Source organism: Porites lutea, chromosome 10 (assembly GCF_958299795.1).
Source record: "Porites lutea chromosome 10, jaPorLute2.1, whole genome shotgun sequence".
In the NCBI taxonomy this organism is placed as follows: Eukaryota; Metazoa; Cnidaria; class Anthozoa; order Scleractinia; family Poritidae; genus Porites; species Porites lutea.
In genome coordinates, this window is record NC_133210.1 from 26,189,317 (window position 1) to 26,250,264 (window position 60,948).

Genomic DNA, 60,948 nt, shown 5'->3' on the forward strand with positions numbered 1-60,948 from the left:
AAAGTCGGAAAATTTCAAAATACAACAAGAAAACAACTAATAGGCGGTTTTACAGTTACAGGTGGAAACGAGGTTGGAGTTCACCTTGTTTTGATACAAACCTCTCTGCTATATTATGTAAATCATGTTGTTCCTATGCTAATTAGTATTTTAAAGCTCAATTTCCATAAGAAAAGGAAGGAGTTTGTATCAAAACAAGCTCAGCCTCACATTCACTCAGTGGCAAGGACACTAAGCCCACAACTGTAAAATGGCCTATGAGAGACTACAAGCTAATCTGTACCATGCTCTTATGACAATGATACAATAAAGGCGCTGAATCTTACACATGGTGGCTTGTAAATACGTATGTGAAAAACTGACAATCATTGGGTGTTTAATTTTGAGGGCGTAGGGACGGTCGAATGACATGAATGAATATAAAATGAAAGCACCGCACATAGATACACTACCCCTCCACTAATGAACAATTGTTACAACATACCATGCAACACCTACCCAAAAAGGTTACGTAACCCATTATGAATAAATTTCTTTCCGATTGACTGCGCAGACAGCCTATGCCCGAGGATGGCGGGAGATGCAAAGTCTAGAACTAAAATAGCTTTTAATTTTCAAGTTAGGTCAATTAATGTAACGCCAGAATCTATTTAGACATAACCGGCGGTGATGCAGCTATAAAAAGAATTAACATTTTTATTAACAGTGCTGCGGAGGTTTCTTAGAGGACTGTTGCTTTCTAATTACGTAACGTGCATATCTACAGATTATTTATGAAGAGACAAAGAGTGAAGAGTCCCCTGGGAAAGCAAAACATCTAGCTTAAAAAATCATGTATTTAAGTTAACATTGAACGGCGAGTCTTGCCAGCGCTCAGGGGCACCCAAAGTCAATTTTCAGAAAATATCTGTTCGGAAGACGATTTGAGATCTTGAATTTTCGGAACATTTGTTGTAAAATTTCTTGCTTGCCTGACTCTCCTAGGATTTTCGAACATCTAAAAAATGGTATAATTGCCCATTTTTATCGGATTTTTACCCCTAAAGAGATCACCTAGAATTTTCGGGAGCCTTTTATTTGGCTGAATTTTTGAAAAGGTAAGTTTTGATCCCTATAATTTTCGGATCACTAGACTTTCAGCTAGGAAATCCGAACAGATGAAAAATGTTTAAAATGTTTAAGCACCAGAATGGCATCGATCGAGAGCTTGGGCAACACAGGATTTTTCGTTTTGCCCCGGGAATTTCAGCTTGAACGACGAGATCGGTAATTTTATCCCGTGATTCTGGTGGCACTTTTGGAAGCATTGCAGTTCGAAGACGTATAAACTCTTCTTGTGTTGGTTGGTCGCCTAAGAAGACCTTATGGTCAATCGTAACCCTGCCAGCGGCTGCTTTGCTACCAGCTGTGCATGCTAACAGAGCTGGGTACCTTGAATATGTCGAATCATCAACCATTGCGGTGTACGAAAACTTCTCGATTTTCTGGAATGTTATTTCCTTCTTAGTCCATGGCTGGTAAAAGTCTTTGACCTCTTCATAATGGTAACTCTCAACACTTACAGAAATGTCTGGTCTCAGAAGACGTTGCCTGTCTATATATTCCGAGACAGTTTCGTCTTCCAAAATGTTCTTTAGGTACTGCAAATCAAGCGAGAAGTGACTTTCCACGATGACTACGATATAACATATCACCATAAGGGCAACGAGCTCTTGTGGTATGAATGCCTCTTCTACTTCATTAAGTACCAAAAATACAAGGGAGAAAAGGCAGATGTAAAACGAAAAATATCGCCAAATAGAAAATATGGCAGATGCTTTCCAACGCCCATAGACGCGCGAACAGGCACAAAATGCACACCATGATATCATTTCTTCAAGAAAAAACAGGAGCAACGGAATGAGACGTAGAACTGCCATGAATCAATTGGATGCTTTTGAGGTAGTCTCACCGACCGATCCGTTCTCTGTTCCGGTAGTCGCTGCTCGAAGAGAAGCAAAACGTTGAGAGAGATTCAACAACCCAACAAGTATTTTGAATATGATTGAAACAAACATGGATTATTACGTAATAAAACTCCCGTTTCAGAGGTCCCGCCTCATTGATGAAACTCTAGTATGAATATGATTGAAGGGACAGGTTCACGGTTAAGTGCTTGCTCGTTAATTAAATTACTTTTTTTCAAATTTATTTTTAATTTTATCGGTTAATAATCCCACTCACATGTATCTGAGCGATATCAGAGTGTATTTCAAACTAGAAGTGTATTTCAGAGTAACCTGAAGTAGGATGGAGGAGTACTAAAATCGGAGAAAAAATCAGCGGATTACGCAACACTACAAACGTTGAACTTTTATAGTTGACCCGAAGGTTTCATTCCATGGTTGATTAATTTGGCACGTGAACTGAAACGTGCCGTCAGGCAGGGCGACCCTCTCTCCCCATATCTTTTCTTTTGGCCGAGGAAACTTTAGCGATCGCCATCAGAGCTAACGAAGAAATAAAAGGAATAGCAACAAATCAAGAAGAGACCAAACTTCTTCAATACGCTGATGACACTACTGCTGTACTCGCTGATTAAGAATCAGCTCAAAAACTCTTCCAACTGCTTGATAAGTTCAAGGAGCTTTCTGGCTTAATGGTAAATAGTTCAAAGACCGAAGGAATGTGGATAGGACCGGGGGGGGGGCACTGCCACATATGGGCCATATAGGTATGTGCCGCTGTGAAGGGTTTGGTTTTCAAGCAGTTTACTCTAGGATAGGGTATATAAATCAGAGCGTTTGGGTCTGGAATAGGGTATCATTTTTCAGGAAACTGATCAGTTGGGTGAAGATTTTATCCAGATTAGGGAAACAGCTACTCTAGGATAGGGGGGATTTGGGGAGTTTACTCTAGTATAGGGTAGCAAAATTCAGCTGAACTAGCTCTAGTATAGGTTAAGGGTTCCAGGGTCCCAGTGGCACATCCCCACCAAGAAATTCCTAAAGTACCCACCCCCCCCCCCCCCCCCCCACCCCGGGGAGATAGGATCACTGAAGAACAGTGAAAATAAACCTCTAGGAATCAAAAGGCCCATAGAGCCAATAAAAGTCCTTGGTGTCTTTTTCACCTATGACCATAAGTTGTCTCACTCAAAGAATTTCTCAGAGAAAATCGTCGACATTAAAAAACTAATCAATATCTGGTCCTCAAGGGGGCTTTCTGTCTACGGAAAGGTTACTCTAATCAAATCACTTCTTATACCTAAGATCGTTTACACCTCCTCTTTGTTACCTACTCCGGAACACATTGTCAAGGACTTAAATCATATATTATATAAGTTTTTATGGAAAGGTAAAGATAAAGTAACAAGAGCGTCAACAATAAATAATTATGAAGAAGGAGGCATCAAAATGGTGGATATTGAAAGTTTGATAAAATCTCTCCGTCTTTCCTGGCTTAAACGAATATTTAGTGACAACTCAGGCGCGTGGAAAAACTACCTCGAATACGTCTTGAAAGATTCTGGAGGTCTAATGCTTTTTAAATGCAATTATAATGTTAAGGATCTTCAAAAGCTTTCAAATTACCTATACCTTTTATTTAGAACTACTTAAATGGTGGTCGGAACTCCGAGAAGATTGTGCTCTTAATAACGATTGGCATTATGTAATTTGGAATAATCAAGACTTTAGAATAAACGACAAGCCCTTTTTCTACAAGAAATATTACGACATTGGTATCTGGGAAATAGGAGACTTACATTTTGATCTCAGCAATACGGAATCCTACGAACAGATCGCAAAAAATGTTAAGAAGACAAACTTCCTTGAATGGACTAGTATGAGACGTTTAATACCAACCAACTTAAAAGTTCTTATTCGCTCGGATTCGAGTACCTTTAATGCAATACCTTCCTTTAAAATCAATGGCGGCGTTTTCGACATAGCAAAAAAGAAATCAAAAGATTATTATCCTTTATTGATCAAAAAGAAGGCTTGTCTCCCAAATTATGCACAAAAACTGAAGTTGGATTTTAATCTATCAAATGACGATCTCAGAAAGGCATTTCTCTTGCCCCATTCTGTCGCGTTTGAACCTTATGTCAAAGCCTTTCAATTTAAAATACTTAATTCTATACTTTTTACCAACTCAAAGTTGTTCAAGATTGGGTACAGGACAGACAACTTGTGCACTTTTTGCAAAAGGGAATCAGAAACTATTAGACATTTCTTTTGGGACTGCCCTTATTGGAATTCATTCTGGAAATGTATTGAATCAAATTATTTTGTGTTGCGAAAACAACTAGTTCACCTAACATTAAAGGAAATTTGGATCGGCTTTTTATCTTCTGAATGCCCCTTGCTTAATTATCTTATACTTATAGGGAAAATATATTTATGGAGTTGCAGAAGGAACGAACAACTCCCAACCATAAACAGTTTTATAGTTAGAATAAATGGTAAATATGAAATAGAAAAATATATTTGCACTAAGAATAAGAATTTACAAAAATTAATGGACAAATGGACTTTGTAATCTAGTTAGTTTTTCTTCTTTTACAAAAATGATTAGTTTCTTCTTTTTTGAATAGCACTTGTAAAATAATAGTAGGCATACCTTGTGTGGTGATTGTGGAATTGCACGTGTGCTTAGGTGTGTAGTCCGTTTGTGCATGTATGCTTTGCGATAATAATTGTAATTGTTGTACTTTGGAATAGCAAATGAAATAAAAAAATAATGGTTGATAAATTTACAGCTATATGCAAATATTTCAGTTTATCAAGTGTAAGTGACTGCTAGGGGAGTGTGCGGATGGGTTCCTTAACAACATTATGACATGATCATATTGCTTGCATAGACTATACAGCATGTCCCGGCAGAAAAAACAGCATTTTGACGAATGACCATGCGCCGAACCTTGAACGTCGTCATTGTACTTCCATCATCAATATATGAGGACGAAGTATACCTAGTACTGCCAACAATATTTTTAAGTCGGGTACACCTATAGCAGGTACAAAATGGTCTATACCATCCCTATGTAGTTGTTACATGGCTTTTCAGTGAAATAGAGATGTTATCATCGGGCAACCCTTAAACATGGAATCCGGAATCCGGAATCCAGAATCCAGATTCCGGAAATGAACACGGAAACGGAAACGGAATCCAGAATCAAACAAGTTCATCAAAAGAAAAATAAGAAAGCAAAGTTCACATTCCATTATTTGATCCATTAAAATTAAGAGTCCATTTCAAAAAGAATTTGTCTTCGTAATCGTTTACAAGAGTATCAAGTCTTCCCGCGACGGAGTTCAGGCTCATGCCAAGAGTATACGGATTCTTCGTGACGTCACTGTCTACATTTTTGCTCATTAGCATAGGAGTTAACCCATAGAAAACGTAGCAGTATACGTATATACAAATAAGGGTCAAAATTCAGAGAGCTGGTTGATTTCAGCAGTTTGTGCGAGTTGCAGTTCTTTTTAATCAATAACAAATACAATTCTGTGTTTTCACTGTCACGCTATCAAAAATAAAAAAGCAAACCAGTCAATACAGAAAGTCCGGAATCTGAGAAATGAAAGGAGATAAATAAACAGAAAGCCTTGCCAAGAATCAGGTCTGTGCGGTAATTCATATGCGAGATATTCGGAAAAACCTTTTACCCATTTTTCCAAGGCTTTGTATGGAGACGCCATGCTGGCGTCCCTTTGAGGGGCACAAATATGGCCGCCGGAAGCCAACAGATACATCTGTTTTTGAGTTTTCCTACTTGTGCGTGAATTCATCGCTTGAGGAAATCATATAAGACAAGGCATAAATAAATAACCCCATTCCCCCATTCAATATTGGAATATAACAGAACAATTACGCGCACAGACTTGATTTTTGTTCAACATTGAGCGAGGGGAAGAGAGGAAGAAGGAAAAAAAGAAGTAAAAAAGTAGAAACGTTCCCAACTCTTTTGACGATGATTTCACTGATGTTACACAAGGTTACTTAGCAGGTTTTTGTCTACAACTATCTTAGAACTACCTTCCGTGTCTCGATCCTTTACATTCTCTTAGTGTGAAATTCCGCAAGCGTCGGATTAATGAAGAAATCGTCTCTGTGCTAATACGATTTACCAGGATGATTTTGAAACAATGCGAAAGCGACGTTTTTGTTAACATTTGTGACCAGTGAATTAGGGTCCGAGTGTCTCCAACGCCCACTTACCACACTTTCAGGAAGTTTGTCCAAAATTTCGTCATCTGGTGTGGCGTTCTTGTAGATCTCTTTTTTCAAGGTAAGATGAATCTCTTCCGTTTTAGCCTTGAAAACCAACGATAAGGCCACCCCATCCACAAAAAGGTGGCCATTCACGTTCCATCTGAATTGTAAATATCATCCCTGGGGATTAATCAATGATATGGAAATGAGTATATATTTAACAATTATTCCTCGAGCCCGAATGGGCTCTGAGTCAATAGCCCATGAGGCCGAAGGCCGAATGGGCTATGACTCAGAGGCCCCCAGTGAGGGCGAGAGGAGTAATTGTTTTGGTAAAATCTAACTAGTTGGTCAAAAATATCGAGACAAAACAACTTTAGCTAGTTAAAGCTAGACTTTAATCCTCTTCTGCCGCCAAAAAGCCGGCGCTTTTCGCTACTAGTATGCTATAACATATAGCCTAGTTGTAGCTCAACCAATGAGAACGCAGCATTAATAACTAGTTGGATTTTACTAAAATAGGAAACACTGACACGCTTTGTCCCATTCATTCCACTTTGTCGGACACGAAGGGCGATTGGCGACCCACCCGCCCTTCCCAGCGAGTAAGTCAGGTTCCAGATTACCTATATTCGATTCAGTCTATCTCGGGCTTGTCCCAGGTCAGATTGATTCCATACCTTTTTATAATGGCATCAATAACAATACCCAGGGATGAATATTATACAATCCAGAAGAAACGAGGTCCCATCCAGAATTGCAATGGTAGCGTGCATAGGCACTGACTCAATATTTTTCTTTTCGTCGCTGGAATTTCTACTTGCACGATAATACAGTCGAACCTCCACTAACGACCACCTCTGCACAACGGCCTCCTCTCTACAACGGCCATTTTTTGGCGGACAGTCCATACATTGACTCTTGTTTCAACCTCTCTACAATGGCCACTTTCTTCTTTCCCTAGGGTGGCCGTTGTGAAGAGGTTCAACTGTATCGGTATTTGTATACCGCGATGTCGGTCATACGTCTCGAAGCATTGCATTTCCAAGACGTATACACCATTCTCGTGTTGGTAGGTCGCCTAACAAGACCTTCGGGGTCAATTTCAACTTTGCCAGTGTCCTAATGGGGGGTCCGCTAAGGAAACATTAAAAAATGACCATATGAGGTTTTCCAGAGTGTCTTTTCTTTCTCTGTGTATGTAACGTTGCTAGAAGAAATATTTGCGTAATGGTAACTCTCAACGCTTTACAAAATTTCTGGTCTCTTGAGCCGTTGTTTCTCCAAGAACGATACTGTTTCAGAAGGTTCTTTAAGCTTCTTTACGTACTGCAGCTCAAGCGAGGAGCGACTCTCGACGATGACTACGCTGTAAGATATGCCCATAAGGGCAGCGAAAGCTTGTTGAATGCGAGTTTCTTCTTCTTGACCAATACATGGAGGAAAAGTCAGAGGTAAAACGAAAAATATCGCCAAATAGAAAATATGGAACAAACCCTTCGACAACGATAGACGCACGAATAGACCCAAACAGCAAACTATGATGTTATTTCTACTAATACTGTTGCGATAATATAATTAGTCCCATATATAGACCTTCAGTGAATCAAATTAAAGCTTTGGAGGTAGTTATTTGTTTCGTGATCCCTTTCGACTATGAAAGAGTTGCATGGGATCCAAAATATTATTTTTACTGCGGATGACACAAACAGACTGGTTTATTATCGTAATAAAACTTCCGTTTCAGTGGTTCTGCTTCATAGATGATGCTTTATATAATTATGATTGTTGAGCTGAAGGTGGCCACACAACGAAACCTTTCGTGTACCCAAAATTTCCCGGGTATTGTTCTCTTATTTTTATAAATACAGGAGGATGATGCATTGAGCATTCTTGCCACCAATAGTTGTTAAATTCTTTACGGCAAATAGCAGGCAAAAATGTATTAAGGATGTTACCCCACTTGACTCAGACCTCCAACTCACGTCATAATTGAAGCCGATCAAACGTTCGTCGCGCCTATATTGGACCATAATTTATCATAAAGCATTCAGTAAGTAGTGAAGCCGCGCTTTCAATCAAAGCAATATCCAGCCTAGTGTACGTCATCAAACAAAAGGAAAACTTTTACAGTTAAACCAAACATTCAAATAACTGACCACAAACATCAAAAAATAATTCATAGATACTACAAACTTGATATGAACATACCGTGAGCATGTTTTTGATTGACCCGCCTTTTAGAATTGAAGTCCGACTTAGAAACGATATTTAGGGTGGATTCATTTCCCGGGAGGGGGGGGAACTCCAGATTTGAAGTGACGGGCATGATCAAAGGATTTGGGGAGGGGGAGGGTTGAAATATTCGATTCCGGGAAAAGACGAATTTCGATATATTAAAATTCATACAAGGCTGCGTGGCTTGGGGCCGAATAAAGCAAAAGAAATCATCTCGAGGCTCATTTAGCCTCGGAGCCAAGTGTGAATTGTAATATATCCTAAATGGTCTATTATTTGGGAAGTAATTTTTGGTTGGTTATATTTAAGTAGGCAGTGTTTTGGAAACTCAAAACATTCTGAAGATTCGTGGTATTGCCATGGTATGATGAATAAACAAGCACGAACATTCTATTTCTAAGGTTTTATTTTTCGTGGTGAATCATTTAATGCCTTCTGGAAATTTTAAGGCTCGGAAATTCGGCATGGGATTTGTTTTTTTTTTGGTGGGGGGGAGGAGGTAATTTTGGTCCAGGGTGTCTTTTTGGGTATTGATTTTTGTCACCATTCGATCATCCCCGTCACTTGAATTTCGGGGTACCCCCGCCCCCCCGGATTCAGTTGCAGCATAAAGGTAAGGCCTTAGCTTTTTGCTCGCTGAAGTTTTTGTTGTTTTTGAGCTTAGAAATCAAATATCAAAAACATCCTTTACTCTACTGATGTACAAAGCTAAAAGGAATTATCTTGGCGGAACAACAATCCTGGCCAAAAGGTTTTGGGACACCTCCTCTTTTTCAAGTGTTTTTCTATGGAATTTGCAGCTATCCGGCAATACACAATCATAAACACGACCTTAACAAGATTTTCCCCCACCCCTCCCCCTGAACAAAGTTGAGGTCCTTAGCGTGTGCAAGATATGTAAAAGTGTTTGACTTGTAACACCCAACACTGTGAAAGGGGGAGGTGGGAAAAAGTTGAATTACATTTTCCTAATCTGAAACCCAAAATGTCCCAAACGTTTTGACCAGGATTGAAGTTATATTGGATTGTAATATAAAAAGTACAGTACAACTTTTTTTGGTTACGATTATGCGCAGTCTTTTTTTTCTCATGAAAAACATTTAAATGGAGATAGCAAGATACGGAGGGCGTAATACTTACATGTGCGACTGTCTCTCGTAAGCGACCACCTCCTATACGCGACCACCTTTCCCCCCCCCCAAAATAATTTTTTTTTCAGTGAAAGCCCTTTAGTTGGAAACTGTTGTAGGTGGCCGCTTCTGGTAAGCGATTGCAACTGTACTTCACCCCTGAAAACCCCACAGCAGTTGCGGAAACTTTGATGGAGACTAATTCTGAATTAGCTGAGACACATCAAATGAGGCGTGGTCATTAACAAAATACTTTCCACTGACCACACGTTTGTTTTCAACTAGGACAGGATTAAATTGGTATTTCTCACTTTGGTTGCCAAGGGCTGTCTTATAGATGTGTTTAATCATGGTGTAGTGGATCTTATTCGTTTTCGCCATGAACAAGCAGCGGTAAGGCCACGCCATACACAACAAGGTGGCGATGTAGAAGAAACGAGGTCGCATCCAAAATGGCCTCGGTCGCGAACCCACGCAACCCATTATTCTTGTTTTTAAATCAGGAATCTCCACTCTTAGAATGAGCTGACTGTATTTATCCTTGTTGAAACTACAAAGTTCCAACATATCGTTTGCAAACTGTATGAAGCTGTCAGTTGTTTCTTTGTCGCCCAGCAGAATATCATAGTCAATCGAAACACGAACAGTGGCTTCCGTACAGCCTAACAGAGGGTCCCCTGAGGAAGCATGAAACGAAGAATCATACGAAAACTCTCTGGTTTCCGAAAATGTTTCCACCTCTACGTCCATGTAACCCGGCTCTTCTTGGATGTCGACTCTCTCGTAATGGAAACACCTAACAGTTATGGAAACTTCTGGTCTAATCAAGCTCACTCTGTTTAAGTGTTCCGCTGCCGTTTCGTCTTGCAAGAAGTTCATTAGATAGTCTAATTCAACGCTGGAAAGAGCATCACAGAGAACAGCGAGGCAATTAATCACCGTCCACACAATAAGAGCAATTTCTAAGGCTTCCTCGTCCACTTGATAAATCACAAGGACGAACAGCCAGAAGAAAAATGAAAAGTATCGCAACACTCCAAACATTCTGCAACCCCTAAACTTTACGACTTCTTTGGGGTTCCAGATGCAAAGAGACAGACAAACAGCAAACCATGACATCACATCCGCAAAGAGCAGTAATAGCATTAAAAATAGCCACAGCATGTTTTGACCTTCTGTGAATAAACTAGAAAGTAAGTTGCTCTGCGATCACAATAAGGTTAGTGCCGAAAACAACACTTTGAACATAACAATATAACAAGTACTTCTGCTATTGTGAATGACGCAAAAGCCAGGTGAAAAATGGAGCGCTTAAGATTTATACTTCCGCGTTACGGAATGCAAATGGCTCGTGACCAAAACTCCTCCTTTGCTAAATCCAAAATGTGCCATTTCTTTTTTGGGCACCCTTTCAATTTCTATGGAAATTACAATGCAGATCCATTTGTCAGCTACACCACTGACAGGTTCTTCACCAGGATCGAGTGGAGCAATAACTGCTTTGAGCTGATTCATAAACCGTGGAAATCACCCTCCCCTCCCTTCTCTCTACTTCGCGTGACAGGCTGGTTCATCATTGTCGACTGCAAGTCCATAATGGACACTTCCTCTGAAGGCATTAGTACGTTAAATGGAGCTTTTGCGATTCGTATTCTTAATAGACACATATTACCTCTTTTCACTTAAAATTCAGACTGGCAAATCCCAGTAATCTAAAAGAAACGGGGGGGAGGGGGAGGCAAAAAACCAGGAGTCGAAACCATCATTAGCATAATTAAACACACATCATCTATGGTCTATAGGTTTGACGGGGCATGCTTTGAAGCACGAGTGTTTCGATAGGGCCTCACTTAAAATTTTGTCCAAGAGTCGAAACCATCATTAGCATAACTAAATACACAACATCAATGGATCAGATGCAGATGCAGATATAAAGCGCGAGTGTCTCGACGGGGGTTTAACCGTTAGACTTAATCGAGGATGCCAATGGGGTTAACAGTTAACAGATAACTGACCTAAAAAATAGTGGTTCAGTAACCGATATTTGGCCAAAAAATTAGTGGTTAACTGATAAATGAAAAGTTAACAGGTGACATTCTTTATTCAAGTGACACTATGTTAATAAGAACAACAAAGTTTTTCCAAACAGCAACGTTATATTCGTGACAAATATCCGTCCTGCTGATGACCCTTTGGTATATTTAATGAAATTATTTTATACAAAAGGAACCAGTGTTGTGCTAGGCAACGGAATTAAAAACGTTGTTTTCACGGACCTGGAAAGTCATCAAGTTAGAGAGTACAACCCAGGCAAAAAAAAACCTGGATCATTGGATCTGGCCCTGATTGCTCAGAGATATCGGCATCTTTCTTTCAACTAGATGGAATTTGTACTTACGGCGAGAAATCTAATAAGTCGTAACCGGTTTTTCTAAAACTGTTTCATTTCTTAAAACCGTTGGATGTCTTAATGACTCTTTGTGCTCGTAGGTAGTAAGAGTGATGGAGTGCTTCATTTTGTCTAGAGAAAGAAATGATTCAGAGAGCAGAGTTTTAGAAAACTCAATACTCTCTCCCCCTGTTACTCAACGGGATGAACAGGCTGATTGAAAATATTAGTTCCAGAAATCCTTTGTTCGTTAGATAAGTTGAGCTTTTAAACACTTCTGTCCTGCAACGCACGTGGAAAACCTTCAAGCGGTTTCTCATGACTTCAAGCACGAAACACTTACTGCTTTCAAGTGAATCACAGCCAAGTCCTTATTACACTCAAGATCGCTTAAATCCCCATAAAAACCCCTGTAATATTTCTGTTATGCAGCGAGGCTTTTTTACATCTTGTCCTCATGAAACCACGTCAGGGGAAATTCTCCTAGCTCAATATGTGGCTTTGTACACTTTTTACACCTGATTTTCAAACCCTTAGAGATGAGCGTCATTATATTTCCCTAAGTTTTTATTCAAAAACCACACCCCTGTGTCCTTCATACCAATCAAAAACAATGATGAAGTGATTACCATAATCGGAGTCCCATTCACGGTCCTCACATTCGAAGTCAATAGGGAGTTTAAGCAGTGACGTTTTTGAACGACGCTCGTCAACCAGAAGTAAGCCTTTTTCTCTTTAATATGCCTTGCACCACCAAATTTATATTGCTAAGTGTTTTACTCTTAAAGAACCTATTTTCTTCAAAATTTGTTCAAAATCACCGCTCAAGAGTGCAAACATTCCACTTTCTGTTGATGTGCGTCGCTCAAAAACAGAAAATGGAATTCATTGACCTCCTATGGAGCAAGTGATTTCCAACACCATTTTGTTTGTTTATTCTTTGCGCGGCGCCCTCGTAAAAATTGCGTGTGGATGTCACACACAATGGCGCAACTATTTCGATGGAACCACTCTATTACTGGAAAGGGTCAGAAGGTAGCTACGCTGATTATAGCAAAAGTAACAGCAACTGACACTCTCTTCTCCGCAGAGGCTCCCGCTGGGTATCCCTATAAAGATAGCAATAATAATAATAATAATAATGATGATGATGATAATAATAAATAGAAAGCGCACAAGGGACGATGAGAAGAGGGAAAAGGCGGGAGCCTTTCTTCTCTCTTTCCCCTTCCCATCGTGCGCCACGTGCTCTCTTTGTCTTTCTCCCTAGCCTTCCTACAACACAAAGAGGTCTCTGCGGCGAAGAGAGGCAATTGACACACGTGCAACCCAGTACCTGGCCAGTACCTAACGCATGCGCAAAGCCATATCACCCGGGCGTTGGCAGACAGCTGTCTCGACCTAGGGGCGTCCTTCTAAGGGATCTTCAATATATGAAAGTGAACTGCGGCGAAAAACCAATCAGCATGGTTTAGCCGTCTGACCAATAAACCGCGGACCCTAGCTCCTGGAATAGGTTCTGTTCTATTTCACTTAAAGGCTTGCAATTGCTAGGGTAGTGGATTGCTTTCACACTTCGATTCCTGGGCATGCGCGAACCACATTTTGTGTTCACATAAGCTCATATGGGTTTCAGCACTCACATCCCTCACTGTCCTTGTTTTTATTACTCAGTTACTCGTCACTGTTGAAAGTTCATGAACAAGTAATAGACATGAAAATGTTTATTTTCCTGACTCCATTGAGCGCGTTTTACGAGTACTCGACAAGCGCGAAACGAGCACAGCGAAAGCCCGCGCGCGAGACACACGCGCCAATCGAGAGACTGGGTTCTAAACGAAACCAATATGGCGACGGATTATTGACCAGACAGAACACGCGTGTAGTAAATTGGATCTAAAGTAACATAATTAGACTTCTGGAACTTCGGATTTGAGCTTCAGCAGTTCTTTTACTTACTCGTCAACACTTGGCTTTATTTATGATCTAAAAAATCGCGCTCGTGGCGTGGCAGTAGTCGTGAAAAATCTGGCACGGATCTTGTGAGGTAAGCTATAGCTTATGTGGTGCTTAAATTTAAGACTATTTCGCAGAAAACGATGGTCTTATAAGCAAGTAATATTGGTCATGATAATTAAGCTTATGGCTTAAACCATCAAGTAAATCCAGGAGATCTGGTACAAATTAAGGTGAAACATGAAATTTGGCAGGTACAGAATACACGTCACAGGTCACAGGTCACAAGTGCAGGTCATTGCTCTGTTAATAAATAACTGAAATAAGCTAAAACTCTATTTCGGATTTTGGTTCCTTATAGAGAGAGTTTATTATGTTGCCGACCTTTGTATCAATTGTGAAATTAATGTGCATGGATCGCATAGCGAGGCAGAATTTCCCAAGTCAGGTTTTGGAAGGCAGTTCCAGTGACGTCATTGATTGTGATGTCGAGTTCCATTAAGGTTTCCAAGCAACATAACTTCCACTGGGTGCAATGAAAGGCTGATATGTTTACTTCCTATGTGAAAAAAATGTTTAAAATGTTTACAGCTGGTTAATATAATCGCGACCGATTCTCCTCATGCAAATATGCAGGGAACTGCAAATCTAGAAGGCCGACAATAAGGGACTTTGTAGAAGTTTACGAGACACTTATCAGTTGTCGGCGATAATATATTTTTCAAATGCGATTAAATGAGTTAAAGTCCGGCTTGGTTTCTTCGTACATATCATTGAATCCTTGATAAATACAGTTCCACCAGCTTCAGATGGTATTTCCTGGTAGGGGGGGTTTGGGGGAGCTCTGTCCCATGGTCCAACCCCTTACCCTCTAATATATGGTCCATTTTGGACAGAAAAGAAACCCCTTTTGTATACCATTTATTGATAAATGGTACCCAGGACTTACTTATTTTATTTATTTAGCCACCCAAAATGTACCAAGAAAAAAAGAAAAGAAAAGCCTTAAATAAAAACCTTAGGGCTTATAACATAATGCTTCCACAATTACAACTCATGATGGCTACAGGTGCACAGCTATGACAATTTATTCCAAAAAAGACGGGAGGAGTAAGGACAATCGGTGTGTAAATTAATAAATACTAAAATTACGGCAAACATATATTACAAAAGACAAATATTGTAATTGGAGGACAGGTAAACGTCTATGATAATGGAACTAGTCAAATCTTCTAGACTTATAGCTGTTAATAGTATACTTTTTCAGACTGATTTTAATGGCAGAAAGACAGGGTCTGTAAAGAGTCTTGAATTCTTGAAAAAGTCTTGAAATTTGCCCAGCAATTTTCTAGACCTGGAAAAAGTCTGGAAATCAGAGATAAAGTCTGGAAAAAATGGGAAAAAATTTTTTTAAAGCTACAACAAGTGCTTTACAAGTGAAAGTTTTTTCCTTTTGGTCCAATCATATTCAATCTCACCTGTACGTTGGCAGCGCATCATTGATAAAGCTTGGTTCCTGCTCTTTTTTTAAGGTCTCTATTGCTAACCTATTTTGATAACTGTGAGTCTGGAAAAAGAAGTTATTGTTTTGGAAAAAGTCTGGAAAAAATCTTGAATTTTGGATCCAAAAATCTGTTCAAACTTTGGAAAGAGGGATTGAGTTAGAATTGTCATTACCTAACCCTAAACCCTTTCACTTATCCAGCTTAGAAGGCTGCATTCCTAATGGACTGTCTTTCAAAATATGAATAAATTGTTAAACAAGAAAGTTTTCTTGTCTTTTTCACTGCCCGGAGTCTAACTTTTGGTCGAGGCGTCAAGGGTTAAGGGTCTTATGTCGAGGGTTTAGGGTATTTAGTCGAGGGTCAATTATTTCATGTCGAAGGTCCATTTTTTCAAATCATTTGTATTTTTCATACAGATTAGCAATCTACAAATAAAAATTAAAAATTAAAAAAAAGCATTCTTTGGACAGAAAAGAGACCTTTATCTTTATCCACAGCCCTGACTAGCTTATCACACAATGTATGTTCCGCTCAGGTTGCTCTTGTAAAATTTTTATTAAGTGGCCTAGCACGAATTTTTTTGAAAAAGTTTACTTTGGGTATTACCAACCCCTCCCTCAACTTCTAATCACTGTGAATTAAAAGACAAAATCACAAATCACAGACTTTCAGTTCCGGCTGTTTAACAGAGATAGATAGTTTGCATTAGAGACAGATTTAGCAGTGAAATAACTAAGAAGAACAGTTCACAAGTCATCTCATTTCGTAAGACCGGATGTCACAATGATGCAATTTTTTTTCTCAAAATCAATTCAAATTTTGTTTACTTGATTGGTGCATGAGTTATCAAATGTAATCTTGAACGGCATATCCACTGTCTACGCTCCCGGTTCTTTGGCTTTAATACAACATTGTACAGCTGTCATGCCATTTGAACTAAGAAAGACTGTAAAAATTATACACTGTCAATTTCTTTTTGGTGTGTGTGTGTGTGTGTAAGAGAGAGAGTGTGTATGTGACTTTTCTTTTATTTTCTTTTACGGCCATTTTGGACCCAAGCACCCATGGACAATGGGTGACAATCTCACTGCATCATACATTAGGAGAATTCATGCTTTGGAAATAATTTTTTTTCTTGATAAAGAGGTTTTACCAGAGGAAAAATGAGGAGGAGGCTATGAAGAAGACCACAAGACTGTCTCTCGAGGTAATCCAATCACTGAAATAGATTTGTTTATTATACAGACACCAGTGTTTTACTGTAAAATATACTACTCGTAAAATTCATACAAAAACTACCTCCGGGACCTGAGTGGTGTATTTTTCATAATCTCACACGTGAGTTTATCAGTGCTTCCATCCGTTTCTCTCAGCAAGTAAGGTTGGGGTGGGTCCCATGTTGAAGTTACACCCTAGTACTAGGTTAAGATGGGGTGGGTCCCTTGTTGTAGTTACACCCTAGTACTAGGTTAGGATGAGGTGGGTCCCTTGTTGTAGTTACACCCTAGTACTAGGTTAGGATGAGCTGGGTCCCATGTTGTAGTTACACCCTAGTACTAGGTTAGGATGGAGTGGGTCCCATGTTGTAGTTACACCCTAGTACTAGGTTAGGATGGGGTGGGTCCCATGTTGTAGTTACACCCTAGTACTAGGTTAGGATGGAGTGGGTCCCTTGTTGTAGTTACACCCTAGTACTAGGTTAGGATGGAGTGGGTCCCTTGTTGTAGTTACACCCTAGTACTAGGTTAGGATGGAGTGGGTCCCTTGTTGTAGTTACACCCTAGTACTAGGTTAGGATGGAGTGGGTCCCATGTTGTAGTTACACCCTAGTACTAGGTTAGGATGGAGTGGGTCCCTTGTTGTAGTTACACCCTAGTACTAGGTTAGGATGGAGTGGGTCCTTTGTTGTAGTTACACCCTAGTACTAGGTTAGGATGGGGTGGGTCCCTTGTTGTAGTTACACTCTAGCACTAGGTTGGGATGGGGTGGGTCCCATGTTGTAGTTACACCCTAGTACTAGGTTGGGATGGGGTGGGTCCCATGTTGTAGTTACACCCTAGTACTAGGTTAGGATGGGGTGGGTCCCATGTTGTAGTTACACCCTAGTACTAGGTTAGGATAAGGGGGGGCCCTTGTTGTAGCTACACCCTAGTACTAGGTTAGGATGGGGTGGGTCCCATGTTGTAGTTACACCCTAGTACTAGGTTAGGATGGAGTGGGTCCCTTGTTGTAGTTACACCCTAGTACTAGGTTAGGATGGGGTGGGTCCCTTGTTGTAGTTACACCCTAGTACTAGGTTAGGATGGAGTGGGTCCCATGTTGTAGTTACACCCTAGTACTAGGTTAGGATGGAGTGGGTCCCACGTTGTAGTTACACCCTAGTACTAGGTTAGGATGGAGTGGGTCCCATGTTGTAGTTACACCCTAGTACTAGGTTAGGATGGAGTGGGTCCCTTGTTGTAGTTACACCCTAGTACTAGGTTAGGATGGAGTGGGTCCCTTGTTGTAGTTACACCCTAGTACTAGGTTAGGATGGGGTGGGTCCCATGTTGTAGTTACACCCTAGTACTAGGTTAGGATGGGGTGGGTCCCTTGTTGTAGTTACACCCTAGTACTAGGTTAGAATGGGGTGGGTCCCTTGTTGTAGTTACACCCTAGTACTAGGTTAGGATGGGGTGAGTCCCTTGTTGAAGTTACACCCTACATGAAGTACTAGGTTAGGATGGGGTGGGTCCCTTGTTGTAGTCACACCCTAATACTAGGTTAGGATGGGGTGGGTCCCTTGTTGTAGTTACACCCTAGTACTAGGTTAGGATGGGGTGGGTCCCTTGTTGTAGTTACACCCTAGTACTAGGTTAGGATGGGGTGGGTCCCTTCTTGTAGTTACACCCTAGTACTAGCTTAGGATGGGGTGGGTCCCTTGTTGTAGTTACACCCTAGTACTAGGTTAGGATGGGGTGGGTCCCTTGTTGTAGTTACACCCTAGTACTAGGTTAGGATGGGGTGGGTCCCTTGTTGTAGTTACACCCTAGTACTGGGTTAGGATGGGGTGAGTCCCTTGTTAAAGTTACACCCTAGTACTAGGTTAGGATGGGGTGGGTCCCATGTTGAAGTTACACCCTAGTACTAGGTTAGGATGGGGTGGGTCCCTTGTTGTAGTTACACCCTAGTACTAGGTTAGGATGGGGTGGGTCCCTTGTTGTAGTTACACCCTAGTACTGGGTTAGGATGGGGTGAGTCCCTTGTTGAAGTTACACCCTAGTACTAGGTTAGGATGGGGTGGGTCCCGTGTTGAAGTTACACCCTAGTACTAGGTTAGGATGGGGTGGGTCCCTTGTTGTAGTTACACCCTAGTACTAGGTTAGGATGGGGTGGGTCCCATGTTGAAGTTACACCCTAGTACTAGGTTAGGATGGGGTGGGTCCCTTGTTGAAGTTACACCCTAGTACTAGGTTAGGATGGGGTGGGTCCCATGTTGAAGTTACACCCTAGTATTAGGTTAGGATGGGGTGAGCCCCTTGTTGTAGTTAGGTGATTCGTCGATAAGTTCTGTGACATGTGCCCACAATATAAATTAAGGATGTACTGTTGTGTACCTTTAAAGCCCAGGGCCTGGTTCCTGAAAGGCAGATTAGCGCTAATCTAGGATCAAAATTGTTGTTCCATTTTTGTATTTTACCTTCCTAGGTATTTCTTAGAATAACATTTTGTGTTATCATTGCTGTATCTCGGGGTAAAGGCTCAACAGTATTTTGTAAGCTCCAGTTGCATGTTCTTAGACAAGAAAACCTTACTTCAAATTTGGCTTAATCCTGGGTTATAAATTATTAACCATCTTTCGATAAACCGCGCCCAGGGGTGCTCAACAATTTTTTTTACAGGGAGGCTCCGCCCTGAGATCCTAAGGCTGTAGGGCTGGTTTGGCGGCCTTAATAAAACTCTCACAACGTGCACTGCATAACGAGCTAGCCAGGGCTGTAGATTTTTAAAATAAAGGTGTCTTTTTTGAAGCACATTTTTTTTTATTTTTAGTGTATTTTTCTCAAATTGTTTTGCCAATCTGTATGAACAAATAATAAAAAATAATAATGTCTTGAAAAAAAATGGGAAAACACTTTTTTTGAATAAAAATGGACCCTCGACTAAATACCCTCGACCCTTGACATAAGACCCTCGACCCTCGTTGCCTCGACCAAAAGTTAGACTCCACTGCTGGGGGTGTCTTATACAAGTTCTAACCTTTAAAAAGTTGCCATATGTTTACTAAATTTTTGTCAACGTGATTTTCTTTCAGTGATGGACTGCACTGTGTTACATATTTTGGAATCTTGATGAAGAGGAACAGCAAGGAAAACTGTAAGACAATGTAATACATTGTACAATCAGAAAACAAGATCAGCAAGAAAAGGCAGCTCTGATAACAAGGTAAACAACTCTTTTAATTTTTTTACCTGAAGTAATATGTGTGACATACCATATTTACTTGATTAAATGCACCCTTGATAATATGCCAGAGAGAAGCAAAATAATAAAAAATATTAGTACCTTATTCTTACTTAATTTGGTGAGTATTAAATTTCATGAAAACTCCAAAATTATATTAATAATAATAACAGTGATAATTAATTGATAATAATAATTAAGAATAATCTTTATTATGCTTTTTGTCCATGTACATGGTTGATATTCCAATCTAGTAAATTTACTTACAATAGGAGATAAATTAAATGTAATGAGTATAATGTGCAAGCTGGGAAGCTACAAATGTAAATAAACTAGTTAGTTTTCTTGTTAGCTCCCTGAACAATTTAGGTTCTAGGTAGTGGGTAAAATCAAAAGAAGAATGAAAAAACAAAGAAGGAAGAACTCATATGTACCTGAACTATGTTGCTTCATCAGCAAGACAACAATTTATTTCATTTGTTGTCCTGACAATACAGTTGTAGATAGCAAATAAATTTCTTTGGAAATTCAGACATGCTCAAGTTTTTTAAATGAGTTGGAAGGTCTGTCCAAATGTCCTTAGCCCTAAAAGAGATTGATTATTTGCCTACGTTTGTTTGTATGCTTATCTTATAAAGATTTTTCTTAGCTGTATATCTCGTGTTGCAGCAATGGATATTGCTAGCATATTGAAACATATTGTGGAATACCTCAGGCAGACAGCCTTTATGACATGTTGCGCAAATTTTGAGACTTGTTCTATCAAACAAAGAGTGATTCTATCAGTCAAAATAGTGAGAAAATTACTCAATGTTGGACGTAATCAGCCTGTTAGTCAGTCAAAGCCATAGGAAGTCAATCCAACAGTCATACAGTCAGTCAGTCAATCATTCAATCAATCATTCATTCAATTAAAGGAGGGCTCATAATGTTATTAAAATAATGTACGTAGGGGGACTAGAATCCTTTTAGATTTAGTTTTTCCTTTGCATTGACTCTAAGAACCCACCCCATTCAGTTAGAATCTTAAATGGTGTGATTTTTGTTCCTGCCCCCTCATTCCATCTCTCATAAATGTGCACAAAATACCATGATCCAACCCTACCCCCTCCACGCCCCTCACCCCCTCCACCACCATCACCATGATAAATATGATGAAAATGGCCTCCAAAAGTATTGTTAAGTAATGATCTGGCTAAGAAGGGAAGCAATTTCTTTCGTTATGTTGCAATACGCTTTCCTCATATGGAAATGTTTTCATTTTCACAAATACAGTAGAATGCATTAACCTACAAAAAGGTAGTCTACGAAAATAATAAAATATATTTTTAAGTCCATTTTAATAAGGGTGTTTTTTGTGTTAAAATATTTCAACCCATCATAAGTCTTGCAAACAACATTAGCCAAGAAAGCGTTACAATTTTAAATGTTTCCCACACAGGATGTCCGTGTTACTTAGACTCAGATGAGAGTTTGTTTTAGTAAAATCTGATGTTTAAACCAATCAGAAGTGTAGTAGAGACAATTGTAATGTTATCACTTTTTTCACATTCTGACTTGCTCATTGAGTTTGGCTCTTTAATTCTTAGTTTATCTAGACCATTACTTAAACATTATCGACTCTCAGAAGCTTTTTTTGGTCCCAGAAAGCCCAATATTAAATAATTATTGTTCCTCCGTTCCTACCCATTTTCTAACATTTAAAAAAAAATCGGTGAAAGTTGTGTTTATGGTTGGGAGTTGAAACTAGCCACATCATTGGTTTAAATTCTTAACATTCTGTGTTCCAAATTTGGTGGCAAAGGAAAGTAACACATTCTTTTAAAAATACTTGAAGTCATCAGGCTCTAGAGTTAATCAGAACATCTCAAAACGTTCAGAGATATTTTGACTGAATTGTGCCTTAATAAACTTTCCAGTTGGCAGTGGTTACGCATAAAGGTTCTGCATGTAGATACACACAGAAAGCACACAAAAGTAATTGGCAAAATTCTGGTGGCAGGGAACCACTTAACTATAGGGGTAAGGGGACCAGGAGAGAAGCCCTCCTGGGGGGTGGAGACAAGATTGAGTGATACCAGGGGTAGCCACCCTGAACAGGAGTCCTGATCAGTCTCTGGGGGTGAGGCCCATATCCACCAGTCACTAGGAACTAAGGGGAACCAGGAGGGGTGGCCCTCCTGGGTAGAGTAGAGTGGATATTTTTCCGAACCTGTCTCCAAGGGCTAAGCCTTACTGTGGGTTAAAGTGCAGCCAGGGGTTGCACTTCCCTGTGACTTTTTTTAATGGAAAGAAAGACAGTAGTTCCACATTTCAGGACCTAATGAAGGAATGCGGCCTAGTCTGGTATAATACCATAATATGAATGATTAGTGTTGTACAGATACATCAAGATGCAGAGGAATAAAATAATGATCGGCCTGGTATACTTTTATACATTCTGTTTTGGCTAAGTATATAGTGACCATAAGAAGTACAACATGTAAATTACACAGCAAACAAAGGTTCCAGTCAGAAAATAAAATGGGGGCGGGGCGTGGGGGAAAAAAGAGGCTCAGCCGAAGTTATGCTCCTAGTAGGTAGTCCTTGAAAATCTAATGTGGTCCTTGAAAAGTCCTTTAAAAATGGTTGAATTTTTTTGTAGGCTGTGATCCATCCGCTTCAGGGTTCATAACTAATGGCAGTATCAACAGAATGTGCCGCAGCATAACTTTCTTTTAGATGCCCTAGTTTCATATAAAAACCGCTTTGCAAAAATTCAAATAACAGAAAATGACTTTTTATAGTCTGTAGAGCCTTACTTTGGGGTTGTCACTAAGATTTTAAGTTCCCAGGTAATTGTTGTTTGTAGCCAGGGAAGTCGGAAGCGGTCATGGAGCCCCCCACCCCCAAAAGATGTTTTAGACATTTTCTAAAAGGCATTCGCGCCAAGAAAAGGGCAATCTCCACCAAGAGCAGAGCTATTACTAGCGGTTTTATGGTGATTACGTCTTTATAAAAGAAAACTACCACATTCTGAAACACTTAAATAATAAGTTTTTACTTTACGTAAAGGCTGGTTGGAGGGGTTTTTTTAGTGGCCGCCAACCGGGAATACATGTAAGCTCAGGGGCTTACATGTGACTTGTGGATAGGTAGCCCTTCTTTCATGATCCAATACGCAGCTGGGAAGACCTTCAACAGCACATCTGCGACTCTTTCGCGTTCGTCAAGGGTTCTCTGGAACACGGAATCCCTCTGTAGCATCTCCGCTGAAACTGTGTTCATTTATTGTGACGTACGGCAGTGATCTTCAAACTCTTCTGGGCGAAATAGTTTACAGGGCTCCTTGTTTAAAACTTTCGACTTATTTTGAGGATTAGACGTGTTATGTTTTTTGCATAACAAGCAGAACAGACCCTCGCCTTCAACATAAACAGACCACCACATCTCAGTTGTAAAAAAATGACATCGATCTTTTGTTTAGCCAACTATGTTGAAATTTGTAAGTCTGCTTTGCAATCTTTGTTGCTTCATTGTTGGTAACATCACAACAACCAGCCTTTTTACAGAAATCACGCTGATGGTACTTAGATGAAAACAAGTAACCGGGGGGGGGGGGGGCACCCATATGAAAGCAGCGGGGATGCTCGTCGTCTCGCTTAAGGTGTAAATTTCGGATTTCGGTCTCACTTAGGGTGTTCTGGGCAAAACGTCATTGTATTTAGCCGTAAAGGTCTCTCTTAGGGTTGCACGCGAAGATATATATTTTGTCAGTTCGTTTTATTTACTCAATTCATGTGATCAAAGTTTTCTATAACATCAATACCTAAAGAAAATTGTAGCAAAATGGTCTCTTTTAGGGGTCCAAAAAAGGTTTGCCCACGCCCAGGTTGGTTTTTTTAAGGGGTTTAATTTAAAATTCCCTGCCCCTTTCATATGGCAGTCCCCCCCGGGTGAAAAATATACATATTGCGTGACAGCGTGACACGTCACAAAAAAAGCAAAAACCCTGTCAGGGAGGTGTTCTGGCGGCCATTTTTCCCATTTAACCTCTGGGAGAGAGTTAGCCGTTTAACCTCCGGCGCGAGGGTTCCCATTTAACCTCTGGGACCGAGTTAATAGTTCGAGCACCTCCCTGCACTTGCTGGGCCGGAGATCGGGGCCCGTCAGCAAGCTAGACAGTCCCCCCCCGGTAAGTCAATCTACCGCACGGGTTAGTCAAGCAGGCTTCAGAGAGTTGGCCATCTCTCACCGCCCTATAACCCCACCAGCAAAATCAACCTAACATTTGCCTTAGAAAATTTACCTATATATTTGGATCGGAAACTCATTTCGCTCACTTATGGTTTAAAACACCCATGGTTTAACCCATGGTACGGTTCTTCACAGACGCATGCGTGTTAGACCCAAAAAAATGGTTTTGAAATTTCGTTGATTCATACACAATATCCTTATTCACTCAGGCCCGTTCAGTTCAGCCATGAAAAATATGGCTATCATTTGTAGAAGTTGTTTTTCCTCAAAATATCGGGTAGCCCAGCTTTCCACAAATTCTTGTTACAAAAACGCGCCTTATTTAGAGAGGTGCTCAGCATTTTATAAGATTGAATTTGCTATTAACTGTGCATTCCATTGGAGACTTCGCAACATACATTTTCCGCCCTTCGACGACTCAAGTAATACCTTGAAGGAACCATGAACATGAAGCAAGATCGACGTCTGAACAACGGCCTACTTATGCACGTCAATAATTTGATAATGAACGATCCGGACACTGTTAAGGCTGCAAGGAAGCAAACAGTTTTTCTCTCCACACAACTATGCAAAAGACATTCTAGGAAATTTGAACAGAGGTATACGCTTGGTTTGGTGTACGAGGACGCTTTTTTTGTGTCTATCAAAATCGAGTCTTGTTTGAGGAGTTTCGAAATGATTAACATAATATATAGAGATTTAGCCAGGGCTCAAAGCGAAGCTCTCGATAACATTTATAGTTTGTTCAAACAAAATATAAAATGGTATAATGCTAAGCCGCGAAGGCAACGCCGGTTAACGGTGAAAAACAACAATAAGTCCTTAGTTAGCAAAATAGCAACATTGCACGTGCAGCACACTTTTTTTGTACATTTCTTTGCCGATGTTTTACACGACTACAACGTGAAAACTTGCAGAAACTTCGGAGTTACACGTTTTATGGAGGAAATGTCGGACGTGTTCTCGTGCACTTTTTTATCACTGCCGCTCATCCTTGCATTGGTGGCCGCTAGCATTTTTTAATTTTGACACCGCCGCTACAAAATTTTCATGTTCTTCCAACAAAAAAAATGTGTCCTTTATTTTTAACTCTCGCTCTAGATATCTCGTTAAGCTTCGCTGGCCTGCCGCCTGCTTCCTCTTTTTAACTGTCTTTCTCTTGCTCTATATTCCAAATTTGTCGACATGACAATTTATCTACGCTTAATACTTTAGAAAACACGTATGCAGAGACAATTTCTGCTTTCCGTTTTCGTCTTCATTGACTCCTCAGTTGTCTCTCCTTTACTAAATAACGTCGAGTTCCATTTGGGTTGCCATACGTGTTGTTTGAGTTATTTTGCTTTGGGAGGGACGGTCGGTCAGTCTACGATCACGTGATCACCAAATTTTCTGGGATGTGTAGTTTACCACATTTTCTCAGCCATGGTTCTCTGCTGCGAGTGTTTCGCGCGCGAGAGCTCCGCTAATAAAACGGGCTGGTTGGAAAACACAAAATGAAGTTATAATTTTTTCAAATTTGACTTACGTTTTGTTTTTACGGTAACATTGTCTGCAGCTGCTACTGGCAACAATTTTAGACGTATTTTTCGTTCCTTTTCCATGGGAAAGAGAAAGCAAAAAAGTTACGGAAGTCAGAAAATAGTGGATATTGTTTAATTATGCGCAAAAGAATACCGGTAAAATGTACCACAAACGTTTAGTTACACAATCTTTTAAGGAGCAACCGATTTTAAGTTCGGAAATGGCCCTTGGTTGAAGATCTTTTGCTGTTGTGTTTTCGTCGTTTTCGTTGTATTCCGCGGTTTGGTTATTTGTGCTTTTTTTCTTCCGCTTATACACATTATATATTCCCAACATCAGAGCATATTTTAGGGCAGGTAACAGAACAGTTTCAAAAGTACAAAGGCTTGTATAGCTTCAAAGGACTTGATAGAAACCGGCCCTGAAAGAGTACAACTTTCAACTTGTATTCGGCTTCTTGAACCGTAAGAGACCTTCGAATCGGTGATCTTTGTTCCAAAGCTTTGAATAGGTAGGGAGATTTTTGTTGCCCCATGCAACAATACTGGGGACAACTGTGTGAACAGTATGATGAGCAAGAACTGGGGTATATGGTGAAGGTGCTGCAAAGCTTTGCGGTGGCGAAAAGTTTGGATTAACATTTCCTGTTGGCGTTGATTTTGTTAAAAACATCGATTGTTCAGATGGGGCAGGACAATAGTGCGCCGGGCACATGTTGTCACAGTGAATTGCACATTGCGATGGACAGATAGCAGGTGACTGTGTTGAAACATTAGGAGCATAGTGCTCTTGACAACAAGGTTGTTGGCATAGCAGAATGCAGCTGACAGAGCAACTGCTTGGACATAAGCTTGGCATCAGCGGAGACACCTTACAACAAAAAGATGGGCACGATGGTGATGGTAGGCAGTTGAAGCTACAAATAGTTGGACTGCCTCTCATCAGATTCTCCTGGGAATGAGGCATCAACAGCATCATGGGTAACATCATCAGTGAGCTGGGAAGGGATTACACAGCAGTGTCGCTTCATGCTCTTGAATCTTGTTTCCAGTGTTTGGAAAGAATATTGATTACTTACATTATTTTTCTAAATCGTTGTTGACTGGCACTTTTTTATCTTGAATTTTAAAACATGCAGTGGTTAAATCAACTATCTGGATAAACGTTTTCTTTACACACTATAAAGGACACTGACTACAAAAAAATAACAACAACAAAAAGCAGAAACCCAGGCACATAAAAAGTGATGCTACAAAAAGTTCCCGCGTATCTGTCTGAGAAACGATTATTGATCACTATAGTTGTGAGCCACATAGTTCACCTGTTCACCGACTGAAGCTGGATGTTTACCTCGGTAAAATAATGGACCTTCGAGGGTAAAAAAATGTTTTGTTGCACTATTATGTATTGTGTATAATTATTGCTTTTATCGCAAATGTGGATGACTTTTCCATGTACATAAAAAACGTATGTATCATATTACATTAATAGATTCTCTACGTTCAAGCATTTTTTACGCCAGATTTTTTCTTTGTTGGCGTTGTGCGATTGTTCTAAGTTAGTAAACCAGCTTTCTAAAGTGAGTCGTTGCTATAGTAGTCTTTAGAATACGTAATACATGTCACAGGGTCCCAGTCGATTTCATGTTTCGTCTGTAAATGGTGTGCAGCAATGTGATTGTTGATGTCACCATTTCTTGTCACTTGTTTGTGTTCGGTCAGTTGCGTGCTAAGGTTTTTGCCAGTTTCACCAATGTAGGTAGCCTGTTTTGATCTTGTTTACTGCTCCCTGTCTGTCCTCCAGTTTGTCTTTGTCCTTGACATTAGTAAGTAGTTGTCGTAAAGTGGTTATCGGTTGGTGTGCAATACATATATTGTAAGGTTGTAGTATAGGTGCGATAGTTTCAGAGGTGCCTCTGATGTATGGCATAGTTGCTGTTGTAACAGGGCCAGAGTCGACGTTGGTCTGAGTGTCAGTGTTACTGAGAGTGTTCTGTCTAACAAAGTCTGTGGTACTGAGTACTTTAGGTACTGAGTCTCGTCTTGTAGGCTGTCAGGTGAGTTGCAAACTACATGTATCGGTAGTTGTGCTTGTCTCGTCAAAGTCCGGATAGTAGTAGCCTTGTGAGAGGTCGGATGACTGACTGGTCTAGTAATCGATTAGTATGTGTCGGTTTTCTGTAAATAGTCTTTTGTATTCTGTTGTTGTCGCGAGTGACCAAGCATGCAGTCAAGAAAAGGTATCTTACCATTTTCTTCGATCTCCTTGGTGAACTGTATGTCCGCATTCTACAGTATGCCCGCATTCGGTCTGTTAAGATGTTCGTGAAAATCGTCGATTCCATCTTTGTATACAGTGGTGAATGAGTCATCAACGTAACGTACGTACAAACAACTTATTGACGAGATCGAGCAAAACTAACTACGAGACAACGACTGGAAACCTGACAATTTGACTAACAATAGACGTCTGTTTAACTGTGACAATAGACAGATAGAAACGAACCAATTGCATTATGAGTCTTCAGAGCCAATAACATCACTGCTTAACTGACTGACGAGCAATAATACCACGATGTAATGGACCAATTAGATCAACAACCAGAGTATAATACCATCAACTGGCGTGATACAACTCACTTTGACTCTGAAAATGACACAGGTCTACTGCACAGGTCTATACTGCACAGGTCGTCAAAACATCAGTCACTGTCAACAACCACGGTCCTATTCAGGACTATGTTAAGCTGAATGATCAAACTCAATCTATTAATTTTATAGTTATTTAATTGACCCTGAAACACAAACATTGAGATCAACATACCTTGAATTTGATAAACTGGATGCTGGCTAACGGTGAAAAATGAGTCCAGATTCCTTTGTTGCTTTTTTGACATTTTCAACACAAAGCCGACACAACAGTTAAAACAGACAGAGTTTTTGCGCTTGTGTACTAGTACCAAATCCAAGTCAGATGTCTTTTTCTTAGCTGTTGCATGTGAGTGCTGCAGATGAAACTTGCATTTAGTTTGAATTGATGGATAGTTTTTTTGTGTTTTAAAGGTGTGCCGTAATAATATTACTTAGTTTGCTTTTTCAAATGCTTATTTTCCTTTTTAATGAAGTATTTTTTGTTGCTGTTTTTTGGTTCAATTTAACGACTAAAGTAGCCGGGGGAAATCCCCGGCCTAAGTGACAACCCTGAAATTATCTGACCATTTTAATGTGCTGTACATCTCCCCCTATCATTTCTAAATGTTGGGCTACATTCTGTGAAGGGTAGACATCTGAAGTCAAGTCCCACACTGAGCAGGGATCCAGGGGGCCTGGACCTATTAACTATATACTGCACATTATGATTGTCTTGAGGTCACAAAAATTGTTGGACATTTTTATAGACTAGAAGGACTTCTTTTTTATCTAGAACATCATTAAACATTTTTTCTAGTCTTAATTTAACGAGAAAAACATTGACCAAAACATTGACCAAAATCATGGGTTAACCCCTTGGGACAAATCCCAGCTTTTCGATTTTTTTAAAAATTTCTATTTTTATAGCCTTAAAGCACCTCTTTCCTTTCTCTGAAGGGTAGACGTCTTAAATCAAGTCCCACACTGAGCAGGGATCCAGGGGGCCTGGACCTATCAGCTATATACTGCACATTACGATTGTCTTGAATTCATAAAAATTGTTTGTTTTTCATTATGTCAGTAGAAAATAGAAAAATCTAATTGGGATCCACATTCAACATGCATTCATTTAGGTGATTCACAAAACCTAATTCTCAGTTACTTGCCATACAATATTTAATATTTTTGTCTGTTTGTCACAAAGAAACAACTAAAATTTGGTGTTTTTGCCATTAAAAGAGTTCATATTTCTGTATTTAGGGCCATAATTTTCACTTAGTGTTTGTGATTTTTAGCAACAGTTATTTTTTTATCCACTTCCTTCTCGACAGAAATATCACAAAAGTGATTTGTTGATGTAATTGCCATTTTTTATTTTCCTTCAAGATGCCAGTACAATTTTCACTATCAATGAAGCAACAGATAGCAAATATGTTAGCCAATCGTATTGCAGAATTTGTGATGATACCATCTTTCACTGCTTTGCTTTTGCCAGTGACTTAGCATTTATCTATCTTTGGAAGCACAATAATATTATTTTGTTATGGAAGGTATTTATAAATGTCAATATTCATGTAAAAATCTCTTTCTTACTTTATAGGAAGTAATCACAAGAGTGGCAGACTAATGGAGGTTTGCATTTATGAGTGTGCAGTAGTGTTGGACACTGGATGGATGACATAACATGCACCTAGTACAAGGCAACTGGATAATTATTATTTTAAAACATCTTAGTGTAATATTATCTCACTCTTTAAATAATAGCAATAATAACAACATCTAAATCCTGATGTCAAAAACAATTTTTGGCCCAGCCCAGGAGGCCTAAATGCGGGGTACAGCTGGCCTGGGGTTCTCCTCCTAGGAGCAAGTGGACGTACTGGGAGGTTTTTCACCCAGCTGTTGTTCCACAACCCCCATTCACACAACATTTTCTTAAACATGAGAATAGAACTTAAATATTGTATATCACATAAAATTCAACTACTCAGTTGCTGTATAACTGAAAGAACTTCCTTATAATAACTGTGGGTTTTTGGGAAACAAATTGCAACCTTCAGAAATTACTTTTAAGTATTGTAAGGGCTTCAAGAAAATAGTCTGAAATTTACAGAATGAAATATTTGCCTTTTAACAGGGAAAATTAATTTTCACTGGTCTCTTAATAAGGATAGGTGGAATGTTCAAAATTCTTTTACATTTATATGCATCTAGACACTTTTTCAGTTATGTGACAAACTGAAATTAATTCATTGATTATCTTAAAGTTAAACTCCACTTTTTTATTAGTCTCGCTTGCTTGAGCAAAGCGAGAATCTTAAAATGCAGACGGGTTTTTTTTTTCGGTGGGACCTAGTTTGTAGGCCCCGCGTTCCTAGCGAAGACCGTGGAAACTGGGTGTAAGAATCGTGACGGCTTTCATTGTATGGAAATGAGTCTCGTGATGAGAATGCAGTTTATTTCGGCGATGACTGAAATGACGCATGTAAGTTTGGCAATGACGTAATTTTCCTTGAATGGAGGCCCTTGATTTTCGTGTAATTATGCACGACATGCAGGCACATCCCCAAGCAGGATGAGAAAATATTATAGCGGGGAAATCCTCAGGATTTTGTGGCTTTTTAAGGCGTTACGTTTCTCAGAATATTGTCGCAATTACAGGAAAGGTACGGTTAAATAGATTCACTTTGTTTTATGTATTTAATTGATAGATTTTCGCAGTTGTTACGATGTGAAGTCGTGTTGCACTTCATAAATACTTGAGATGTGAAGTATCCCCTGTCACGTAATTTTTACGTGCGCACGTGCGTAAAATTTGCGTTCGCAAATGAAATAAAGGCAATGTATGAAAGGCTGCACGTATAATCATGTAAGCGTAAAAGTAAAAACTCGCGTTTAACGTTTAATCTCAATACTTTATGTCTTACCTCTATTTGATTTACGTGAGTAAAATTTACGTGCGTTAACGTGCGGAGCCAAAAACGCATCAGTGGAAATCCACCCTAACGTGTCACGGATGTGTTTATACGGGTAGCTTTGAACTTGACTAACCGCACACTCTACTTGCAGCACTTCATGTCCATAGTTAATAGAAATCCAATATCGAGCTTTTCCGGAACGGGTTGGTCCAAGAATTCTATGGTTTGAAAGCGTTGATTATTTTGGAACAACTGATCACTTCAGTGGTCGAAAAAAAATAGAAAAATCTTAATGAGCAAAACTTCAAGGTTTACTGGAAAATCAGGATCGAGGATCGAGAAATCAGGGATCAAGGATCGGTTAAAAAGAACTTGAAAATAAAATAAATAAATAAATCGTGGATCAGTGATGATGTGGGCCGAAGACTGTAGATATATTTCACAGAACATAACCCCGTTCGCTGTACTGAACGCTAAATTCAAGTAAACTAATCCGAGTCTGTCTGAGTCAGTGATTGTTTTGACGAGAAAGCGAAATTTTCCGGGAAAATGAAACGCTTTATCCTGATGATACTGTAATACAAGAAAAAACTTTTAACATTTTTTAATTTTTAAGTGTACATTTGCTTTCAGTACTCCTTATTTTTCTTGTAATTGTTGTATGCACCTCCTCACCAGCAATGCTGATCTTTTTATCGTGCCATAAACTAAGGTTCTTACCTACCTACCTAACTACCTACCTACCTACCTACCTACCTATCTATCTATCTATCTATCTATCTATCTATCTATCTATCTATCTATCTATCTATCTATCTATCTATCTGTCTGTCTGTCTGTCTGTCTGTCTGTCTGTCTGTCTGTCTGTCTGTCTGTCTGTCTGTCTATCTATCTATCTATCTATCAATATCGCACGAAAGTAATGACATTTTCCATAGCTGCTTAGTATCTACTTTTAATATCTCCGTACAGTCTCAGAGTACAATGTTTAGAGTTGTACACAGCATGCATTTATATCTTATAAAACGGACAAAAAATTCAGCAGGAATACGCGCGAACTGAATTAACTGTATGTTGTATAAGGTTCTGTTCAACTTACACTTTTTTCCTGTGCTGAACATATACTGTACCGAGCCGTATCTTGGTCCGGTACAAAGAAGCTATGTATATTTATACTGACAGAGTCATGGGCCCCTGATACTGATAAAAATCATCGTTCAATTTTTCGAGTGTAGAATCCCTGAAAGAGTACTCCTCAATGGAGCAATATCAATATGTAGACGGTTTTCAAAGGTTTCACACCGGTTTGAGGCTAAGATGTGCGGCCTGTCTCTCCTTGCAATTTTTACTTTTTGAGTATATACATTATGACATACAACGCTCGTTTTGTATTCCAAACGAAAAAGTAGTATAACGGCACCGGGGCCTTTGACAACAAAACTCATCTCCAAGCAAGCGAGACTCAACGCTACTAAGAGCGTTCTTGTTAGTAATAATTCCAGTGTGTGTGCCACCATTGCACAAACGGAGGCCATTGGGAAGTGTCATTAATCAGCATTACATTTATTTGTAGCGTTTGTTTTATTGGATGAATCAATTATTCGGTCAAGGAATGTTAAGTTTCGGTCTTCAATTTGCAAATTTTATTCCCCCGCAATTGTTTATTCAACCAGTTAGTTTAGTTTAACATTTCCACTATGAGATTCCATTGAGTAGTGGTTTTGTTTTCCAAAGAAACCAGCCGACATTTGGAGATGCCACGGTTTTTCCATTGGAGAACAGAAAGAACTTTTGGAATAGCTTTCAAACATCCTAGGAGCGTATTTAAGAGAGCAGACTAGTGGTTACTATCACATTCTCTTTAACTATGTTCAGATTATTATTTAATAATATACACGTCCACATTTCTTGGTGTTACAAATGTTCCTTCGTAAATATCAGTTGTCAGTTTGTTTGTTTTGTTTTTTTCACTCGAGGTTCTTGCTCCTTAGCGAACTAGCACGTTGCTAGTTGCAGCTAGTAATGTGCCGTTACCAAAATACTCGTAAAAAATTAGGGTTATTACCAACTCTTTCTCTTTTTCGGAATTTTATTGTAACACCAAGTAAAATAGGGCTGTTATGTTTTTAAAGTGCTAATGGGCTTGCATTTTTTACTTAAAATTTTAACTTCTTATTTAATTTCAGATCCTAGGTGGCACACTCACAAGATAGGAGCCTATCACATGGGAAAGGTCATGTTTAATCTAACCAACCTCGCCCCTGCTGGGCTGTGGAAGCTCTGCCTCTGAGAAGGTGTGTTTCTGATGTCTTCTGAGATATTTCAACGGAGGAACCCTGGGAATCTATCTGATTCTGTAATTCTTGCTGGGGGCAGTTAAGCACTTGGAAGATTTGGCCGTTTGTCCCTAAGTGGGGAGGACAGTGTGGAGGAAGGTGAGAGTTTGCTTCTTATGTTCTTGGGGCTTCATTCATTTTGTCATAATACTACCCACACTTTTTTCCAAATAAAAAAACAGTAAGGCGCTTGCCTGCGGTAGGATGAAAAACGGCGGTGCTAACATTGTGCCGACTCACGGAGTAGGTGTGTCGATGGAGGATTCGAGGACAGAGGACTGGATACTGAATCTTACCGGTGTGGCGTGGGTGGATTTTTACAAATGACATCAAATTGAGCTGATAGTCATAAAAAATCTTTCTAATGGGGGGCAACTGGTAATGGAGTTCTCTTCTAAACCTAAAAATTTCACATCTATCTCAAGCTTACTTAGGCCTAATGATAAATAACCTTTCAAATCATCGCATAGGATAAAAATCATATACAAATCAATTATTTAGTATCTTAATTATCATTTCATATTTCCTGCCTGAATTACCTTAAAATGATCAAAACTAAGGTTATGTTACATCAACATCTGTTGTTTTTGTGTCAACTGGAAACAACAGTCAAACAAACTTGGCTGTTGATGTGAAAGACTAACTTCTCCTTGATATTATTTAAGCCTTTGGAAACCTAGCCTGTACACAGACGTTGTTTTATTTTTCTTTTCATTCTTTTGGAAAACATCGGCGTGCGCGAGAGCGAGGCGAGCATGCGAGCGTGGACCGCGAGAAAGAAACATAAAAACGTCTATTTCCTTCTTCCCCCACCCCTACCCCTTTGCGCTGGCGGTCAATAAATTCCCCGCGGTTTATTTTTTATCACGCGGGCTTGACGGAGGAGAAAATAGAGGGTCTGTGAACGGGCTATTGGAAACCGAGATAACTAAACCGTATTAAGTTAGGATCAAATTATTACTATTAAACCAACTTGATTAATAAGACTGCTGTGGAAGTCTTTTCTATTTCTTTGTTGAAAAGGGACATAGATTAGATTTCCTTGGCTTGGGTGATAACTCAAGTTAATTTGACATTCATGCTCTAGGTTCGGTTGTGGGCATAAATATATAAAAAAACATTTTTTCGCCTAGTGTCTTCTTTAAATTTTCAGCTGTTTTCTCGGCAGTGACTTCAATTGATACATTAAAATCGGCTTTCCCATAAAAGACTGACTGGAAGATTCTTCTTATATATTTTTTTTATTTAAATAACGCGTTCGGCTAGTTCCAGTCTTTTGTGGGAAACCTGGTGTAAAGTATCCATTCCGGTCTCGACAACTGAAACATCTCTAGGGAAATTAGCCCAAATTATTATTGCGGCAACTTTTCATTATTATGCGGATAAACATCGCGGCCAAGTTTTTCCAGCTAAAATTTAATTTTACTTTATAGGATAAAAAAAATACATTTCCGCTAATTTCCTTTTTCGTTTCGAAATACGAAAATTTCTCCGTTATTTTCATTGGAAGTAAAAGGATCCACAACTTAACTTAAATGAAATATTTATTTACAAAGTCGCTTTAGATCTAATCCCTTTGGCGAAATTTGAAGGCGAAATCTATTCGGTACTGATTGTAAATAACGCCATCCAAATTCATAATAGGGGAGGCAAAGTTGAGATATTGAATTTTAAACTAAACATTAAGACCAAAACTCAATCGCGGCACTTCGGCATTTTAGAATAAATGATAATAAACAGTGCTAGAATAAAATCTTATTTTCAGCAGCAAATTTCATTTCATTGAGACCAAACATTAAACACTAAACATTAAAATAGGGCGAGAGAAATCCAGCATCAGTTGCTTCGCAGAGGAAGATTATTATTGACTTGTGCTCTTTGGTGAAGTTTGTGAAATGAAGGTCAGTCAGACCAGCGCGATTCTTTGTTCAATTCTCTGCCTTCGTTTCTGACGGAGACCCACTGAAGGCTGATTTTTACTCTCTAGCACCCTCTTTTTCTCTTGTCCGAGTCTCTGGGTATTTTCACGATATATTGACTTTGTAGATACGCTTCTTCACCTAAAACAAATTATATTTTCACTGAGAATTATTTTGGCCGGTGTGGTATTGTGACGTAAATGAATAAGACCCTGAGGGCATGAGGAGCAAACTCTCATTTTCCTTCACGCTGCCCACCCCACTTGGGAACAAACGGCTAAATTTTCTAAGTGTTCAACTGCTCCCAACTTGAGTGAAGGGATCAGATAGAAAAGACCATGTTTTAAAAGTGTGTAAGCAGAGTGGAAGCAAACCAACAGAGGCAAAAGAAGGGTAGACAACTTAATTTTATTATTTTTTCTTTAGTGTTAAAACAACAGAGACAAGTTTTATTTCTTCAATGAAGTATAGTTACCTTCAGCACCAGTGATGTTTACTTTGTAATCAAGCTACTTGAGTGAACCACGTATACACCTTAAGGGCTTGGACACAAAAAAACATTACGCCCAGTGAACATTGGTTTACACCAGTGACATAAACACAAGAAAAATTGAAATTTTCCTCTTTCCTAGCTTTTAAACAAAATAGGCCTTCAAATAATGTTTGCTGACCATCCGGTTAGAAAAAAAGCCTACCTACACTAAAAAATAAAAATTTTACCAAGTCGCCATATGGAGATGTTTTCAAAGGGGTTAACCCATGATTTTGGTCAAAAATGGCAATTTTTTCTTTCCTAGCTTTAAAAAAAAATAAGCCTTCAAATAATGTTTCCTGACCATGCCATTAAAAAACAAGCCTACCTAGACTGAAAAATAAGGATTTTACCAAGTCGCCCTATGGAGATTTTTTCAAAGAGGTTAACCCATGATTCTGGTCAAAAATTACAATTTTTTCCTTTCCTTCATTTTAAACAAAATAGGCCTTGAAATAATGTTTGCTGACCATCCAGTTAGAAAACAAGCCTACCTAGACTAAAAAATAAGGATTTTACCAAGTCGTGCTATGAAGAATTTTTTAAATGGGGTTAACCCATGATTTTGGTCAAAAATTGGAATTTTCCTCTTTGCTTACTTTTCAACAAAATAGGCCTTGAAATAATGTTCCCTGACCATCCAGTTCGAAAACAAACCTACCTAGACTAAAAAATAAGGATATTACCAAGTCGCCCTATGGAGATTTTTTCAAAGAGGTTAACCCATGATTCTGGTCAAAAATTAGAATTTTTTCCTTTGCTTGCTTTTAAACAAAACAGGCCTTGCAATAATGTTTCCTGACCATCCAGTTCAAAAACAAACCTACCTAGACTAAAAAATAAGGATATTACCAAGTCGCCCTATGGAGATTTTTTCAAAGAGGTTAACCCATGATTTTGGTCAAAAATTGGAATTTTTTCCTATGCTTGCTTTTAAACAAAAGAGGCCTTGAAATAATGTTTGCTCACCATCCAGTTAGAAAACAAGCCTACCTAGACTGAAAAATATGGATTTTACCAAGTCGCCCTATGGAGATTTTTTTTAAAGGGGTTAACCCATGATTCTGGTCAAAAATTAGAATTTGTTCCTATGCTCCCTTTTAAACAAAATAGGCCTTGAAATAATGTTTGCTGACCATCCAGTTACAAAACAAGCCTACCTAGACTGAAAAATAAGGATTTTACCAAGTCGCCATATGGAGATTTTTTTTAAAGGGGTTAACCCATGACTCTGGTCAAAAAATTAGAATTTTTTCCTTTGCTTCCTTTTAAACAAAATAGGCCTTGAAATAATGTTTCCTGACCATCCAGTTAGAAAACAAGCCTACCTAGACTAAAAAATAAGGATACTACCAAGTCGCCCTATGGAGTTGTTTTTAAAGAGGTTAACCCATGATTCTGGTCAAAAATTAGGATTTTTTCCTTTGCTTGCTTTTAAACAAAATAGGCCTTCAAATAATGTTTGCTGACCATCCAGATAGAAAACAAGCCTACCTAGACTGAAAAATAAGGATATTACCAAGTCGCCCTATGGAGATTTTTTTTAAAGGGGTTAACCCATGACTCTGGTCAAAAATTAGAATATTTTCCTATGCTTGCTTTTAAACAAAATAGGCCTTGAAATAATGTTTGCTGACCATCCAGTTAGAAAACAAGCCTACCTATACTAAAAAATAAGGATATTACCAAGTCGCCCTATGGAAATTTTTTTTAAGGGGGACAACCCATGATTTTGGTCAAAAATTGGAATTTTTTCCTATGCTTGCTTTTAAACAAAATAGGCCTTGAAATAATGTTTGCTGACCATCCAGTTAGAAAACAAGCCTCCCTAGACTGAAAAATAAGGATTTTACCAAGTCGCCCTATGGAGATTTTTTTTAAAGGGGTTAACCCATGACTCTGGTCAAAAATTACAATTTTTTCCTTTCCTTCCTTTTAAACAAAATAGGCCTTGCAATAATGTTTCCTGACCGTCCAGTTAGAAAACAAGCCTATCTAGACTAAAAAATAAGGATACTACCAAGTCGCCCAATGGAGATTTTTTCAAAGAGGTTAACCCATGATTCTGGTCAAATATTAGAATTTTTTCCTTTGCTTGCTTTTAAAAGAAATAGGCCTTGAAATAATGTTCCCTGACCATCCAGTTCAAAAACAAACCTACCTAGACTAAAAAATAAGGATATTACCAAGTCGCCCTATGGAGATTTTTTCAAAGAGGTTAACCCATGATTCTGGTCAAAAATTAGAATTTTTTCCTTTCCTTGCTTTTAAACAAAATAGGCCTTGCAATAATGTTTCCTGACCATCCGGAAAGAAAACAAGCCTACCTTGACTGAAAAATAAGGATATTACCAAGTCGCCCTATGGAGATTTTTACAAAGAGGTTAACCCATGATTCTGGTCAAATATTAGAATTTTTTCCTTTGCTTGCTTTTAAAAGAAATAGGCCTTGAAATAATGTTTGCTGACCATCCGGTTAGAAAACAAGCCTACCTAGACTGAAAAATAAGGATTTTACCAAGTCGCCCTACGGAGATTTTTTTTAAAGGGGTTAACCCATGACTCTGGTCAAACATTGGAATTTTTTCCTATGCTTCCTTTTAAACAAAATAGGCCTTAAAATAATGTTTCCTGACCATCCAGTTAGAAAACAAGCCTACCTAGACTGAAAAATAAGGATTTTACTAAGTCGCCCTATGCAGATTTTTTTTAACGGGGTTAACCCATGACTCTCGTCAAAAATTAGAATTTTTTCCTTTGCTTCCTTTTAAACAAAACAGGCCTTGAAATAATGTTTCCTGACCTTCCGGTAAAAAAACAAGCCTACCTAGACTAAAAAATAAGGATTTACCAAGTTGCCCTATGGAGATTTTTTTTAAAGGGGTTAACCCATGATTTTGTTCAAAAATTGGAATTTTTTCCTATGCTTGCTTTAAAACAAAATAGGCCTTGAAATAATGTTCCCTGACCTTCCGGTTAAAAAACAAGCCTACCTAGACTGAAAAATAAGGATTTTACCAAGTTGCCCTATGGAGATTTTTTTTAAAGGGGTTAACCCATGACTCTGGTCAAAAATTGGAATTTTTTCCTATGCTTGCTTTTAAACAAAATAGGTTTTAAAATAATGTTTGCTGACCATCCAGTTAGAAAACAAGCCTACCTAGACTAAAAAAGAAAGGATATTACCAAGTCGCCCTATGGAGATTTTTTCAAAGAGGTTAACCCATGATTCTGGTCAAAAATTAGGATTTTTTCCTTTGCTTGCTTTTAAACAAAATAGGCCTTGAAATAATGTTTGCCGACCATCCGGATAGAAAACAAGCCTACCTAGACTGAAAAATAAGGATTTTACCAAGTCGTCCTATGGAGATTTTTTTCAAAGGGGTTAACCCATGACTCTGGTCAAAAATTGGAATTTTTTCCTATGCTTCCTTTTGAACAAAATAGGCCTTAAAATAATGTTTCCTGACCATCTAGTTAGAAAACAAGCCTACCTAGACTAAAAAATAAGGATATTACCAAGTCGCCCTATGGAAATTCTTTTTAAGGGGGACAACCCATGATTTTGGTCAAAAATTGGAATTTTTTCCTATGCTTACTTTTAAACAAAATAGGCCTTGAAATAATGTTTGCTGACCATCCGGTTAGAAAACAAGCCTACCTAGACTGAAAAATAAGGATTTTACCAAGTCGCCATATGGAGATTTTTTTTAAAGGGGTTAACCCATGACTCTGGTCAAAAAATTAGAATTTTTTCCTTTGCTTCCTTTTAAACAAAATAGGCCTTGAAATAATGTTTCCTGACCTTCCGGTTAAAAAACAAGCCTACCTAGACTGAAAAATAAGGATTTTACCAAGTCGCCCTATGGAGATTTTTTTTAAAGGGGTTAACCCATGATTCTGGTCAAAAAGTAGAATTTGATCCTATGCTCCCTTTTAAACAAAATAGGCCTTAAAATAATGTTTCCTAACCATCCAGTTACAAAACAAGCCTACCTAGACTGAAAAATAAGGATATTACCAAGTCGCCCTATGGAAATTTTTTTTAAGGGGGACAACCCATGATTTTGGTCAAAAATTGGAATTTTTTCCTATGCTTGCTTTTAAACAAAATAGGCCTTGAAATAATGTTTGCTGACCATCCGGATAGAAAACAAGCCTACCTAGACTGAAAAATAAGGATATTACCAAGTCCCCCTATGGAGATTTTTTTTAAAGGGGTTAACCCATGACTCTGGTCAAAAATTAGAATCTTTTCCTATGCTTGCTTTTAAACAAAATAGGCCTTGAAATAATGTTTGCTGACCATCCAGTTAGAAAACAAGCCTACCTATACTAAAAAATAGGGATATTACCAAGTCGCCCTATGGAAATTTTTTTTAAGGGCGACAACCCATGATTTTGGTCAAAAATTGGAATGTTTTCCTATGCTTGCTTTTAAACAAAAAAGGCCTTGAAATAGTGTTTGCTGACCATCCGGTTAGAAAACAAGCCTACCTAGACTGAAAAATAAGGATTTTACCAAGTCGCCCTATGGAGATTTTTTTTAAAGGGGTTAACCCATGACTCTGGTCAAAAATTAGAATTTTTTCCTTTGTTTGCTTTTAAACAAAATAGGCCTTGCAATAATGTTTCCTGACCATCCAGTTAGAAAACAAGCCTACCTAGACTAAACAATAAGGATACTACCAAGTTGCCCTGTGGAGATTTTTTCAAAGAGGTTAACCCATGATTCTGGTCAAAAATTAGGATTTTTTCCTTTGCTTGCTTTTAAACAAAATAGGCCTTGAAATAATGTTTGCCGACCATCCGGATAGAAAACAAGCCTACCTAGACTGAAAAATAAGGATTTTACCAAGTCGCCCTATGGAGATTTTTTTCAAAGGGGTTAACCCATGACTCTGGTCAAAAATTGGAATTTTTTCCTATGCTTCCTTTTAAACAAAATAGGCCTTAAAATAATGTTTCCTGACCATCCAGTTAGAAAACAAGCCTACCTAGACTGAAAAATAAGGATATTACCAAGTCGCCCTATGGAAATTTTTTTTAAGGGGGACAACCCATGATTTTGGTCAAAAATTGGAATTTTTTCCTATGGTTGCTTTTAAACAAAATAGGCCTTGAAATCATGTTTGCTGACCATCCGGTTAGAAAACAAGCCTACCTAGACTGAAAAATAAGGATTTTACCAAGTCGCCCTATGGAGATTTTTTTTAAAGGGGTTAACCCATGACTCTGGTCAAAAATTGGAATTTTTTCCTATGCTTCCTTTTAAACAAAATAGGTCTTAAAGTAATGTTTCCTGACCATCCAGTTAGAAAACAAGCCTACCTAGACTGAAAAATAAGGATATTACCAAGTCGCCCTATGGAAATTTTTTTTAAGGGGGACAACCCATGATTTTGGTCAAAAATTGGAATTTTTTTCCTATGGTTGCTTTTAAACAAAATAGGCCTTGAAATCATGTTTGCTGACCATCCGGTTAGAAAACAAGCCTACCTAGACTGAAAAATAAGGATTTTACCAAGTCGCCCTATGGAGATTTTTTTTAAAGGGGTTAACCCATGACTCTGGTCAAAAATTGGAATTTTTTCCTATGCTTCCTTTTAAACAAAATAGGTCTTAAAGTAATGTTTCCTGACCATCCAGTTAGAAAACAAGCCTACCTAGACTGAAAAATAAGGATATTACCAAGTCACCCTATGGAAATTTTTTTTAAGGGGGACAACCCACGATTTTGGTCAAAAATTGGAATTTTTTCCTATGCTTCCTTTTAAACAAAATAGGCCTTGAAATAATGTTTCCTGACCATCCAGTTAGAAAACAAGCCTACCTAGACTGAAAAATAAGGATATTACCAAGTCGCCCTATGGAAATTTTTTTTAAGGGGGACAACCCATGATTTTGGTCAAAAACTGGAATTTTTTCCTATGCTTGCTTTTAAACAAAATAGGCCTTGCAATAATGTTTCCTGACCTTCCGCTTAAAAAACAAAGCCTACCTAGACCGAAAAATAAGGATTTTACCAAGTCGCCCTATGGAGATTTTTTTCAAAGGGGTTAACCCATGATTCTGGTCAAAAATTAGAATTTTTTCCTTTGCTTCCTTTTAAAGAAAATAGGCCTTGAAATAATCTTTGCTGACCATCCGGTTAGAAAACAAGCCTCCCTAGACTAAACAATAAGGATATTACCAAGTCGCCCTATGGATATTTTTTCAAAGAGGTTAACCCATGATTCTGGTCAAAAATTAGAATTTTTTCCTTTGCTGCTTTTAAACAAACTAGGCCTTGAACTAATGTTTGCTGACCATCCAGATAGAAAACAAGCCTATCATGACTGAAAAATAAGGATTTTACCAAGTGGATTGAATTGCATTTTTAATTTTGTGTCCTGGTTATTATTGTTTTAATATTGAACAAGCAAGCCACATTTTGTTTAACTGGTTCTGTCAAGAGCTGGATTACAAAGTAATCTATATGGTACTTAAGATAACCTCAAAAGCCTAAATGTTGAAGACTTGATCCTGTCTGTTTGTGGCATACAGTGTAATGCATCTGATCTGGATAAGAAAAAGATGAGCATACATAAGCATCTAAGTCAAGTTACTATCATAATCATTACAATTAATAATAATAATATCATTCTGTTTATCAGTTTATATATTTTCTAAGAACCATTACAGTCAAACCCCGTTAATGAGGGGGGCATTAAAAAAGGTCTATATTAACAGGTGAACATATTAAGTGGATTGAATATGGAGTAAATGTAGGGGTTTCTTTCCCCAGGGACAAAGCAAACTGTCCATAATAATGAGGTGTCTGTATTAACTGGATGTCTGTAAAGCAGGCTTTGACTATACAAAGCCAGCTTGCAAAGAAAGTATTGTCCGATAACCCGGGGCTGGTGGATTTTGCTATCGGGCTAGTGAATTCTGTTTTTAACGTGCCCGACGGGCAAGTGATGTTTTATGAGGAATTTGAATAACAGAAGTACAAAAAGTTTTTGGGGCTAGTTGAAATGACGTCTGGGCTAGTAAATGCTAGCTTCAGCTTGCCCGAAGGGCAAGCTGTAAAAATGATTTTCTTTGCACCCTGTAAAGCACAGATTTTTTGTTAGTATTGCAAAAAGTACATGTTTTATGTCATTTTTTTTCAGGGTAATTTTGATTTAAGGTGGCCCGAGCCTATTTATTTGCACGTTGGTTATGTTTTTGAATCAGGTTTTTGGCAGGAATAATTTAACCGATTTCTATGATTTTTGGCATCCTTAATACTTTAAGAAAATGCTATTTAGTTTTTTGTAGGATGAAAATGTTTGAGATATCAGCATATATTTAAAACCGCATTTTTACAAAAATGTCAATAATAATTCAAAACCCTAAGACAGATTTTTCTCTAACTTTGGCGAATAAGCCTTAGAGCTCTTTAGTTTTATATCTGCAAGTTTGAAGTCAATGATGACCGTAGAACTCACTGCACAAATAGTTGGTCAAATTTAACCTTAAAATGCAGCACTAACATATTAGAGAAAGCTGATGCACAAATAGGGGAAAACTGCCGACGGACTATCTCCTATCTGCAAGGTTATTCTTGCCCAAAGCTTCAGTTGCAACAAACTGAGTAATCAGAAACCTACGGCGAATACAGTTTGCAATACGAGAAGAACAACTTTATGCTGAATGTGGGGCAAGATTAAATAACTTCTGTTTATCAAAGTTACTGTGTATTTTCCCTTCTTTTTTTGCAAACAATCTCAACAAAGCATGATATAACATCTACGGAAATCTCCTACCATTTTTTAGCACTGAAGGTTCCCGTCTTGAGCAGAAATAAAGCCACCAACTCCAGTATTTCAATCATCCATTTTCAGCTGCAACAAAAACCCTTGTATTAGGTTATTTATTCAAGTTTGAAAGATTTGCTATCACATTCGCACGCAGGCATTTGGCCTTCAATTATAATGAAAAGAATAAGACGATTGTCATATTTTCTTCATCTTTATCCCTAAGTAGTAAGCTTCCCGTGTAAATGTGATGTCAAGTCTAAAAACCTTGAATAAATTACCAAGTACAAGGGCTTTCAGTGCAGCTTTAAAATGGACATTTAAAGTTACTTGAGTTGTTGGCTTTGTTTTTCTTCCAAACGGAAACCTGCGAGGCTAAAAACTCTTGAGAGTTTTTCCTAGATAATATAGTTTGCCTTGTTAAGATAGGTTTTGAAAAGAGAGGGACAAATACAAAGTAAGTTTCATAAATAGAAATTCTTTTATCTTTCCCCACATTCAGAATAAAGTTGTTCTTCTTGTATTGCAAACTGTATTTGCCGTATGTTTCTGATTATTCAGTTTCTTACAACTGAAGCTTTGGGCAAGAATACCCTTGCAGATGGGAGATAGTCCGCTGGAAGTTTTCCTCCATTCGTACGTCAACTTTCACAAATGTGTTAGCGTTGTGTTAGCATTATCGGTGTTATCTTGCAATCTAATGGGCAAGAGCAGCTTGAATTATGTCTGATAAACAATCTTCCCCAAATAAATAAGTTGGTGCCTCAGGCCTTTTTGTAACAGATTGTAACCATGATGATAAAATAATTTATGATAATAATAATAAGAAGAATAATTAAGTAACAATACACCTTTCGCCCTTCATTACCGGCAAATAAATTTTTATTAACGTTAGAATATTATTCATTTTAATTTAGTCAAGAAACCAAACATTTAAGTTTTTGGCATAATCATTAAAGATTTTTACATCAAGAAGAACAATCATTAAGGCCAATTTCTATAGTGTTTTAGTGTTCAAAAACAACATTCTTTAGTGGCAATGAAGTTCCATGTTTCTTGGCTGAAATATGTTCATTTATGAGGACAGAATATGAATAATAACTATTATTTTTATGAGCATTACCTTGCCAATATTGCATTGAATTTGGAGGTGTGTTTTAATTTGTGTGAATTTTACAATATACCTAAAAGCTCATATTGCAGAAGTGTCAGATATAGCAATCATTTTGTTAGGCTTGTACAGTGTACATGTGTAATTTGCTGCTGTGTTTGCACAAACACACAATGTGCACAGTGCTTAGTCAATACATGTACAAAATCAGGGAGCAGGAGGATAAATAAAAATAGCCAGAAAATGTACTGCGTGGTTTAGGTTTATGCATACCCATATACCATGATGTTTGAACAGTGAAACCATCAGAGGATAAATGAGCAAAAACATGATTGTTAAAAAAACACTGTATCTTTTCTGAAACTATATTTGCATTAATGAATGTTCTTGCATATGTAAAATCCTTTACTGATCACACAAATAATTAAAACAATTGGTTTTTTTCTGCAATGATGTCACATATCATTATATCAACTGATATTTTGATGCTAACTTAAAATTTATTTCCAGGTAATGAAAGGCAAAAGGTGTGATAATAATAATAATATTGATAATATTAATAACTTCATTCAATGAGGTTTAAAAACACATCGCATTCAGAGACTAGCAGGGCTGTCAATAAGGGCCACGGCCAAAACCGCCCGCCAGTTAGCTATCCTCAGCCAGCTACTTTCATCTCCTTCCACCACAACTGCTAACAAAAAACAGCACCATCGAATAAAATTGTAAAGCATCCGTTTCCCAGTTTTTATTGACATTGAACGCAAATTTAAACAGGTTTAGATCAGTGAAACACTCGAACCGTGCAATGCCGTGGAACACCTGGGACATCTCGACGGCATTGTTCCCAGTCTTGCATGTATTATGACCTAACAACATGGTGTCTGCGGTGGAAAAAAGTTCTTGAAAACCCCTGGAAATGCCATTTCCAAGGATCTAAATATCAAAATGTACCTAGTTGCCTCAGCCCTCAATAACTTGTTCCTTTGGTGCGAGTTCCAAAGCTGCCTACTATTCATTATCAGCTTGCTACTTAATAAAAACTTTTTGACAGCCCTGGACTAGTAAACTTGAGGATGTAAAAAAGTATACATGATAAGGAAAAATGCCCAATTTAACTGGGATTAATCCCTAATCAAAATGACAGCCAATTTACCTGCACATGATTAAGTTACACTCTACTTTGCCATACTAGTAGTAACACCAATGAAGGTCACAAACCAACCTATGAACTTGTGATCTCTTTCCTGTGGCAATGATGTACTTTAGTTTTCACAGCTGCCACCATTGTTGGAGCCACTCATGAACATGCATCTGAAGATCGGTCCCACCCTGTTCAAAACATATTGCAACATTAATTTTAACATTAAAAGGATTTCACCTAAATAAGGGTTGTGAAACAACAGTGGGCTGAAAAGCCTTCCGGTAGAACAACCTGCTGTTAAGGTTGATTTTAACAGTCACCTTTTTGGCTACGCACCTTAACGTGCATAATTTTTTTATCATGTAAATAAAATAGAGGCAAGAAATAAAGTGTCGAGATTAAACGTGAAGTTTATAGTGAGGTTCTATATTTACCCTTACGTGCGACCTTTCAAGGCCTCTATTTTATTTGCGAACCTAAATTTTATGCCTCTATTTTATTTACGTAAAAATTAAGTGACAGTGGAAATCAACCCTTAGGGGGAAAACCCCACACCATCTGTACCTCACATTAGGCCTGTCAAAAAAGGCCAGAGATCTGGGATTTTCCCTGGCTTCTAAGGGCATAACCCAAGGTTTTCAATAAGAGCCAGTGAAATTCACCGGCTATTTCATGTGAACTTGATGCCTACTCGTCTTTGGAATATTACTCCAGATTTACAAATAACATGATTTACATTTGTAAAACAGATAATGAAACAACCAATGGTTCAAAGCTATTGGCAAGAACAAATATATAAATAAGTAAAAATGATTCACGTGTTGTCGCTGAATAAAAAAGCCAAAATTTAATGATGTCTGTGTTCTGTTCAAAAACTCTAATTTTTGCTCCAGAATGCTGAAAATGTATTCTAAGAGATCCAGATTTCAAAAGTTTTCTAGGGGGGAGGGGCATGTGCCTGGGACACCCTAGAAACAGGTGTGAGCTTTGTCCTGATAACCCATGACTCATTCATAGCAAACAAAAGTAAAATAAAACCAAAGAGACCTCTTAACTGTTCAATTTCCCCACTAGCCTGTAAACACACACATTTCTCCTTGCTCATCGCCGCTGGGGGACATTTCGCAAGGAGGAAGTTCTGCGACTCAGCGACAAAAACTTCCATAATGATAATGTAAAATCTGTCTGGTCATGAGGCTGATTGGACAATGGAGTAGTTATATTTTAAGTGGTTTCAGCTATTGGTTACAAATGACAGACAAGTCAAATGTAAACACGATGAATCTATGACAAAACAGTCAATATTTGTGGAATATATTGAGTTTGAGTTTTGCTGGAACTCATTGGCAGATGAACACAACACTTTTCCAAATCCACCAGGAGAAATGTAAAATTGAACAAATTTGACTTTGGGACCAAAGGATTGTACCAGATTTTTAATGTGTAAACATTGACTTATGTCTGACATAAGTATGGAATTTCTGTCACTGAGTCACAGACGTTCCTCCTCGCAAAACATTGCCAGTGGCGAGGAGCAAGGAGAAATGGCTGTTATCGCAGACTAATTCCCCCGCTACCAATTTCATATACCTAGCAACATGAAATTTCAGAGAAAACCCTGCCACATTCAATGACTTCCTGGCCTGTGTCAGCAAACATTTCCAGAACTAAATATTTTTTCTAAAATTCAGTAGGTAACCACTAAAAGTATTAATTAAGGTTCACAAAACCAACCTGGCAACTTGTGATCTCTTTCCTGTAGCCATGATGTCCTTCACTTCAGCTACTCCTCTATTGTTGGAGCCACTTTTGAACATCTGTAGATCTAGATCTGCCCCAACCCTGTTCAAGACAAATCTTTTTTTCTCTCTTCTGTCTGAAAAAGAAAATAAGGACAAAGAGCATTGAGCAAAGCTACATATAAGTGTACATGATAATTTTAGACTTCCAAGGTATTTTTAAATACAGTTGAACCTCTCCACATGCACAATGGCCACCTTGGGGACAGAAGAAAGTGGCCTTTGTAGAGAGGTGAGATCTTTCGTCATTTGGCACCCCATAGCCGAGGATTGGTTGTCACTATCAGCCGATACTCTGTGGACATATCAGTCAAATATCAGTCAGTATCAGTTGATATGTCAATCTAGTCATCTGAGTCGGCCGAGTGTCAGTCAACACGTTAGCCAATATCTTGGCCGATAGCCGATCGAGAGTGGGCAGACATGTCAGCCAAGAGGTATCCAAATTACACAACATCTGAGAGGTGACCATTGTCAGGAGGTTTAAACAAGAGTTAATGTTGACTATCCACTAAAAAGTAGATGTTGTAGAAAGGTGGCCATTGTAGAGGGTTGGCTGTTAGTATACACGTAGGTTAGATTATATCATTTATGTTATAAGGGACTTATAACGCATTTGGCAACAAGAATCTTGCCTACCCACTTTATCAAAAATAGGCAAAACCCTCCTAAAGTTGAATTCCAAGGGATCATATCGAAGTTCAGTAAAAGAAATAAAATTTTGTTGTTGCTTCCATAAAACGCAAAATTAGACACTTTCCCATCCTACATGAAGTAGTTCAAAGATGGCAAAGAAAAGTACAAAACAGGCTGAGACATGCGCCAAGTTGTTGGTTTGCTCATTACACCTCTAGTATTTTTGATATTCTCATAGCCGTTGCATTGTTGGATCTAAAAATATAAAAGACTACAGGGGGGAGGGTCTAAGCTTAAAAGAGCGCGAGGCTTAATAACTTCCCTCCCTGAAAAGGAAGCCTTACTATATCAGACAGTGGGGGACTTATTAATTTTGAGAGAGCCAGTCAATTCCAAAACTGCCCATCTACCCCCAGGCATACCCCAGGCATTTCACTGGAGTTTTTCTCTGTATAGCTTGTGAAAACAGCCATATGTCCTCACTCCTTGCTGCTGCATAGAGATGTTTCACAAGGAGGAACTTCTGCGACTCAGCGACAAAAAATTCCATAATGATGACATAAAATCTGTCTGGAATCGGGTCAGAAGCGCTGATTGGTTCAATTTGGTTCAAGGTGGAATCTCTTATTAACAAGACTTATGGAAAACCAACACACACATCGCACCTCCAATTTGCAAACGTGAAATTTTAAATGAGGCATTTTAAAAGTTTTTTGAAAAGCAATTCACAATGGCTCCCTAAAATTGTCAACACTACAGCAAAACAAAAACCAACTTCTCATATATGCCACTCCAGAATGTTTCCCGTGTCCAATACATAATTTACATCCCATGATGCCTTGCTGATGAAGATCTTAACAGGTTAAGACGGGTTGACTTTTTCAAGTTTGTTTTCATTGGATCGCATGCGCCAAGGGTGACATAACCCTTTTAAGTGTATCCTCAGAAGTGATATAATTCTTGTTTGAACAAAGATATTTAGGGATTGAATGCAGATTTTCATAGAAGAAAACCAATAAGTAAATTTCCAAGTCACTATTTTACTGTCTTTGTTCGATTATTTTTACCAGCATGAAAAAGTGTCAAATGAAACAGTTGCTTGCTATATGTACAGTCAACCCTCTCCAGGATGGACACCTTTGGGACCGGCACTAAGTGTCCGTCTTAGAGAGATGACCGTCTTATAAAGAGTCAAATCAACGGAATAAGGTGTCGGTTTTACAGAGGTGTCCGTTAAGAGAGAGTTGACTGTACACTGGAATTTTCATTTGGTGAAACACTGTAATGCAGCCAGACCTCACGAAAGTTTGTTTTGCCCTTGTCAAACAATTAGTAAGCTGTTTTTTGCTTGCTAAGGGCCTGTTTACGTGAAGGTGGAGGATCCCAGGTAGGTGAGATAACATATGGCAGGTCACCCAACCTAACATATAAACGTGATCACATTAAAATGAGAGATTATATGGAAAGGCAGGTTACCCCACCTTAGCAGGTTACCTCACCTACCTGGGGCCCCCCACCTCCACATAATCAGGCCCTAAGTCAGAACAGAAGCTCTGAAACAGTTAAATGGGATTAGTTTGGTTTCTGACATGCCAACCATAGCCTTGGCAACATCAATCAAACAAGAAAACTACATGAAATTGTTCAGGTTGTAAAAAGGTCTAGGTTGTTTAAATTTTAAACAATTCAATCAGATAATAAAAAAGATGTGGTCGTATCAATATTGTGCCTTGTCTGAGCGTTGTCAATTTTACCAAATCGAAAGTCTCCCCAACCCCCTCAAAAATTGTGCCATAGCAACTCTGCAACCCCACAATTCGTCTCCAAGACTTTCTGGGCAATGAAATATACATATTTCTTCATCAAAATCCGAAATCATATCTTTTCGGGTACCAGGTGCTCACAATTATAATTATTTTCTGAACTCTCTGCCTCAACTAAATGGAGAGCTTGCTTACAGGCTAACAAAGAGTATTTATACCATTACAATGATGAAGTGAATTTTGATGCTATGCAATTTGTGTAAGACTTCCTATAATGCCCTAATCCATTCCCATGTCATAATTTTGGAGCTGAAATTCTGGGGAGAATTTAGATTTCCAGAGGTTAGCATCTCTGTAAATGTGGACCTCTGGAATGAACAATTTTATTCAAAAGAACAAACCTCCATACGACAGCTTTCCGAGACTAGATGTTTTGGTTGTGTTTTTACATTTGAATAAAGGACTTGATGCATGGGGAAAATTTTGAATAAGTCCTGTAAATTCTTTGAGAAAAACTGCTACTGTTTTGACCCCCAACATGGATGCCTTGGCATGTCATTGCAAACCAAGAATATGTAGCCTTAATTGTCACCTGGGTGGAAATTTATCAAGAAAGGTCCTCTTAATGGAGTTTGAGTCAGGAAATGTATACATATAGAGGGCTGTCAACTCTCCCAGATAATAAAGGGGACTCAAGATTTTGGACCATACCTGCCTCAACCCTTTTTGCAGGGTTCTCTCTTACCCTTCCCTATGGAGCGAGAGAGAGAGAGACCCTGGTTTGGTTTGGTCACATGGCTCCAGAACAAATTTAAAAATTAAATTCATATTTGCTCAACCATCAAAATAACATTTTAGATCTAGTGACTTTACAGAAAGCTACAATCGGCGACAAAATGAGTTGAGGCACTTCGCCGTAAATGGACTTTTTGATGTTTTCCTGACTTCCAAAGGGGGAAAAATAGCTTTTCCTCCCCCATCCCCTCCATGCAATGTTGTGCCACTGTTCGAGCTACCTTTAGAAAACAACAAATGCCCCAACTTTGAATGGAGGGGCAGGGGAGGGGTGTGGATTCTTATGTTCTCTGAAGTTACCCTATTTGAGTACAATGTGTCAACAATTTTGTCGCCAATTGTGTAGTCTGAAATGAAATATCAGCTTTCTCCACCGCCTATCCTTTGTTATGATGGGGAACACAAAAATGTATTGTGTAGACTGAGATATACAGTCACTGATACAGTAACAAGTGCTTACAAACAAATGCAATAGGCAAAGGATGACCACAATTCGATGGATGAAAAGAGTAATTCATGCAGACCAGAGACAACACACACAACATAACCTTCGAAGTGAAAGGCTTTCTTGTACATATTCCATGTAAAAACTTTATTTAAAAACACATGCAGCCCAGTGATTTCTTAAAATCCTCTAAAGCTAAGGATACCTAACCCTCCAAAAAATAAAAAAGGAACAATAAAAGGTCATTCAGTTGATTTTAAAGGAAGATGAAAAAAACTGAAAAACACAGAGCTGTAGATAAAAATATGTTCTTTCAAGATTCTGTTATTTCTTTTCATTTGAATAGTCAAGCTGTGTCTGGGTGGCATATTCTCTCTTCCTACCGCTTCGACCTATTTAAGCTTCATTCATTTTTCAGGTTTGAGAATGGCGACACTTGTTACATCTTTTCGGTGAATATCACTGCGTAAATTATTTTTGACTGCACAAGCGGTGAATCCGCAATTTCCTCCAAATGTGCCAAAATTTGATGAGGAAAGTATCTCCAATAGATTAACATCCAGATGTTCTGAAGTTCACTACACTTTTGCTGTCAAAGGATTTTGTGCATTATTTTTGGCGTTCAAGGTTTTGTCTTGACTAGTCAAGACCTTTAAGACAAGATCAGGGACACAGTTTCATGGCTACACTTTCCATCTACGCTCTCACACTTATCCGCTCCTCCCCCAAATTGTTCGTTTGTAACGTCCCAGATTCTAGGAGACAAATGACCAGACCCAACCATGGTCTCTCAACGGCTAGGAGAGGGAACCTGGGAATGAGGTTGTATCTGCCAGTCTCCAGAAATCCAGATTTGGGTATGAAATCTTCATGCTGATTGCCTGTGGAATTTCCGACAATAAAATTTCAAATATTTTGCATTGTTTGAACTATTTAAGGCCTGGTTCAGACGCCGTACTTTGCATGTGCCAAACCTAACTGAATACGTTCGACTTTGGAGTGACACTGGCGCGACATCTGATTCAGACGGCGCACCTGAGTATCCCCGTATCTACCAATTTTTGGGGGTTGCTTTAAAGTGGCAGGGTATTCTGCAGTTAAGCCATCACAAATTTCTGATGATTGAAGCTGCACATAGTACAAATGATGTCATGTGTCGTACTATATGTTATGACGTCATCTATCATTTCTTCCCTATCAATTCTTAATATTTAAATACGTGGGGGGTTGAAAGCCCAGCATGCAGCAGTTGAAAAATTTAAATTCTTACATTGATAAAAGAATCTTAGTCTCTACCACATTTCTATGATCTCAGAAGAGCCTTACCTTTAATTTAACCCCCGGGCCGACAGACTTTTTGTGCTGCTTTGCGTCAAAGCTTGTTTCCCATTGCTGAAATAGCACATTTCTATAGACGTAAAGGAGATAAACGACGACTAATAAGCCACCAGATGGTTAAACGTTTAAGCTACTGTGTTGAAGTTGAGCACAAACGGTAAAATCGCGATAAAGTTCAGGTTTTGAACAAGTGCGTTTTTTAGGCGCCATCTTGGTTGGTTCTTGGTCCCAGGTCTCACTCATTTAGAGAGATTTAGAAATACCACGTGACCAGCCTGTTTAATAGTTTGGAACAAAAATAACACACACAAACAGCGGTGATAATCATTGTGAATTTTCGCATTTTTATAAACTTGACGTTTCGTATGCTATTGAACAAACATTTAACTAACGGTTAAAGAAAATTACAAGACTATGTGTTCAAAAAATTACAAGGGGTCAATTCTTAATCTCATTTCCAGACCCCTTGAATTTTTTTTCAAGTGTAGTCTTGTCATTTTCTTTAACGGTCAGTTAAGATCACTTGAAAATGTTTGTTGAATAGCATACGAAACGCCAAGTTTATAAAAATGCGAAAACTCACAATATTTATCACCGCTGTTTCTGTTTTATTTTTTATCAAACTACGATGGCCAAAGAACAAAAGTCTCTATGATATAGTTTGGAACAGTTTTTATCAATTTGTCCCACTGTAACAATTACTAAGAGATCATAATAGTCCTATTATGATCTCTTACAAATACAGATGTATTTCGAAAAATGTGAAACAAATACTACGTGCTGTTTTAAATACTGGCTGGCCGTTAACAAAACCATCGGATTGCTTCGATCGAATCGGATCGGATTGGCAATTCGCCTTAAATTCAAAGTTATATTGAAAGTGATTGGTTGTTGCACGACTGCGAGGGACTTGGTTAAAGCAGATAGGTGTGAGAAGACGTCTTGTTAATGAAAATAATGTAAATGACATTTGAAGAGGTCATTCACTTATTGACAACAAGTCGACGTTATGGTACCTTACTCATTCCCGAGATTTTCTTAAACGTCTCTTCTAAAAAAAAGCATTCACTTTAACCTCAGTGAAAAACAAGACCAATTCAGAAGAGAGTAGAGATGGAAAGAAACAGAAAATCAGTGCAATGAGAGATACTTGAATACAATTATACTAATTTTTACTCAATTCATGTAATCAAAGTTTTCTGTATAAACATCAATACCTAAAGAACATTGGAACAAAATGGTATCTTTTGGGGGCAAAAAAGGGTTGGCCAACGCCGAGGTTGGTCTTCTTAAGGGGTTTAATTCAAAATTTCCGACGAGCATCCCCGCTACTTTCATATGGGAGTCCCCCCGGGTTAAAAATATAGATATTGCGTGACATTGCGTAACATCTCTTGCAGCGTGACACGACACAAAAAATAGCAAAAACCCTATCAGGGAGGTGTTCTGGTGGCCATTTTTCCCGTTTAACCTCTGGGATAGAGTTAACCGTTTAACCTCCGGCGCGAGGGTTCCCATTTAACCTCTGGGACCGAGTTAATAGTTCGAGCACCTCCCTGCACTTGCAGGGCCGGAGTTTGGTGACCGTCAGCAAGCTCGACAGCCCCCCCCCGGTAAGTCGCATCCGCACGGATTAGTCAAGCAGGCTTCAGAGAGTTGGCCATCTCTCACCGCCCTATAACCCCACCGGAAATAATCAACCTAACTTTGCCTTAGAAAATTGACCTATATATTTGGATCGAAAACTCATTTCGCTCACTTGTGGTTTAAAACACTGATGGTACGGTTCTTCACAGACGCATGCGTGTTAGGCCCAAAAATTGTTTGGAAATTTCGTTGATTCATACACAACATCCTCATTCACTCAGGCCCGTTCAGAAAAGCTATGAAAAATATGGCTATCATTCGTAAAAGTTGTTTTTCCTCAAAATATCGGGTAGCCCAGCTTTCCACAAACTCTTGATACAAAACTCGCCTTATTTAGAGAGGTGCTCAGCATTTTATAAGATTGAATTTGCTATTAACTGGGCATTCCATTAGAGACTTACCTTGAAGGAACCATGAAAATGAAGCAAGATCAACGTCTGAACAATGGCCTACTTATGCACGTCAATAATTTGACAATGAACGATCCGGACACTGTGAAGGTTACAAGCAAGCAAACAGTTTTTTTATTTTTTTTCTGGGAAATTTGAGTAGAGGTAAACGCTTGCCTTGGTGTACGATAAGCACCCCCCCCCCCCACCTCCCCCGCCAGCCCCTTACGTTTACAAAAGGCCCCGATGCCTTTGAACTGGGTCCTAAGAATCAATTGTATTCGTAAAGGAAAAAGGTAAAAAGTCAAATATTTCTTGTTGTAAAAGTATACCTCGTAAAATTTCGTTATCAAGAAGACCTCGAAATAAATGGAGTTGTGTAAACCCGTCTAGTCAGACCATTTTGTTGTGAAGTTTAATTAGAGTTTAATAATTTTTTTTTCTCAATTTAGATTCCCTGTTTCCTCGACATTAATAGGAAGCTTGTTTCTTCACTAGCTATTCTTCAACAGCACAACTAAAAGGGGCGAAAACAGTTATTAGTGATTTGTTTCCCGTATATATTCAGTAAAGATGGGAAGGAAAGCCATTCTATTTCAGTTTTAATTATTCTTGATGAAGAGGACACGATAAGGGAGTTTAAGATCCAACGACCGAACAGCAAGGAAAACGTCGCTTAAAAAGTGATTTGCGTTCTTTCATTCTTTATAGCGATTATTTCTACCCACTTACCCCGTCAAATGTAGACGAACCCTCCCGAAGCTGAATTTCAAGGGACCATATCCAGGCTCAGAAAGAGAAATAAAATTTCCTCGTTGCATTTACATTTACATATATCATCTTGCAACATCTATAACAGATATATTCACAAGCTCCTAACATCACACTGAAAAAACGTAGTCAGAGATGGTGGCTTTAAATTTTGCAGTTGAATCCATTGTTAAGTAATCAGATGGCAGGCTATTCCAGTCAATGATAGTTCTCGGCCAGAAGCTGTATTTGTACGGGTCACAGGATGGCTTTACGTCCTCTATAAAACGCGAAATTAGGCATTTTCACCGTGTAGTCGTGCAAGAATGGGAAAGAAATGTACAAAAAAGTGCGAGGCACGTGCAAAGTTGTTATCGTTGCCATCGCGCCGTTGAATCTTAAAGTCAATAAAAAGCGCTGGTTGCAAAACACAAGATTAAGTTATAATTTTCCAAATTTGACTTACGTTTTGTTTTCACAGTAATATTGCCTGCAATTGCCGAAAAGAAGTTTACAGTTGCATCAAATTTACACGTATTTCTCGTTCCTTTACCACAAGTCAGAAAATAGTGGACATTGTTTAATTAGGCGCAATTTTCCTTGCGCTTATATGCAAACATCTTCTTTTTTTCTCCCAACATCACAGCATATTTTAAGGCAGGTAATAGAAACGTTTGAAAAGCGCACAGGCTCGCATAGCTTCAAAGGACTTGATAGTAACCAGCTCTGAAAGACGATGTACAGCTTTCGACTTATAATCGGCTTCTTGAACCGGAAGAGACCTTCTAACCGGTGATGTTTGTTTCGGGGTTTTGAATAGGTATGAAAAACCGATGATTCTGTTTTTAGTCTTATTTTCGCCAAAAACAAATAGAGAAAAAAATTTGAATTTTTCTACCAAAAATACCCCCGCTCTGTATATTGTCGGTCAATAGTATTCCAGCTCGTTGTGAAGCTCTTTGAAAGATACCCATTCATAATGAAGATTTTCACACATATTCCATACAACAGGTGAGATAAAAACAGGAAACGCAAGGTTCCATGCTCAGTTGCAGCCCGATATACACAGCTTTGATCAAAACATTCTCAGTCTCAAGAATAGTTTATTCTAAACCATAAGAAATAGAAATTAGAAGTTGAATTTTTGGCTATTTTTCTTTTACTTTTTACATACAGTTCATTTTATTTGCCGGAAAGTAAGCTTAGAAATTAAAAGGTCGTTTGATCAACTCACGCTCGCGCATTCTCGTCTTATGTTAAACTTAATAGCAGAAGGACATCTGTGAGCAGGGAATAAGTCAGCACAGAATTTGATTGTCGGCGAATTTCTGTAATCGTCCATCGTTTCACTAGTGATATGCTAGCCGTTGATCCACTCGCCTTGCTAGTTTGGGGCTGAGTCTTATTCCGGTCAAAGAGAGAGAAAGAGTGTCTGCCAAAGATTTGTGAACTCGTGTCTCGCAAACTCTCCAAGTGTTTATGTATACACAGTTATACGCACCTTATAACTTCATCTACGCTTAGCGAGTGTCTTTTGGTCCATAACTTTCAAAACAACTGCTCCACAGAATGTCACTGATAACACATAACGCAAAAGAGTATCGAAGTATGACTGTTAACTGAAATGTCACAAAATCTACCTAAGAGGTCCCTTAGGGATTTTCTGTCTTTACGTCATCCTAACCATCTCGGACTTGCGGGCGCGAACATTGGAAACGTCATCATTACCTGGCGATTCCACGCAGCCCCTGTTCAAGCAAATCGAGATTTTTTTCTGGCATACTGACTGTATATTTCAGCTGTAAGTACTGTCCTTAATATACGCGCAAGTTACTAGAGTGCCTCTTCGGGATTTCGCCTTCTGGACGAAATCCCTGCGGGGGCAATAAAATGCGACTTTTTGGACTTTGAAAAACTGACATCTTTATACTCCAGAAAGGCTTCTTTTATAGTCAACACATCACTCAACATTACTTCTGGTCTTATTTTATCTAAAAAAGAAAAAAAAAGAAAACAGTCGAGAGATTTTTTCTAAGATTTCAAGTTGCCGGGTAGTTGTTGTTAAATATATAAATATCAGCAAGTCCACAGCATCAAACCAATGAGTGGTGCTGGATCTCCCAGCTGTTGACCTGGATCAGTACAATTAAACTTGTAGAAAAATATGAAACGGCAAACTTATCCTTACGGCAAGGCGATAAAGAAGTAAAAAAAACGCAAAGCCCACCAAACCGGGAATGCATGTAAGCTCAGGGGCTTACATGTGACTTGATCTTGTTGTTAGGTAGCTCTTCTTTCATGATCCAATACGCAGCTGTGAACACCTTCAACAGCACATCTTCTGCGACTCTTTCCCGTTCGTCAAGGGTTCTCTGAAACACGGAATCCCCCTGTAGCATCTCCGCTGAAACTACGTTCATATGTTGTGACGTACGGCAGTGATCTTCAAACTCTTCTGGGCGAAATTGTTTACAGGGCTCCTTGTTAAAAACTTTCGACTTATTTTGAGGATTGTGTCATGTTTTTTGCACAATAAGCAGAACAGACACTTGCATTCAACATTAACAGGCGACCACATCTCAGTTGTAACACAAAATGACATCAATCTTTTATTTAGCCAACTATGTTAAAATTGGTAAGTCTGCTTTGCAATCTTTCTTGTTTCATGTAACATTACAACAACCAGCCCTTTTACAGAAATCACGCTGATGCTACTTAGATGTGAACAAGTAACTCCTATATGAAAGGGGCGGGAATGCTCGTTGTCTCGATTAAGGGTGTAAACTTCGGATTTTGGTTGATTCTAGGTCCCAGATCTTGCAAATTAGAAATTATACCACTTGACCAACCTGTTCTACTGAGCTTCATCCATGAGAGTTTAAAATAGTTTGTATCGGAAAAGCTTTTATCAATTTTTGCTTCCTTAACAAGGAAATACAGATTTCTTTTGAAAAATGCAAAACAAACATTGTGCGCTGTTTTCAATACTGCCTAGGGCTAATCGATGAAACACCGATGATTCCTTTTAAGACCCTGACAGCAAACTGAACGACAGAAGCTAATGAGACTTGACGACAAAATGGTGATAATGATGATAATGCTGATGATAAAGAAGAAAAAGAAGAAGAAGAAACTGATGATGATGACGATACTGACGTTGATGGTGGTGTTGGTGCTAGTAGTGATAATGATCATGATGTTGTTGATGATGAGGGTGATGAAGATGATGATAATGACGATGATAGTGATGATAGTGGTGATGTTGCAAGATGTTGATGTTCGTGGTGACGATGACGATTATCATGATTGGTTAGTCATGACTGCACATATTCTCAGACTACTTTTTATTGTTCATCAAAAATATGCTTAAAAACATGATTACCTTGACCGATGTTCTCGTCTTACAATATAGTCACTACCATATCTTCAAGTAGCAAATGTCATCCCTTGAATTGTGTTATTGCTGGTCTTGCTATGTTTTTAGGCAGAAGTTCGGCTTTTTTTTCCTCGCAAAACGCGGGTAGGAAATTTTCCGCCACTTTCTATGAGAAAAACTGAGCCTAAATGATTAAGTACGAAGCCATCCTTGTGCCTAATTATGTAAGGTAAGGAGGTAATACAGCACTATTATTGGGAAATGAGGAGTTCCTCAGTTCTTTTGGCAAAACTGAATCAATTACTTGACGAGCCATGAATCTTCAGGAGGAAAGATAAGCAAAGATCATAATAACTTCAAGACAAAATATCCTGACATTTTATAAAGCAAAAAGGGCAATAATTACATTTTGCGGATACAATACCGTATTTTGGGAGTGTTAACTTAATTTTTTTATCAGCACCTATAGACTTATACTATATACTATGCTGAGGTACGACCTGACACACACAGAGCGTCCTTTACTGGCACTGAAAATGTGGGTAGTATGCGATGTAGCACGTTATCTGTCCACAGAAACGTTAAAAATTTCCTCTGTATAAACGCATTTTAGACACTAGTGAATTTTATTACTTGGATGCACAAACTAGGAATTTATCGATCCACTACTCAAACGCTGTCTTTTATATCTCAAAATCAAATCCTAATCTAGTTCCTTTCAGTTTTTCCAACACTTCCTTTTCAAATCTCTCATTCAGTTCTGGAGTGAAGTAACTCTTCCATCCACCGACCACTCCCTTCCGGAGAAGCAAGGAACTCTCTTCGTTCCGAATCTTATAACTGATATCATTTTTCTTCATGTTCTTGAATGTACATTGCTCTGCAATACGATTGATGAGTTCATCAAATAGTGACTTATTCAAAAAATTAGCAATCATTCGTACATGGAGCAGTAGATCCTAGGAGGAATTGAAATTTTCAATTTTGTTTTTAAACAACTAATTATCCTCTCCCCTTATGGAGCTTTTCAGGGATGATAAAACAAATAATTCAAAGGAAACATGAGTCGTAAACATTGCTCCTCACAAAACATTGCCAGCGGCAAGGAGCAAGGAGAAATGGCTGTTTTTGCAGGCTAATTTCCCCCTGCAAATTTCATATACCATGACACCTGAAATTTCAGCGAAAGCCCTGCCATGTTCAAATGACTTCCTGGCCTGTGTCAGAAAACTTTCCAGAGCTAAATCTTTTTCTAAAATTCAGTAGGTAACCACTGAGAGTATTATTAACGAAGGTTAACAAAATAACCAACCTGGCAACTTATGATCTCTTTCCTGTGGCCATGATGTCCTTCACTTCAGCTACTCCTCTATTGTTGGAGCCACTTTTGAATAGCTCAAGATCTGCCCCGACCCTGTTTAAGACAGATCTTTGTTATTATCTACTGTCTGAAAAACAAAATAAAAAATTGAAGATTGAGCAAAGCTACATATAAGTGTACATGATAATTTTAGACTTCCAAGGTATTCTTAAATACAGTTGAACCTCTCCACAATGGCCACCTTGGGGACAGAAAAAAGTGGCTGTTGTAGAGAGGTGAGATCTTTCTTAATTTGGGCACCACATAGCCGAGTATTGTACTCTGTAAACATATCAGTCAAATATGGCAACCAAGCAAACGCCACAGCAGCAGTCCCTTCCCACTTTAATCAACCTGGCCACTCAATCACCGACATGGAACTTAATCCGCTGGAGTCACCCACCCTCAGCATATCACACCATACAGGAAGGGAAGCGTACCTCATGGATGGCAAAATCCTGTCACCAGATGGTCTGAACGGAAGAAATGAAAATTGAACTGTTTCTGTTTCTATTTCTATTTTTATTGTATAATCATCTACCTGTATATTATTCTAGTATTTATAATTGTAGTTAATTATTAACCACTTTATGTGAATTTTAAATTCAAATTTTAGGAGCCGGTAAAAGATATTTTCTCTCGGTATGGCTCTGGCCC

At 38.5% G+C, this 60,948-nt stretch overlaps 1 long non-coding RNA gene across 1 annotated transcript; it reads right to left on the bottom strand.

The window, feature by feature from the left end:
• Positions 1-42,333: 42,333 nt before the first annotated feature.
• Positions 42,334-60,375, bottom strand: LOC140950571 (uncharacterized). The gene is made up of 4 exons (XR_012167201.1): positions 60,244-60,375; positions 47,728-47,869; positions 46,075-46,181; positions 42,334-42,515 (listed from the first exon to the last, which is right to left on the bottom strand). It is a non-coding gene; the product is annotated as an uncharacterized lncRNA (long non-coding RNA).
• Positions 60,376-60,948: the final 573 nt, after the last annotated feature.